Genomic DNA, 72,089 nt, shown 5'->3' on the forward strand with positions numbered 1-72,089 from the left:
AAATGTGTTGTCAAAATGGGCAGTACACCCCTAAATAAATTCGTTTAGGGGTCTAGTTTTCAAAATGGGGTCATTTGTGGGGGTTCTGTTTGGTTTTGGCCGCTCAAGAGGTCTACAAATGTGCTATGGGCCTAAAACGCCTTCAAGGAAAATTTCAGTTCTGAAAGCCATCGACTACTCCTTACATTTTGGGCCCCGTTGTGCATCCAGACAAAAGATTAGGGCCACAATGGGTATGTCTCTGAACACGGGGGAAACAGGGGTATCCATTTTGGGGTGCAAGTCTTCATTCATGTGTGTGCTGTACAAAAAAAGCAGTTTTTAAAATGATTGAATTGGCAAACAAACGAAAATCAAAATTTTTCCCCTTTGCTTTGCTTAAATTCATTCAAAAACTGTGGGGTCAAAATGGGCAGTACACCTCTAGATACATTTTTTAAGGGGTCTAGTTTTTAAAATGGGGTCACTTGTGTGGGTTCTCTTTGGTTTTGGCCGCTCAAGAGCTCTACAAAAGTGCTATGGGGCCAAAAACGCCTTCAAGGAAAATTTATGTTCTGGAAACCACCGACTACTCCTTTCATTTTGGGCCCCGTTGTGCATCCAGACATAAGATTAGGGCCACAAGGGGTATGTCTCTGAACACGAGAGAAACAGGGGTATCCATTTTGGGGTGCAAGACTTCATTCATGTGTGTGCTGTACAAAAAAAGCTGTTTTTAAAATGACAGAATTGACAAAAAAAACGAAAATCACAATTTTTTCCTTTTGCTTTGCTAGAATTCATTCAAAAACTGTGGGGTCAAAATAGGTAGTACACCCCTAGATAAATTCGTTAAGGGGTCTAGTTTTCAAAATGGGGTCACTTGTGGGGGTTCTCTATAGTTTTGGCCGCTCAAGAGCTCTACAAAAGTGCTATGGGGCCTAAAACGCCTTCAAGCAAAATTTCAGTTCTGAAAGACACCGACTACGCCTTTCATTTTAGGCCCCGTTGTGCATCCAGACATAAGATTAGGGCCACAATGGGTATGTTTCTGAACACGGGAGAAACGGGGGTATCCATTTTGGGATGTAAATCCTCATTTTCATGGGCACTATAGGAAAAAAATATGTCTTTAAAATGACATATTTGCAAAAATATGAAATTTTATTTTTTCTCCTCTAAATTTAATTAATTCCTGAATAAAAACGGTGGAGTCAAAATACTCATGCACCCCTCAGTGGATACATTAAGGGGTGTAGTTTTTAAAATGGGGTCATTTGGGGGGGGGGGTATCTATTATTCTAACACTCATGAGCCTTTGCAAACTTGGCTTGGTGCAGGAAAACAAAGTGTCCCTCAAAATGCTAAAAAGTAATGTTAAATTTGTACGTCATCTAAATGGTTAAAAAAAACACAAAAGTTTTTCAAATGTGCATTCAGAATAAAGTAAATAAATTAAAATATATATCTTATGAAAAATTTGTACAGTATGTTTGGACATATTTGAGATATTACTAACTTATCACCGAAAAGAACTTTACTAAGATATAAAATAATAACCTTTATTAAATCATTTAAAAGAGCTTGTCAACAAAAAAAAAATATAAAAGAAGTCATACGACTCCACCAGCAACAATCTTGGGGCTATGCTGGCACCCACAAACAGTTAGAGGGACTCAAGACTTATTTCAATGCCCCTCTAACATGAATAGATAAATCCTATGTCCATAAAAAGTATAATTGGGTCAAGCGAAAACCTCTATGGAGCAATTTCTAAGTTTTCTGTCTGATATCACTGATTGCCAGAGCTCAATTAGACAAAAGTCGCATCCATCGACGCGTTTCCTTTAGTGCCAACACCGTACACTATTTCATCAGGATGGATATTAGTCAATCAGTTAGGAAAGAGCCAACAACTGATTGTTATATTGAATGTATAGCCTTGCTCTAACCCTCAAAAGAGGGGGCTTATTCACATCAATATTGTGCTGGATGTAACTACGAGTCACAATATTGATCTTATCTGTCAAGAACTCAGAAACGAGTCAGATTAAAGGACTCAAGAGGTGAGTTCAAATAAAGACATATGCTCCTAGCCCTCATTTACGGGGCAAATTTTACGAAATGAAAGACTGTATTGATACCAACAGAGTTTCACGATATAAACCACTAGATGGGATAAGCCCCAAGTCAGTAAGACCGAGGACTCCCAATTCATAGATTTATGTGGTAAATCCTGCTGCTGCCCACATTTACGGGGCGATTCAGATAGGGAAATGTGCTCATGCCCACATTTACGGGGCGATTCAAATAGAAAGATGTGCTTATGCCCACATTCAAGGGACTATTTAATCAGATAGAACCTGTATTAATGGTGGTGATCAAGCCAACTGGGTGAGATTGACCCGATTATTCGGGGTCAATAGCTCCCAGTTATAGATCCTCAAAGACCATCAAATGACAATACCCACATTTACGGGGCAGGTTCAGAAACGAACTACAATCAGAGAGGGACCGATACAATGAATCACAAAGGTGAAACCATATATCTAGCTTCCTCTAACTGATTAAAATAAAAGCACATATCCTGACTTGGTTCAAATCCCTAAGATAGAATACTGCCTGGGATATACCAGAACCTAAGATCAGGAATAGATTCTATCAGAGCCACTACTGCTTCATTGGAAAGCGGCTAGTTTAGGCTCAGAGCCCTAATGCAGGGAGCAACAGGCCCAGCCGTACCGGCCGGGATCTTGGGACATAGATGGTATGTCTGTGCCAGCACCGTTCTTTTATTTCCCAAGCTCCGCCTTACTGCACCAAGGGGTGGTTACCTCTGTACCAATAGCGTGCTGTCATTTACACACACCCTCTCGTGTGTACCGGATGCGGATATAACATCATCACGTTCCAGCGTCAGACCGCACGTCATTACGCTACAACGTAAAGACGTACACGAGCCCGATCATGTGACTCGAAATCGATGACGCGAAAGCGTCACATGACGCATCTCAGGCTTGCAGTCGAGACCTGATGTGTTCGATCCCGCTGCATAGCCTCGCGCAAGCGCAGAGCACAAGCCGGCCCGATTATGTGACAATGGATTGATAACGCGAGGTGTCACATAGCGCATCCCGGACTTGCAGTTAAATCATGCTACATTCGCTATAACTGCATAATAACGTGCAAGCGCAGGTCAGAGTCCATAATTTAAAGATACATATTACAATTATTAAGGACACATAGCTTAAATAGTCTGATATATAGAAATATGATAAGGACAGCATGTGTAAAGAGGTAAGTATTTAGATGATACACCATTCCCCTTTTTAGGATTCATAGGTACACATTAAGTGGTAAGTATACTTGAATCGATCATTCCCCCCCCTTCTCAAACTTTGCGAAGAAAATCCGCAAACACCGGGGGTAATTGCATGGTTACAAACGCAAGGCTTTTTTCATATAGAGCAAAAATCACATAGTCCAGAGATACAAAGTATATGAACTTGCAGACACAAATACAGAAGGCACCATGTCATAGATAGATTACCATGGTGATAAATCCACAAACAAATGATAGAGAGAATCCTCATAACCAGACGCATGGAACAGATAAAGCAGACACTCCATGGATGGAACAGACACATGATCAAAAAGCCATAAATCACATATACATGTGTGACATGGCTTCAAATGAAAGGTGAGAAGGAGAGACACTCATTGAGGCCTTTCGGCGCACACGAATCCATTCTGAAGATCCAACCACTCTCCTTCTGCATCAATCTTCGATCCAAGTCACCACGTCTTCCATTCGTCTTCATTATCTCAATCCCTCGAAAGGTGACAAGATCGGGATTATTATTGTGCTTTTCTTTCATATGAACCGCTAAGCTAGTCTGTTCATTCCGGTTAATGCATCCAATGTGTGCTAACACTCTCCGTCGCAGTTGCTGCATCGTCTTCCCAATATAATCCATTGGGCATGGACAAGAAGCCATGTAGACAACGCAGCTGGAGCGATAGTTTATGAAGTCCCTGATGGCGTATTCCTTTCCAGTACTGGAGCTCTTAAAGGACTTACAGCGCGCCATATATCTACACGCTTTGCATCCCGAACAAGGATACGAGCCCAAAACGGGATCACGTGTTAGCCATGTTCTGGTTGGTTGTAGAGGCGGTAGGTGACTATGCACCAGCCTGTCTTTTAAGTTTCGCCCTCGTCTGAAGGTTATCTGCGGTCTTTCTGTTACGGATTCTTTAAGATCGGGGTCTTTCCTCAAGATGTTCCAATATTTCGTGAGTATGCCCCTAACTTCCTGAGTTTTATCATCAAATGAGCCAATGACTCTAACTATGTCATTACCTGCCGATTTAGGTCTTCCTTCCAGGAGGTGAGTGCGTACTGATTGCCTAGCATGATGTTCTGCTTCCTTTATTACATGAACCGGGTAACCCCTATCTCGGAACCTCTGTTGCATTTCGAGGGCCTTATGTTCAAAGTCAGTCTCGTTCGAGCAGTTCCGTCGAGCTCTAATGAACTGACTCTTGGGGATCCCCCGCTTCAATGGTAGGGGATGGTGGCTCGTCCAGTGAAGGAGGGTGTTTGTCGCAGTTTTTTTACGAAAAATTGTTGTTTCAATACGGTGTCTTTCGGTACGTGAAATGCTTAGATCAAGAAATGTTATTCTCTCATGGTTAATCTCCGATGTCAACAGGAGATTCAGATCATTGTTATTGAGGTGTGCCACGAATTTGTTGAATTCTTCAACACCTCCCGTCCACAGTATAAGGACGTCGTCGATGTACCTAAGCCACAGTTCTATCGACGATGTCCATTTTTCATTGTCCTCACAAAAGACTTTCTTCTCCTCCCACCAGCCCAGGAATAAGTTGGCATAACTGGGGGCACAAGGGCTCCCCATTGCCGTACCCCTGAGCTGGTGGTGGAATTTTCCTTCGAACAGGAAATAGTTATGTTCGAGGATGAAGGACAACAGACATATCAATAGCGAGTTATGAGGCCTCAGGTGATTACCTCTCTGGTTCAGATAGTATTGAACCGCCTCCAGACCCTGTTGATGTGGGATAGAGCTATACAAGGACTCCACATCCAGGCTCGCAAACATCGTATTGGGTGATAGGATAATATCCTCCAATCTTTTTAGGACATCAGTTGTGTCCCTAGTATACGATGGCAACGCCTCAACAAATGATCTTAAAATTTGATCCAAGTATTTACTGACACCCTGCGTTAGACTATCCACACCCGATACAATGGGTCTTCCCTTTAATGGTTCTAGACCCTTATGTATCTTGGGAAGACCATAGAACACGGCAATCAGAGGTTTTTTCGGATAAAGGACATGAAACTCGTTATTACCAATCAAGGAATCAGATTTAGCCTTAACAAGGATTTCGTGTAGTTCATTCTGGAACCGATCTGTAGGATCGCCTTCCATCACCTTGTATGTAGAACTATCGTTCAAGATCCGGAGACACATATCACGGTATCTATTGCGGTCCAACACCACGATGTTGCCACCCTTATCTGAGGGTTTCACCACAATACTGGAGTCATTCTCAAGTTCAATGAGAGCTTTTTTCTCATCCGCAGACAGATTATGATGATTAAATCTGGCTTTACTTGAGGAAAGATCCTTCAGATCCCTGTTCACCATTGACTCAAATAGATCTATAAACGGGTAATCCCCTGTGGGTGAACTTGTATTTTTTGGCTTCAGTCCAGTGAAAGGACAGACTGATGGATCACTGACTCCCTCTTGTTCCAATGCCATTAGGGTCTCAAGTGCCTCCCGATCACTGGGATCTAAGCCCAGTTCCAAACATCGTTTCTTTCCTGCAACTGCAAAAAATTTCTTCCACCTCAATTTTCTTAAAAATAACGAGATGTCTTTAGTCCAAGTAAAGCAGTCGTATCTGTTGGTCGGTATAAATGACAATCCTCTTTTCAATAAATCCTGCTCTGTGACTGATAAAGTCCTTGATGATAAGTTAATAATTTGTAATTCTGTCTCCGTAGACCGTTTCCCTTCATTCAGGATATCCTGAATTACAGTTGAAAATTTGCGCTTTTAATAAATATACACAAATTATATCGGTCTCTTTTTACAACCAAAATGAAGTACAACATGTGGCGAAAAAACAGTGTCAGAATCACTTGGATATGTAAAGCCTTTATGGAGTTATGCTACGTTGAACGACGCATGTCAGATTTCCAAAATTTGGCTCCGTCACTAAGGCGCAAACAGGCTTCGTTACTAAGAGGTTAAAAAAGGACCTGGGCACCACATATTGTACTGGCTTCAAAGCTAACACCAACATGCAAGTGATCGAACTGAATGAAGCAGTACAAAACAGAACTGCGTGGAGAGCGCTGATCCATAAAGTGTCCCAAAGTCAGTCTCAACTAAGCAGAAGAAGATAGATAGATTTATGTACAGTAATTATATCTGTATACTTTGTGGCCAGAGTGTGGTCTGAATCCTCCCCCTGCTTGGTAAGCACTCAAGGATCCAGACAGTAGGAGCAGAGAATGGGAATTAAACTATGCACTGGCTACATAAACTGATGTTGACACATCAGATAGCCATGAGTGATGATTGATTCAGTGCTTGTACAGCCAAACTGAGGTACTTACAAACCGGATGGCACTATGACATAAATGGGGGTATTCCAGGAGCATTTATTGTGTTGAGGGGGACTACTGGGCCCACTAGCTTGTGGACCCAGGGACCACAGTAACAGCTGTGACTCCTATAGCTACGCTACTGAAAGAGGCAAAATATAAGGATCATGTGCCCTATAACACTTTACAGGCATCATAGAAGGGAGCTCCCCACTCTATACTCCCTCTAATAGCCAGACTACAAATCAAAAGCGATTTGTCAGCTCACCACCATCCACAGATGAATATGATTGAGGCCAGGGAAATCTGTTCACCATTGAAAAGTGAGAAAATACAAAGCTGCATCTCGTATGGAATATAAACAGAATTGAGGAAGTAAAGGTTGTATAAAGAGTTGAAAGTGTAACTCAACTTTGCAAAAATGTTTGACATGAAATTCTGTTAACCTTGCTAAGCTACCAACTTTAAGCTGAGACAACATCCTATAAAGCAGTGGTTGATTGAAACCTGCATTGTTGATCATTTATGGCTACAAAGCAGCTCATAACCTGACCATGCAAATCAGTTTTAGTTATTTCTCGCAATACATATAACAGACATTTTTACTCACCTATTTGTGGACCACGATAAAATTTGCTGTAGATAAATATCCCCCTATAATCAACAAAGGGAGCACTACCATTCAACAAAAATTCTTGTTATTCCCAGCCTAAAATGGGCGGAAAGCTCCTAGGAATCTTAAAGATTTCTTACCCTTCTTGCCCTTGTGGCACCAGTGGAGATGCAGATTCTTATAATCACAGCTTAGAACTGAAAAAAAACAGCAGCAGCTTTTTAGGAATGAATTTCTCCTACGTTCTCTACTGGCTCTTCCTCATCTGAGACAGTGAGGCAAAGCCCTGTTTCTAGGGAGATCATTAAAAAAGGGATTCTGGGCTCCTTAATGGACTCCTTCAACTTTAAAGGCCTTTCTTCCAAACAGGGGGTAAAACGCATTGGATCCTTCTGCCACTGACAACGGTCATTTTTATTATACTGTCCCTGCTGTTATGTACCTTGAATAGAGTCATATAGGGTTTGCTGGCTTTCAGGGTATCCACAGAGTCACTCTTTTCAGGGTGATTGCCCCACAAGTTGCTGCATAGGGTGATTTAGTCACTAGGGATAGGGATGGTTTACTGATTTGTAGATTTCTCACTGCTGAGACACCCACTGATCCAGAGAAGAGGAGTTCTGTTCCCCCATCCACTTCACTGTGGTGTTACTGCACCCTCACAGTGAGAAGGAGAATGAATGGAGTGATCGTCTAAGTGCACTGCCGCTCTGTTCATTTTCAATGAAACTGTAGAGATAGCTGAGCGGCAAGCACTTGGATATTTCCCTCATCCGCATTTAAATGACTGGAGCACTGATTGTGCAGGCTTAGGCAGTGCTCCATTCACTATCACATCACTGCCGGTGAGAGTAGATTCCTTGCAGTGATGAGAACAAGGAGACACAGGACCTCTGTTCTCAGGAACAGTGATTGTCTCAGGGGAGAGACCCCACTGATCAGCAAGTTATCCCCATTGTATGGACTTGGGAACTATCCCCATTCAACACAAATTGAAAAAGGATGACCAGCTGAGAATCCACAGGTGGAACCAGCTTGGTTCTGGGATGATAAGCAAGTAGTTTTCAACATGCCAGAGACTGAGCTTCAACTGGAAAAGCAGCTCTACCACAATGGACTTCCCACAAGGGCCTGAACTAGCTCCCAAACCCACCTTGAAACCCAAAGAATTAGAAAGGGAGAAGGTATGGATAGAGGTCAGGGTCAACTACTTCTGCCTGTGGGTTGTGGCTTATTTGATCTTAAAGGGGTTGTCCCGCGGCAGCAAGTGGGTCTATACACTTCTGTATGGCCATATTAATGCACTTTGTAATGTACATTGTGCATTAATTATGAGCCATACAGAAGTTATCAAAAGTTTTATACTTACCTGCTCTGTTGCTGGCGTCCTCGTTCCCATGGAGCCGACTAATTTTCAGCCTCTAATGGCCAAATTAGCCGCGCTTGCGCAGTCCGGGTCTTCTGCTGTCTTCAATGGGGCTGCTCGTGCAGAATGCTGGCTCCGTGTAGCTCCGCCCCGTCACGTGCCGATTCCAGCCAATCAGGAGGCTGGAATCGGCAATGGACCGCACAGAAGCCCTGCGGTCCACAGAGAGATAGGATCCCGGCGGCCATCTTCAGCAGGTGAGTATGAAGACGCCGGACCGCCGGGATTCGGGTAAGTACTACCCGGTTTGTTTTTTTAACCCCTGCATCGGGGTTGTCTCGCGCCGAACGGGGGGGGGGGGGGGGGGGGTTAAAAAAAAAACAAAAAAAAACCCGTTTCGGCGCGGGACAACCCCTTTAAATAAGGTACATGGAATTGTTTTATGGTTCACACACTAAATGGGAAGACACTAGGCAAAACTGGCATGGAAAAGGACTTAGTGTAAACAGCACAAAAAGGAACAAGATTATACAATAAGGATGTTTAATTTCTCTTAATATAATTTATCAGAATCTGAACATAGGCGTTTGAGAAAAGTACTCTCCTTCTGCCCAAACGAGAAATGTAACAACTTTAGTTTATATATGGATGCAAATAATTTTATTAGGAAAGTCACAATAAAAAGACACTTTGCCATTGAAGAAAAACTAGATGTAGTATGCCGGGGACCAGGAGGGAGCGACATCCTGCAGCAGCGCCGCAGAACGCCGGGGGAAGTGAGTAATGATTTTTATTTTTTGCTCCGCTGTATTCCCGGCGTATAAGGTGACAGTTGGGGGGTCGTCTTATACACCCCGTCGCCTTATACGCCGGTATATACGGTATATTTTTTTTATTTTAACACATTTCTGGATGAATTGCAGGGAAGGGCTTCTATATTTAAGCCCTTCCCGACAATTTATCCTGCGCACGCCGGCAGCCCATTGCTTTCAGTGGAACCTGCTGTATTGCCGGCTCCATTTAATTCAATGGGCTAACATCGTTCTTCTCTGCAACAGCTGTTACAGCTGTGGCAGAGGAGAACGATCTTTATGCTGACAGTGCGGGGGGGGGGCACTCTTGCCGCTATTGTGGCTTAATAGTGGGACCTGGGAACTTGAGATGCAGCCCAACATGTAGCCCCTCGCCTGCCCTATCCGTTGCTGTGTCGTTCCCATCACTTTCTTGAATTGCCCAGATTTTCACAAATGAAAACCTTAGCGAGCATCGGCGATATACAAAAATGCTCGGGTCGCCCATTGACTTCAATGGGGTTCGTTACTCGAAACGAACCCTCGAGCATCGCGATAATTTCGTCCCGAGTAACGAGCACCTGAGCATTTTGGTGCTCGCTCATCTCTAGTAATTATATTATAATAATTCAGAACACTGACAGAAAGGTGGGGGTATAATCGTTCAGGACCGCACGGATTACCTAAAAGAAGTTGTGCGTATCATCCAAGAAGATACATATTATGTTACTACATATTATAAATCCATAAAGATCTCGAAAATCATCCTGGTAGACCCATTAAATCCGGAATCAACTATATAACCAGCAAACTTTCACATATAGCTGTTCTCCTTCAAAGAAATGTTACCAAGCTCAATTTTTAAAAGATACCCTGACTATTATAAAAATTATAAAAAGTGTTGAATGTCAACCATCATACAATTTGGCCACACTAGACATTACATCTTCATACTCTAACATCCTGCATGAAAAGGGACTAGACATGATTTCCTTAGTACTAGGACTTGATAAGAAAATGGCAAGTAAAAAAAAAAGTTTTAATCAAGAGGGCATCAATTTTATTTAAAAAATAATTATTTTTCTTTTAATACAAAACTTTTTAAACCAATATAAGAGACGGCTATGGGTACAAGTTTCATGCCTAGTTTTGTAAATTTACACATAGGAGAATTTGATAGACTATATATTATGTCCAATCACCAATGGCATAAAATATCAAATTATATAGACGTTTTATTGATTATTTGTTTTTTATCTGGGATGGTCCAATGAGAGATTTTAAAGATTTTACCCGCTTTATAAACAATAATAATTTTAACTTATATTTCTCTATTACTTAGATTTTATATTAAATCATGATGGCAGCAAAATCATCACCAAAACTTTTTTCAAACCAACGGATGCCAATAGTCTATGTTGCAATAGCTCTCATTATAGCCAGTAGAAGACAAATATACCATATGATCTAAAAGAATCCAATGCAATTATACTAGAAAAGAAGACTTTGTATCCCAGAGCCATATAATTAAAAACAGGCTGAAAGAAAAAGAATATCCACATAATTTAATCAAAAACAGCATTCAACAGAGTAAAAAGCCAATTACAAGATTTAGATAAATTCAAGTTCTGTTTCATTACAACTTATAATTCTTTATATCCAACTATTAGAAGGACTCTAGCGACTATTGGTCCATCATTTTAGAAGATCCTTATTTGACAAAAATAAATTTACCAGAACCTTATTTTTAGGGGAGCAAGGTCTCAAAATGTACTTAGCAGCAAGCAAATATAGAGAACCAAAAAAGATGTAAAGCACCCATTCAGCCCCACCTTCTTAATTTAGTGGGTAGTTGCAAATGCAACAAGAGAGGTTGCAAATGCTGCTCAAGTATCTGTAACAAAACAACTTATGTCACCAGTTATACAACAAAAGAAACCTACCAGATAAAAACTCTTATAAATTGTTCATCTGATTTCGTAGTTTATTTGTTACAGTGCTCATATCATCTTCAGTACATAGAACTCACTATACAAGCCCTAAGGTGTAGAATCAACAAGCATAGATTCAATGCTATACACACAGATTCTTGAAAAAATAGTGTGTACAAACATGCAGCCTTGAAAAACAATTGTGATTATAACAACTAGCTTTGCAGCATCAGATACCCACCAATATTACTGACAGGTTCAGAATTCTAAAATGAAAAGAACTGTTCTGGATATACAAATTAATACCTATAGGCTTGAATGAGGCAGGGGAAAATATTTGTTGTCCACATGCAAGTTACCCTGGAGATTTTAACCATAGATTTAGAAATTTAAATAAATACATATTCTTTTTTTTATAGGCATAACTTTTAATATTTTCTAGGTTTTTAGACAAATAATTTATTTAATAATTACCAATTTTTATATTAACCATATATTTAATGTTACTAGAGATGATCGAGCACCAAGTCAATGAGCGACTCGAGCATTTTTGTATATCGCCGATGCTCGCTAAGGTTTTCATTTGTGAAAATCTGGGAAATTCACAAAAGCGATGGGAACGACACAGAAATGGATAGGGCAGGCGAGGGGCTACATGTTGGGCTGCATCTCAAGTTCCCAGGTCCCACTATTAAGCCACAATAGCGGCAAGAGTGCCCCCGCACTGTTAGCATAAAAATCGTTCTCATCTGCCACAGCTGTAACAGCTGTGGCAGAGAAGAACGATGTTAGCCCATTGAATTCAATGGAGCCGGCAATTCATGAATGGGTGTGAGTGAGAGCTGCCTCTGATTGGTGAGGCTGTGACCAATCAGAGGCAGCTCATTCAGCAGGCGGGGATTTTAAATCCCCACCTGCTGAATACTACAGAAAGCAGTTCAGGAGAACTGCCGGCCAGACGCGGCTGAACTCCGGCAGCAGTGGAAAGGTGAGTATACATTTTTCTTTGTTTTTACACATTTTAGGATGATTTTCAGGTAAGGGCTTATATTTTTAAGCCCTTCCCGAAAATTCATCCCCCGCTCGCCGGCAGCCCATTGCTTTCAATAGAGCCGGCTGTATTGCCGGCTCCATTGAATTCAATGGGCTAACATCGTTCTTCTCTGCCACAGCTGTTACAGCTATGGCACAGGAGAACGATGTTTATGCTGACATTTTTTTATTTTTACACATTTTAGGATGATTTTCAGGTAACGGCTTATATTTTTAAGCCCTTCCCGAAAATTCATCCTGAGATCGCCGGCAGCCCATTGCTTTCAATGGAGCCGGCTGTATTGCCGGCTCCATTGAATTCAATGGTCAGTGCTCGTTTAATCGAGACGAGTACCGCGTGGTGCTCGTCTCGAGTAACGAGCATCTCGAGCACCCTAATACTCGAACGAGCATCAAGCTCGGACGAGTATGCTCGCTCATCTCTAAATGTTACCTTATTCTTTTTTCAATAAGATTTACACATATTGTATTGTTCGATATTCTTGATCAGTCATTTATGTATCTATTTATTTTTCATGTTTATTTTTAGAAAAGAAAGGCACAAAATTAAACTATTTATTTATTTATTTGTTTATTTATTTTTTTACTTAATTCATTAACTCAAAACAGTCATTCATTTGCAGCCTGGGCTCCCCATATATGCACAACCAGTATATATTTTATTATGCACAAAAATTACATCATTAATTAATGTCAAAATCATTTTATTACCAATGTCAAAATCACACTAGACAAAGTTTTGAAAAATGTATCAAGTCTCCAGTTAACCTTGTATTGTGGACTGTTAACACTTTACATTCACCTAGCTGTTTCTATCATAAGGCACCGTGGTGCATATGCACCCAGGAAACCAACTATTACAGTGTTGTGGTCTTCTGAGACTGACAAGGCACACACACCAATGGTTGTTCTCCTTCCCCTTCTGCTCAAGTATACGGGCTAAAACACCTGACCAATTTTTTCTGACTATGCGGCCATGGTAATCACGGCTGCATAATAGGACAAAACCAAACCACTGATTTCAATTGATTTCACTGGATTTGTTTTCATTATCAGGATGCTCGCCCATTAACTGTACAGGCGAGAAAAAATACGACCTGTCCTTGTATTAACTATGTGCAGGAAAGATAGGGCAGGACCTATCTTCCCGCTATTTTTTTTCAAACTCCTGCACTATGGCGTGGAGTTTGAATGGCCGTCGAGGAAAAGAAAAACCTTGTTCATGCAAAACTATGTTCTGTATGGCCATCCAAAACCGCCCTAAGGGTTAATGCTCACGGCCAAATTTCCGCCGCGTTTTACCACAGTTGTTAGGTTCTATTGAACCTAATAGCTCAATGTACATGCTTCGGAATTCCAACGGGAATTTGGCAGCTTGAAATTACCCATGGCATGTCCAATTTGCCGCGGGCATACGCGCGGACGGCTTTCATTGTAGTCAATGGAAGCCGCCCGTCTCACTATACTTCCACTGTAACACAGCAGAAGTATAGCGTAAATACTATACTGCCGGCGCGTAATGTGACACCGCCAGTACGTCATATGACACTGCTGGTGTGTCATGCACTGTACTGCGCACGCGCAGGGGCGTCATGCAGGACTTCACGCAGCGGATCTGGAGGTAAGTATGGAGTCTTTAGGGGCGCCATGACGGACTGCGCTGCGGCATTCTGCTTGCGGAGCCCGTCACAGCCATGTGCATTAGGCCTTACTTTGTATCATCTCCTTTCCATTCTAGTTAATTAACAATTAAACAAGCACAATAGTGCTCCTCACCTCTTTCCCTAGTATTGTCTCTCTGTATCCATCATTTTATAAAATATTATCAAATTTATTTACCACTATTTTAGTATATGCGCAGTAGGGTGAGTTGAAAATATAAAAAAGTTGTGTTGCTCTTTTCAAACAAACAAAAAAAAAAACTGCTGCAATAATGTGCTACCTTAATAGCCCAACTTTAGAATGAAAATGTGATATACCCCGTTCCCCTAAATATAAGACCTACTCTGAAAATAAGCCCTACCCTAATTTTCATGGAACTTTGAAATATAAACCCTACCCCGAAAATAAGCCCTAGTTACACTACATTGAAAAAAAGAGTACATTACTTGGCAGGCTCTGTCCAGGTCCTTCCTGCTGCTCTCTAGAGGTTTGACACAGATCCCGCAGCTTCAGCCACTAGTACGACATCACTTCCTGGTTACAGGATTTATGAATCCCACCTCCAGAAAGCAATGGCTGTGATTGGTCTTCGACCACTGCTCAGCCAATCAATGCAGCGCTGAACCAGTGCCCTGCCTGTGATTGGTTGCGGCTCAGCCAATTCATAAATCCAGCCTGTACAACATGATGGCTGTGGATTGGTTCTTCCACCACTGCTTAGCCAATCAATGCAGCGTTGGATAAACCAATCACAGCCATCACACAGGTTCATCCAGCGCTGCATTGATTGGCTAAGCAGCGGTGGAAGAACCAAACCTCTTCTATCACTTCCTGGAGGTGAGATTTATGAATCCCATAACCAGGACGTGATGTTGTATGAGCAGCCGAGGACTGGAGAGCAGCGGGAGGGACCTGGACCTCCCCTGAAAATAAGACCTAGTGCTTATTTTGGGGTGAAAATTAATATAAGACAGCGTCTTATTTTGGGGGAAAACACAGTAATACCTTTAATGTAGCAATACTTGAACACTTCTTTTTTTCCATTGTAAATCGCAGAATGCAATGAAAATGTTCTGATGCTTTTTTTTTATCTACAACATCAGACAGTAAAATATTCTCTCGGTGACAAAAGTAGAAGTTGTTTAGAAAGACTAAAGATATTATTTTTTTGGTCCCGAATAGGAGGTTTTTGATATTTTGATACCATAAAGTAAAAGTTCTTTGCATCATCTTGACACAAGGGTTGTGATTTAATATATAACCATATTGTTGCATAAACGTTCACTTCAAATCTGACTAAAACTTTTAAAATATCAGTTGGTTCTTCAACTGACACATATAAGTGAAGAAGCCTGTTAGCTTTAGTCAACCACCTCGAATGACTTATTGTACTAGGCTGAGCAGTTTCCAAGAAATCCACATGATCTTGTGCATTTTCCTTCTCTTGTTGAACCAGTAAACTAATCTAAGTAAATAGAGTTGGTCAGAACTAAGGCCATTTTGTACTTTGTCAGGAACATCAATCACAGTGCCCGGAATTGGTTCAAAGTTGATAATTAGCCATGTTTGTGGGTCCAATGACAAAAGTTTTGAAATACTTCCTTCTGTTGATGATGAACCAGTGGTCTTTCCATCAACTATACTGAATAATCTTCCTAATGGTAATTCATTAGCATGCAACATGCACACAAGCTACTGCAGTGGTCTTTAAAGAAATGCCTTCAGCATTGTAATTATCCCATTCTTGTGACCTGTATTCACAGGAGTTCCATCACAAACCACTGCCCTTAAAGCCTCAGTATTTTTACTTTCAATACTAGTCTGTAACTATTTGAAAACATATTTAGATTTCCCTGATCTAGGAGTAACATGATCCATATAACACGTATCAGGAAATAATACCAACACATAATATTCCGCTTTTCTGTGTACACTCCCTTCTGAGATGAGTGTCTCCTCAATTTTTCCATCAAAGCCAATGCCAATAGGCCCAACTTTTGCTGATGAGCATATCCCATGGCTCCACAAGTAGAAAAAAGCAAACCCGTTCATAAATGGCCACACTGACCAACGGGAGCTGAGTTTCAAGCCACCCTGTAAGATGGTATACAGTTAGTGGAGTGATAACTTATAACCGTTAGTTTAGGTTTTAATGACAGATAAACTATGGCGTTAACCCATTTACAGGATATCAATCTTAGTTTAATTGTTAATCCGGGTATACAGGCAGGTAGGAAATATTAGGAGTTGATCCAGGGATTAGTCTGATTGCCATTAGGGAGTCGGGAAGGAATTTTTCCCCCAAAAGGCTATTTGGCTCCTGCCTCTTGGGGTTTTCTGCCTTCCTCTGGATCAACAACATAGGAGGATAAACAGGACTAGATGGACATTGTCTTCATTTGGCCTTACATACTATGTTACTAGTTACTATTTACCATGTCTCCTCTGTTCTCTGGACTATTTATTGGAGTTTGCACTGCCATAATATCTTACCAGGGAACAGAACAGTTCAGTAAACTACATCATCAGCCCACTACTATTTCACTATGACAGACAGTTTGGGGAGTAACAATGTAATGTCAACCTGCGACAGAACTGCTATAGCCTCTCACCATTGTCCCCATTCCTGGCATATCACATAGTTAGCTGTTTAGACAAAACAACTATCACTCAAAATTCGCTCAAAAGCAATCTTTTGAGCGATAATCATGTGTAACTGCACTTACATGGTGCAGTTTTCGTTATCCTGACGCTCATCATCTGATCTTTCAGCATGCTGAAAGACAACGATGAGCCTTATCGGGGATTAACAGCGGGATACAGCTAATACTATTTTTTCAGCTGTATTCCGCTCCCTGATGACAGGTGGGGTATGAAGAATAGAGATGAGCGAACGTACTCGTCCGAGCTTGATACTCGTTCGAGTATTAGCGTGTTCGAGATGCTCGTTACTCGAGACGAGTACCACGCGATGTTCGAGTTACTTTCACTTTCATCTCTGAGACGTTAGCGCGCTTTTCTGGCCAATAGAAAGACAGGGAAGGCATTACAACTTCACCCTGCTACGTTCAAGCCCTATACCACCCCCCTGCAGTGAGTGGCTGGCGAGATCAGGTGTCACCCGAGTATATAAATCGGCCCCTCCCGCGGCTCACCACAGATGCATTCTGACATAATTCAGGGAAAGTGCTGTCTTGCTGGAGTTGCTATAGGGAGAGTGTTAGGAGTATTTTAGGCTTCAAGAACCCCAACGGTCCTTCTTAGGGCCACATCTAACCGTGTGCAGTAGTGTGGAGGCTGCTTTTTGCAGTGTTGCACTTTTTTTTTTGTATATCGGCCGTGCAGAGCATTGCGCCCTGCAGTAATTATACATAGTCCAGGGCCAGTAGTGGTGGTGAGGAAGGGACAAAATACATATTTATTGAATATAGGCAGTGGGCCTTTCCCAAAACATTTGTGGAAAAAAATCTATTTGGGCTGCCTGTGACTGTCCTCAGTGTACTGGGTCTGTGCTGGGGGTAGTTGTCCTAATTCATACACAGCCAGCTGTTACAGCAGGCTTGCACAAAATTATTTCCTGGCTCTGTGTTGGCTGTTACATCATCACTGTATTCCAGTCCACAGTGCAACAGTCTGCAGTTATTTTACATACTCCAGGGCCAGTAGTAGTGAGGCAGGGACAGAAGACATATTTATTGAATATAGGCAGTGGGCCTTTCCAAAAACATTTGGGAAAAAAAATCTATTTGGGCTGCCTGTGACTGTCCTCAGTGTACTGGGTCTGTGCTGGGGGTAGTTGTCCTAATTCATACACAGCCAGCTAAGTGTTACAGCAGGCTTGCGCAAAATTATTTCCTGGCTCTGCTGTGCGTTCCGTAAGCGAAGTCAGCCTCCAACCACAGGCCAATAAGCGGCACATTTAATTACAGCGTTCTGTTTCTGCACTACTGGTAATACACCATGCTGAGGGGTAGGGGTAGGCCTAGAGGACGTGGACGCGGGCGAGGACGCGGAGGCCCAAGTCAGGGTGTGGGCACAGGCCGAGCTCCTGATCCAGGTGTATCGCAGCCGACTGCTGCGGGATTAGGAGAGAGGCACGTTTCTGGCGTCCTCACATTCATCTCACAATTAATGGGTCCACGCGGTAGACCTTTATTAGAAAATGAGCAGTGTGAGCAGGTCCTGTCGTGGATGGCAGAAAGTGCATCCAGCAATCTATCGTACACCCAGAGTTCTGCGCCGTCCACTGCTGCAACTCTGAATCCTCTGGCTGCTGCTCCTCCTTCCTCCCAGCCTCCTCACTCCATTACAATGACACATTCTGAGGAGCAGGCAGACTCCCAGGAACTGTTCCCGGGCCCCTGCCCAGAATGGGCAGTAAGTGTTCCGAATCCTGTCCCACTGAAGGAGTTTGTCGCGACCGATGCCCAACCTTTGGAAAGTTCCCGGGGTCCGGGGGATGAGGCTGGGGACTTCCGGCAACTGTCTCAAGACCTTTCAGTGGGTGAGGAGGACGATGACGATGAGACACAGTTGTCTATCAGTGAGGTAGTAGTAAGGGCAGTAAGTCCGAGGGAGGAGCGCACAGAGGATTCGGAGGAAGAGCAGCAGGACGATGAGTCAGACTGCTGCAGGGTCTGACAGAGCAGACCGACCGCTGGCTTGCGCCGCTGAGCCTCCAACCGGGCATGGTCGTGTGTGACAACGGCCGTAACCTGGTGGCGGCTCTGCAGCTCGGCAGCCTCACGCACGTGCCATGCCTGGCCCACATCTTTAATTTGGTGGTTCAGCGCTTTCTGAAAAGCTACCCACGCTTGTCAGACCTGCTCGGAAAGGTGCGCCGGCTCTGCGCACATTTCCGCAAGTCCCAAGCAGACGCTACCACCCTGCGCACCCTGCAACATCGGTTTAATCTGCCAGTGCACCGACTGCTGTGTGACGTGCCCACACGGTGGAACTCTACGCTCCACATGTTGGCCAGGCTCTATGAGCAGCGTAGAGCTATAGTCGAATACCAACTCCAACATGGGCGGCGCAGTGGGAGTCAGCCTCCTCAATTCTTTACAGAAGAGTGGGCCTGGTTGGCAGACATCTGCCAGGTCCTTGGAAACTTTGAGGAGTCTACCCAGATGGTGAGCGGCAATGCTGCAATCATTAGCGTCACCATTCCTCTGCTATGCCTCTTGGGAAGTTCCCTGCAAAGCATAAAGGCAGACGCTTTGCGCTTGGAAACAGAGGCGGGGGAAGACAGTATGTCGCTGGATAGTCAGAGCATCCTCCTGTCTATATCTCAGCGCGTTGAGGAGGAGGAGCATGGGGAGGATGAGGAGGAGGGGGAGAGACAGCTTGGCCCACTGCTGAGGGTACCCATGCTGCTTGCCTGTCATCCTTTCAGCGTGTATGGCCTGAGGAGGAGGAGAAGGAGAAGGATCCTGAAAGTGATCTTCCTAGTGAGGACAGCCATGTGTTGCGTACAGGTACCCTGGCACACATGACTGACTTCATGTTAGGATGCCTTTCTCGTGACCCTCGCGTTACACGCATTCTGGCCACTACGGATTACTGGGTGTACACACTGCTCGACCCACGGTATAAGGAGAACCTTTCCACTCTCATACCCGAAGAGGAAAGGGGTTCGAGAGTGATGCTATACCACAGGACCCTGGCGGACAAACTGATGGTAAAATTCCCATCCGACAGCGCTAGTGGCCGAAGGCGCAGTTCCGAGGGCGAGGTAGCAGGGGAGGTGCAGAGATCAGGCAGCATGTACAGCACAGGCAGGGGAACACTCTCTAAAGCCTTTGACAGCTTTCTGGCTCCCCAGCAAGACTGTGTCACCGCTCCCCAGTCAAGGCTGAGTCGGCGGGAGCACTGTAAAAGGATGGTGAGGGAGTACGTAGCCGATCACACGACCGTCCTCCGTGACGCCTCTGCTCCATACAACTACTGGGTGTCGAAGCTGTACACGTGGCCTGAACTCGCGCTGTATGCCCTGGAGGTGCTTGCTTGTCCTGCGGCTAGCGTCTTGTCAGAGAGGGTGTTTAGTGCGGCTGGGGGAATCATCACAGATAAGCGTACCCGCCTGTCAACCGACAGTGCTGACAGGCTTACACTCATCAAGATGAACAAAACCTGGATTTCCCCAGACTTCTCTTCTCCACCAGCGGACAGCAGCGATACCTGAACAATATGTAGGCTGCACCCGCGGATGGAAGCATTGTTCTCCATCACCATCAAAAACGGGGATCTTTTAGCTTCATTATTCTGTGTATAATATTGATCCTCCTCCTCCTGCTCCTCCTCCTGAAACCTGACGTAATCACGCCGAACGGGCAATTTTTCTTAGGCCCACAAGGCTCAGTCATATAATTTTTGTAAACAATTTTTATACGTTTCAATGCTCATTAAACCGTTGAAACTTTCACCTGAACCAATTTTTATTTTAACTGGGCTGCCCCCAGGCCTAGTTACAAATTAAGCCACATTAACCAAAGCGATTAATGGGTTTCACTTGCCCTCTTGGTTGGGCATGGGCAATTTTTCTGATGTACATTAGTACTGTTGGTACACCAATTTTTTGGGGCCCTCGCCTACAGTGTAATCCAATTAATTTTTTGCCCACCTGCGTTACAGCTGACGTTATATCAGCTGTGCTGGGCACTGCAATGGGATACATTTATGTACCGCCGGTGGGTTCCAGGGAGCCACCCATGCTGTCGGTCCACACAGAGTTGTAACTGCATGTGTCCACTTCTAAAGAACCCCAGTCGGGGCGTGGCCAAGCAGCCGTTCTGACCGGCCGCATGTAAGGAGGGCTCCTGCTCAAACCGACCAACTAATGATCCTGCATTAATCCTGAGGACTCCCAAACCCGACATAACACCACCGGAGAGGAGGGGAGAGAGACTGGACCTCAAGACACTTACCCCTGACAGGAGAGGAGCAGGAGGACCGGAGCTAGAGGGGAGGCCTGTGAAACTGGGAGCGCCGCCATTACAGAGCCTGTGCCATCGGCCGACTGGCGGGCTCCGGACCCAGCGATATACACAGCGGGGAGCGAGGAGAGAGTAGCCTAGACCGCCGGTGAGTCCGTGAAGCGCTGCGGCACCTGCCCGGAACCACAGCAAGAAACCCCTGAGAGAGCGCGGGAAGCCGCGGCCGCCATCTTGAGGAGAGGACTCCCGGCCAGCGGACGGCTGTCCGGGCCTGTTGCCCCCCTTACCAACGCAGAGAGGGGGAGGACTGAGTGCTGGGCGAGCGCTGACCTGCGGTGCCGCGGCTGACACGGCCGCTACTTCGAGCACGGGGCAGGCGGCCCGGCGGCAAAAGACCACATAAAGAGGCCGCACAGAGGGAGGCGGAGGGCCGGAGCGGTCGGCGGCGCCGCGGAGCACTGAGGCATCCGTAAAGCACCCCCCTGACAGGAGAGACATCGGGGACGAGTACGCGGTGCCGCGGCCGCCGCCGCCATCTTGCGGGACGGAGCCAGCCTCCCGGCAATAACTTGGGCCTGGGGCGCCTCTCTCCACATAAAGAGGGGACCGGACGCCAGGCAAAGCAGCTGGAACACCGGCAGCTACAGCAATACAGGTGGCAGACCCGCACTACAACTACCTCCTGGTCAATTGGACCTGACGGTGAGGGATCAGAGACCCCCTGCCTGGAGGAAAAAAGTGACGCCAGCGGCAGCAATCAGATAAGGGCACTGAGGGGGAAGGGGAATAAGGGAACAGTAACTGCTATACCCTATATAAACAGGACGCTGGAGAGTGGGACCCCCCCTCCCCCCGCAATAACTAAGGGAAAAGGCCAGAGAAGCAACCCCAGAGCACCCCCCTAAATAAAGGAGGAAGAGGTGCGTAAGGCCTGCAAGAGACCACCATTACTGGCCACAAAGAACAGGGCAGACACCACATACAGAAGCCCTGCGCTGAGTACATTGGTGAATTCAACACTATAAAACATAGGTAAACAACCTAATACGTCCCTAAATACCTCCGACAGAACAACATGGGGCCTACTAGACAGAATGCTGCAGCAGATAAATTAAAGGCATTTGTCAGGAGCGAAAACCGTAGAGATGCAGGCTTTGACTCTACGTCGTCGGCTCCGGGGGGCTCATCCCCTCCGACAAAGAACACCAATCCAAACCTAACAGAAGGGACAGTTCAAACCCTACAGCAATTATCCGAACAGCTACTAACAGCAATCCAGACATCCACGACTACTCTCACCAGTAAAATTGATGAAGTTAAAATGGATGTCAGTCTCCTTAGACAAGACCTTCAAAATTTGAGAGAAAGAGTTACAGCTACAGAAGATAGAATATCTACATTAGACGACACCGCCCCCCCAATGTCAGCCGCAATAAGGGATCTTACGCAGAAAGCTGACTTCTGGAGACACAAAGCGGACGACCTTGAAAATCGTTCACGACGCAATAATTTGCGCATAGTTGGCCTCCCAGAAAGAACCGAGGGACAGAGACCGGAAGAATTCTTAGAGAAATGGCTCCGCGAACTTCTTCCCAATGCAGAACTATCACAGGTCTTCGTTATTGAACGGGCTCACCGAGTACCAATGAAGCCACCCATACCCGGTGCCCCACCCAGACCGCTACTGGCAAAGTTACTTAATTCCCGTGATAGGGATAATATTCTGCAAGCCGCCAGAAAAGGAGGACCCTTACGCCATGATAATGCCACAGTGTCCATCTTTCCGGACTTCTCGGCAGACCTCCAAAAGCAAAGAGCCTCGTTCTTCAACATCAAAAGGCAACTTAGAGAATTGCAGCTCCCGTACTCTATGATGTACCCAGCGCGACTACGAGTGATCGACGGAGATCGCACCCGCTTCTTCTCATCACCATCCGAGGCAGAAGAATGGTTGATCGCCAGACGACGGCCAGAAAGACTGTAATGTATACAAAACCTAACCATTATCTCTGCCTCCCCTTTAGGTGACGGGACTCTCATGCCAAATATAAAGGACCCATCAAGGCCGCTTAATTGTGCTGCAGGCTGTTAGCCTGGGGGGGGAACAACCCCCTCCAGGGTACCCCTGGCAATAACCGCCCAGTGTTCACCTCTCTTCCCCCCTCCCCTCCCCCTTCCCCCCCCCCCCCCCAGACTTACTTCCCCCCTTCCGCCTCTCCGGAAGGGAGTCCACCTAACCAAAACGCAATATGACATGGTCGGTTTACACCACTGTACCAAAAACCAAGCAAAACCACAAGCATAGCGACGATGGAGCTATGCTAAGTTGGTTACCCCGAGTTAAAGTTAGCCACGAATACTAACGCAACGAGGTTATAGTCAGTATTCAAAACCTGTTTAGCTACAAGTTGTTGTAAGAGTTATAAGTTGGTAGTAGCTACCATAATGTTTCTAGAATGCATACATCGGATGTTCAATGTGTTTTCTATAAATGTACTAAAGTGCGATTGCATGACAGGTAATGAAGATGTAGTGGAGCGTGATGGGGGGTTTCCTGGTGGGCGGAATGACATAAACAATTCATCCGGACCCAATTACACCATCCTTACTGATGGCTGAGATAACTTTTGTGTCCTGGAACGTCAAAGGCATGGGATCCCCCAGGAAGCGAGTCATGATAAATTCTTTAATACGCTCCTGGCGACCGCATGTGTTGTGCCTCCAGGAGACCCACCTCACGCCCGAAACTTTTAAATGCCTGCTAAAGCCATGGGTTCAGTGGTCAGCACATTCACATCACACGTCATACTCCAGGGGGGTGTCCCTATTGATAGAAAGATCCATCAGATGGGAGGTAGAACAGCTAAAAAAAGACCCAGAGGGTAGATACATCTTCGTAAGAGCCAAAATAAACAACGATCCATATGTACTCCTATGCTACTATAACCCACCAACAACGTCAACAGCCCTTCTGGCAGAGGGAATACAATTTGCCTCATTTACACCAGATGTAACGACTATTTGTATGGGAGACATGAATATGGTTATGGACCCACACCTGGACAGATTTGGGGGTGGTGCTCGGGGAGCGGGGGACGGGGGCCTGACCCGTCTGGCCTCCATGATCTCGGTGGCGGGATGGCTAGACCTATGGCGAACATTCCACCCCCACCAACAGGAGTTTTCTTGTCAGGCAGCGCATAATCATGCACTGAGCCGAATAGATTATATATTTGGATCCCCCTTGTTGTTTACAAAAATAGAGTCCATAGAATTCCTCCCAAGAGGGGTCTCAGACCACTCACCGATCTGCATGGTTCTTAAAAAACCAGGCCCCCCTGCAGTTGGGAGGCAACGGATACACCCGTTCTGGCTTTCACTGCTCGGCCCAAATGACCGAATAATAGACCAAATTCAGATATACTACGAAGCACATGAGGAGAGCCGAGATGGGACGCTGGTGTGGGAAGCCTTTAAGCCATACCTCAGAGGCTGCTTTAAATCCTCAATCTCCTTTATTAAAAAAACCGCAGCTAAAGAGGAGGAACAGTTGGCGCAACAATGCCAACAACTAGAAAAAGAATTTATAGCCCATCCCTCAAACGATAAAAGAGATAAATGGCTACAAGTAGGTAGGGAGTATTTGTTACACTTGAAAGAGAAGGCTCAGAGGAGGCTATTCTTCACCCGCCAGTCCTTTTTTGAGCTAGGTAATCAGTCCAGTAAATTGCTGGCATATATGGCCCGACAGGAGACCACTTCCCCGGCTATATTGAGGATTAAATCAGTCGAGGGCACAATACTCACAGATCCCCAAGAAATACTAGAAAGATTTCAACAATTCTACCAAGACCTATATCAGTCCCAGATTAATTACACACCAGCAGAGCTAGAGAACTACCTAGCTAACATAACATTCCCAGTAATACAGCAAACACACAAAGTTCTATTAGATGGCCCTATCACAATAGAAGAAATAGGGGAGGCAATGGAGGGCATGGCAAAGAATAAGACCCTGGGCACGGACGGTATACCAGTGGAAGTCTATCTACAGTACAGAGAGGAAATAACACCACAATTGCTCTCACTGTATGAGGATATACTTGAGAAAGGACGCCTCCCAGAGTCGATGCTGGAGGCTAACATAGTCCTTATACTAAAGCCTGAAAAGAATCCGGAGGAGTGTGGGTCATATAGACCTATCTCCCTCTTAAATACAGACTATAAAATCCTCGCCAAAATACTAGCTTTCAGGCTGAATCAAGCAATTAAAGATATCATACACCCAGACCAATCCGGATTTATCCCAGGCATGTCCACGTCAGACAACATTAGAAGGGCGCAGGTGATCACGCAGGTGGGACGGAGATGGAGAGAAAGTTGGGCCCTGGCCTCATTGGATGCTGCCAAAGCCTTTGACTCAGTGGAGTGGCCATATTTGATGGAGGTCCTGCGAAAATTTGGATTCGGGGAGCCATTCATCAGGTGGGTCTCTATACTGTATACTGCGCCGACGGCGAGAGTGGTGGCGAACGGCATGATCTCCGCCTCCCTCCCACTTCGCAGGGGGACCCGACAAGGCTGCCCACTTTCCCCCCTTTTATTCGCCATTGCTATAGAACCCCTAGCACTAAAAATTAGACAACACACACAATATAGGGGGATCCGGATTGGCCCCAGAGAAGACAAGATAGGATTATATGCGGACGATATAATACTCTACATGTTGGAACCCCATAGTACCCTGCCCCTGGCCGTCTCCCAGATAGACGAATTCGGGAATTTTTCAGGCCTACGTATTAACTGGCAGAAATCCACCCTCATGCCGCTGAGAGAAGAGGAGTGGAGAGTGGGAGAGATGTACCACAATCTGCAAATTGTCCCCCAATTTAAATACTTGGGGGTCCACATCACCCGGGACCATACTCAAAGCTTTAATCTAAACATTGCGCCCCTAACAGCAACCCTACAACAAAAACTAAAAGCCTGGAGCTCCCTGCCACTTTCTGTGGCAGGAAGAATAAATCTTATTAAAATGATAATTCTTCCCAAATATCTATACCGACTAGAACATGCAGAAATAACTGTCACACAAAAATTCTTTAAGACAACTAACTCATTGATAACTTCGTTTGTTTGGGGGAAGGCCAGAGCCAAACTCCGTATGGAAACCCTACAAAAGCCCAAGGAGCTGGCAGGGATGGCGCTTCCGGACTTCAAAATATACTACCTGGCAGGGCAGGTCAGATATATACGCTACTGGCTGTCGGGCGCCCCTCTCCCGAACTCCGAGCACCACCTGATGTACTTCCTCTCGGAGGCATCCCTCTGGATCATCCTGGAAAAACCAGGGCTGTTGACGAAACCAATGCTCCCTATACACAGGCTCGCGGTAAGCGTTTGGAGAGCATGTAGGAAACTGGCGGGGCAGGAGGATACCCCCCTGGAGACCCCCCTATGGAACAACAGAGCATTGCCGCATCTATTGAACCTCCCAGACAGACAATTTTGGCTAAATGTGGGAATCACCACACTGGAACACCTATACATTGACGGGGTACTAATCTCCTTTGAGCAATTGCAGCAAATATACCAGGTACCTAGAACAGGATTCTTTAGATACCTGCAACTCAGGCACGCACTGACAGCACAATTCCCAGAACCCAGGAGACCCTTCTCCACATACCCATTAATAGGTATACTGCGCACACAGGGCCCTAAGGGCCTAATTTCAAAGTTATATACCCACCTGTTATACTCCAAGATCCCCAGTGCACAAATGGTGGTACTGGAGAAATGGAGGGAACTCATTCCAACACTGACTAACGAGGACTGGGAGACCGCAATGGCCATTTATACCAGGGTCTCACCAGCCGCGAACAACAAACTGACCCAGTTGTATATCCTGCACCAATGTTACCTAACACCCACTAGACTACATAAAATGAACAGATCAGTGACTAGTCAGTGTCACCGATGTCGCGCAGCAAACGCAAACTTTAACCATCTAATATGGGGGTGCCCGATAGTATACAAATATTGGGAGGAGGTCACAGAATTCCTGACCCAACTGATGGGAATACCAGTGCCGCTGGATCCGGCGATGTGTCTGCTGGGGATTATGGATGAGGAACAATGGCAACACTATGACAAAATATTCCTTACTAAAGTATTATTCTATGCCCGCAAAGTCATAGCGCTAAGATGGATGGACAGGCGTCCTCCGACTGTTACAAAATGGCAGAGTATTATCAATACCATCCTACCGTACGAAAAAATAGTGTATAAAAACAGGAAATACCCTGAAAAGTTCGACAGAGTATGGGGGATTTGGTGCGGGACAACAAACACAAACTTCACGCAAGAAATGTTCCAAAATTTATTGAGACAGAGCACACCCAGGCTTGGCAGGTAAAATGAGCAATGCCGATACGAACACTACAGATGTATGTACTGAGATATGCTGAATAAATCTAGAAGAAATGTAACGTACTTGTGTACCGAACACCGATACCAAAGAACTCTCTGATGTATGTAAAGTTACTTTTAATCGTTAGTGTATGTAATGCACACTGTTTTAACAATTGTTTATTCATGTAATGTACAAAAAATATGCTGCTTAATAAAACGAGTTTAAAAAAAAAAAGAACCCCAGTCTGACTGGGGCATGCAGTGTGGGCCGAAGCCCACCTGCATTAAACATGACATTACCTCAGCTGTGATGGGCAATGCAATGGGATATATATTTATGTGCCGCCGGTGGCTTCCTGGCACCCACCCATGCTGTCGGTCCACACGGAGTTGTAACTACATGTGTCCACTTCTAAAGAACCCCAGTCTGACTGTGGCATGCAGTGTGGGCCGAAGCCCACCTGCATTAAACATGACATTACCTCAGCTGTGATGGGCAATGCTATAGGATATATTTATGTACCGCCGGTGGCTTCCTGGCGCCCACCAATGCTGTCGGTCCACACGGAGTTGTAACTGCATGTGTCCACTTCTAAAGAACCCCAGTCTGACTGGGGCATGCAGTGTGGGTCGAAGCCCACCTGCATTAAACCTGACGTTACCTCAGCTGTTATGGGCACTGCAATGGGATTTATTTATGTACCGCCGGTGTGTTCCAGGGACCCACCCATGCTGTGGGTGCACACGGAATTCTCATTGCGGAGTTGTACCTGCCTGTGACTATTTATAAAAAACCCCGGTCTGACTGGGGCATGCAGACACCTTGACAGAATGAATAGTGTGTAGCACATGGGTTCCCCATTGCTATGCCCACGTGTGCAGCTCCTGATGGAGGTGGCACAGGATTGGATTTCTCATTGCTTCTGTACAGCATTATGGGCTATCGCCCCGCCCCTTTTAAAGAGGGTCGCTGCCTAGCCGTGCCAAACCTCTGCAGTGTGTGCCTGCGGTTCCTCCTCATGGCAGACGAGCTTATAAATAGACATGAGGGTGGTGTGGCATGAGGGCAGCTGAAGGCTGCGCAGGGACACTTTGGTGTGCACTGTGGACACTGGGTCGTGCGGGGGGGGGGGGGGGGGGTTGGGCAGCATGTAACCCAGGAGAAGTGGCAGCGGAGTGTCATGCAGGCAGTGATTGTGCTTTGTTGGAGGTAGTGTGGTGCTTAGCTAAGGTATGCATTGCTAATGAGGGTTTTTTCAGAAGTAAAAATTGTTAGGAGGGGGGGGGCACTCTTGCTGCTATTGTGGCTTAATAGTGGGACCTGGGAACTTGAGATGCAGCCCAACATGTAGCCCCTCACCTGCCGTTGCTGTGTCGTTCCCATCACTTTCTTAAATTGCCCAGATTTTCACAAATGGAAACCTTAGCGAGCATCGGCGATATACAAAAATGCTCGAGTCGCCCATTGACTTCAATGGGGTTCGTTACTCGAAACGAACCCTCGAGCATTGCGATAATTTCGTCTCGAGTAACGAGCACCCGAGCATTTTGGTGCTCGCTCATCTCTAGCCTTAACCCTGACCCATTTAATTCAGTCACTTTAAAACTCCTCAGGTTCTTATTTATTGTCTGCTGGAACAGTGAGGTAATTTACTGAGTGGCTGATAAAGGGAGAGAGTCAGCTGTTTAGTTCAAATAGCATAATGCACTATGACTCACTCCACTGTATCCTACATATGACATTAATAATTAAAGCTTAAGTGCAGACTTTGCACTTAACCCTTTCCAATCCACTGTCTGAAGTCTAATGACATTCTGATTGATGGCTGTACAGCTCTGATGTCAGAAGATGTTCGGCAGGGTATTCTTACTGTACATTACTGGCCGCTCTGTTGTCAGGGGGTTCTCCAGCATGTCACATATTGCAGTACTGGCTCTAGCCAGCAGATGGTGCCATTGTATAATGGCAGAAAGAGAAAGCCCCCTAGGAAACCCTGAATCCAAAATTGGATTGCAATGGGTTAAACTTTATTTTGTGAGCCAGCTGCTCTTCCTGCTTTGTGCATAGCAGGAGGAGAATGAACCAGGTGCAAGCAGATTAATGTAGGCCAGTGTTTTCCATAGGTTTTGGGGACTACAGCTATGCCACTTTCTGACTGTCTTTAATTGTCTTCATTAGTTTTCAACCATTAAAATCGTCTTTACCTAGCTTTTCTAATATAAATATAATCTCTCTGGCGCTAAGTGTTATGACTGGGATAACAGCATTTCAGCTGCATGTTTTCTTCCCATCCTGCCAAGGTTATTTTGCTTTTGTCAGTTTAGTACATGAGAGGGCGAGATCACTTTGCTCTAAAGTAATGCTGAATACATTGCTAGTACCTATATGTGAAACCTTGAATCAAAAACGATAGCGCTCATTAAAGGTGACTCATTCTTCTTTTTTACCCATACATCTCCATGTCTCCTGCATGTCTTTTCCGCACTATTGAACAACTTATCAATTCAAATATATATACATGTACATAATCTGATGATTTCATTGACTTACTGCTGGGGAAAAAAACAATTTGTAGAAAGAAAAAAAAAGATTTGTTGTTTTCTAATTGTAATAAAAAGAAGTTGCATATTGTATACAACAATTTTTTAAGTTATATTAAGGTGTCAGAAATAAAGATTATTTTTTTGTTTAATGAAAGATTACACAGTTTTTTAAAATAAACTTTCTCCTGTAATTCCTCATTCGATTATCCGTTTAGTCACATCCTTCGGTCACTCTATGGATCAATGTTCTCCATGCATCCTTGTCCTTCACCACTTCTTTCAGCTCCGGAGGTGGGAGATGATGAGGTGCTTGACACAGCATGGACAGACAGGGAGAGTCACAGGAGGAGGAGGAGGAGGAAGAGGCGGACATTGCGGGGCTCCGAGCAACCACTGAGGAAATATACAGTTAAATTAATCATCACACAGAAAAATGTATGGAATTAATCACAACAGAAAATACAGATGCTACTCATCTAATCAACCTAATTACCTACTCAAATTGTTAAGTGATAAAACATTTCAGACATTATGCTTGTATCTACAAACATCTATAAATGGCTATGAAACTAAATGAAATAGCTGCTTAAAAAGAAGGTAATTAGAAACCTTCAAAATGCATTGCCAGGCATCTGTCTTCGTTTATTATTTACTTTTGTTTTTACCTTGCACTCATTTTACTGGTAATTATTAAGTTATCTCTATCATCCTGAGGTGATCTCTTACCTGCTAATCCGGACTGGGGGGACCCAGTGAAATCCAAGTCCCTCCTGTAAAGTAAGTTCTACTTTTCCGTATAACTTTTTACCAAACATATCTATTAGCACAGAAATCTTCTCCACTTTGTGATTTTCTACAATGTGGACTGCCTGACATTTATAACAATGAGCCAGGCATGGATTTCACTCAATTTCTGCACCCCCATAGCAGATTCCACTGATCAGTTTTTTTTTGCCAATGTGACTGAGCATAGATTTATATCAAAGACCACGCGTTGCCCTCAGGGTGCTGTTCTGGTTGGGGGAACTGCTCCTGCTTTTCTTCTCCTTTTCGGCCTTGTTTCCTCCTCATACTCCCATTTCTAAAGCACAAAAAACATCTGTAGCTCTACAGCTTTTCCTTAGTGAAGGCCCATGTGGAATTCGTACTCTGCAAACTTTATGACATTGCTTTTAAAACAAGCAACAGACCAGCCGTCTTAGATAGATATATTTTTGGTAGCTCTGCAGCTGTACCTTGGAGTAGGTCCATGCTTGAGTGTTGTTTTTATGTAGCAGAATTTATCCTTGCAAAATTTATGACATTGCTTTTCAAAAAGCAGCATACCTGCTGTCAACCTTAGTGCAATTTTTAATCTAGGAGACTCTATGTTGGCCTTCTTTTGTTTTCAGTCACATCCATCTATGATTGATCCATACATCACTATACACTATTTGGAGCAATTTTTGGGAGGAGCACAGTATTTCACGGATGTGTGGCTGTATTCCCATACAATTTAGGGGGGTGCATTGTGGACCAGCAGGGGATAGCGATCCTCTCCCATTGCTTTCAATTTTACTACCATGCAAATAAAAAACGCGTCTGAAGCTTCGGTCACGCATTTTTTATACATGCATTCTGCTTTTTTTCACGCACCTATTCATGCGGGAAAAAAACGCTCGTCTGACTGAGCCCCTAATGTAATTAAAAGTATTTATCTCTACCTTCATAAATATATGCAAACAATATACAAAAGGTTGATGTATAGACTCTTTATCACTGCTGTACTGCCCAGTAACTGAGAAGGCTTGAGGAGGATCTACTATATCAGCTGCCTTATATGCTCATTAACATGTGTGGTGTGTTATTTTACATCTCTATTCCTAGTCATTACATTGTGCATGCTATTTCAACAGTAATTTGAATCAAAAGGGACGATCCACGTGGTATGGAATTACGACGCAGGTCTCAGCCAAATCCACAGCTGTGGAATTCTACATCACAATCTGCAGGTCTAACTGTGGATTTTGATGCAGAACTGCAGGCAGGTTTAAAGCCATCTTCAATTCTGCATCAGGTAGCCTGCGGATTTTGGTATGGGATTTAATGCAACTTGCGGTGCGTTGTACGGCTATACGTCAAAATTTCAGACAACTTTCATTTTAATGTTAATGCACCTCTGTCCATTACTTCAGAATTACAGCATCCCATTACTTTTCTGGTTCTACAGTATTAGGCTGCATTCACACGAACGTATATCGGCTCGGTTTTCATGCCGAGCCGATATACGTCGTCCTCATCTGCAGGGGGGGAGGATGGAAGAGCCAGGAGCAGGAACTGAGCTCCCACCCCCTCTCTGCCTCCTCTCCGCCCCTCTGCACTATTTGCAATGGGGAGAGGTGGAACGGGTGCGGGGCTAATTCTTGGAATTTAGCCCCGCCCCCGTCCCGCCTCCTTTCATTGCAAATAGTGCAGAGGGGCGGAGAGGAGGCAGAGAGGAGGCGGGAGCTCAGTTCCTGCTCCTGGCTCTTCCATCCTCCCCCCCCCCCCCTGCAGATGAGGACAACGTATATCGGGCGAGACCTTTCAAATGGGACGGAAGATGCCGCACGACGCACCACAAGTTGCGTTAAATCCCATACCAAAATCCGCAGGCTACCTGATGCAAAATTGAAGATGGCTTTAAACCTGCCTGCAGTTCTGCATCAAAATCCACAGTTAGACCTGCAGATTGTGATGTAGAATTCCACAGCTGTGGATTTGGCTGCTCCTGGCTCTTCCATCCTCTCCCCCCTGCAGATGAGGACGACATATATCAGCTCGGTGTGAAAACCGAGGCGATATACGTTCGTGTGAATGCAGCCTTAACTAGACAATGCTGTGTTCTTTCTGTATATTTTCCGGTTGTTGTCTGTCTGTTGGAACCAGCAATGATTGCTTGTAAAGAATATCCATATGCACAGTTCACTGGAGAATATAAAAGGGCTTGTATTAAAATTAGAAATAAAGTCTGCTATTTTCCTGAACCGGCGCCACTCATGTCCACAGCTTGTTTCTTGTATTACACCAAAGCCATATTAAAGTGCTGCAACACTAGACACAACCTATATCAACAGTAGAAATTAAAAATTGTCCAAATTAAAGTTTTTGAATGCAATAACATAAAAATGCCTGCTTCTTTGTTGAGAATACATTGATGCACTGATTTCCCAGAAAAGAACAACATCACACAGGATTGAATTATGTATTTCTTTGTTCTATTCAAGAAACTTTTCAAATTAATGTTGTATACCAATCCATGAATTGTTTTTCAAAGTGATTAGAAATATTTATTACCCATGGGTAAAGGAAACCACAAAAACATATTATTGAAAATGCACCAGCACTAATTGGTATTAACATGGCCAAATAACACCAAGCATAATTAAGTGACTCTGTAATTGATTTGCTAAGGATTTCACCATTGTGCAATGGTTAGACGTTTCCCTCAGTAACACACCAAGTCTCTAATATTCATCCTTGTGCCATATCATCAATTCCAAAAGGCTTGGTTTCATTATTTTTCTTCCTGCATTTATCCGACGGACTGTTTACTTTAAGGAATTAGATTTTCAGAAGGCTTTGCTCCCCGAGGCAGGCAGGAAATTCTAATAAATATGTAAATAGTAAATATCTTGGCTTCTGCTTTTGGCAGAACATCTCTCTGCCACCTTATGCTGTAGTTACAATGCAGCAGCTCACTAACGCTTTGTTTTAGTCTTTATTTAACCATTTACTTGGTAGCTATTGTACCTTTCAATGTATTATAGGTTTAATATTATTTATAAAATACATAACAACGGGGCTCATACCTATATTGCTGTTTTATGGTTCCATGCATGAGCCAAATGTTTAGGACAAAGGACAGGATCAGATCCTATCCTCTGGGACCGGTAGGGGACCTTTCATATGAGACGAAATATTCCACAACAGCTTTGCCATCGCTGAATTCTGCATCAAAATCTGGACTGCTAACTGCAAATTTTCATACAGGATTGCTGGAAGGATTCTCTTATTTTAAATTCTGCACCAAAATCCAAATATTAGCAGTGTGGATTTTGCTGGTGACTATTCTACATAAGGCTTATTCCACAATGCTGTTCCAGAATATTCCATCCTGTGTGAAAGATCTCTGAGGGACCCTTCACACAAGATGGAATTGTCTGCAGGACGCAGAAACGATGCAGACTCTGTCAACTAGTGTGGATTTTTTTGCATTTTTAACTGGATTTCATTTTTCGGCACATCTTGCAGAATTTCTTGTGTTCTTTTCCCAGACTTCAGTTGCGGAGTTACATCTCCTGTATGTCAGAAATCTCCAAAAGTTAGGGAGGAAAATATTCTGAATACCTATTTTCTGCCTTTAATCCTGTATAAAATTTGCATGCTACCTATTTCCCTCAGGCATTGTTTTTCAAAAACCTACGCTCGATTTTCATAAGCTATGTTTGGAGACAGAGGAGACCGAGGCTGGCATTTAGTCTCATGATGAAGAGAAGTGTAGAAGGGGGAATTGGCCTGCTAAACGTCAATGACTTTTACAGAGCTTCCCACTTAAGATACAGGACAGATCTGGTGATACCAAAAAGAGATCAGCTCCTTCAATTATTAGCGCGGGGTTCACACGGTACAACCTTTTTAGAGGACTTATGGTGTCCTTCAAAACACCCATACAACAGCAGTAAGTTCAACCCTCTATTATGTGGCCCCTGTGAGGTCTGGGATGTCATGAGACACTCTCTGGCCCCTGTACCCTCCCCTACTATACCTTTAAAGCTGAATAATTTAATTTGGGGGAAGAAGTTGGACCCCAGCACAATGGCACTCTGGAATAAATTAGACGGCTTGCAGCTTAAAGACCTTCAGGCCCTGGCTCAGCTAAAAGCAGATGAAATTCTACCAACCCTTTTGCCCTCCCACAACCTGTCCTTCTTACAGGTGGCACATATTACTAGCACATTGGGAGACTTTACCAGGTTACACAAGTCCACCAGACCCTTAACCCCCTTCGAGAAAATGCTGGAAGACAATAGATTGAGTTTGAGGAAAATTGCTAATCTAAGAAAAAACTTTGTTTCCCCCCAGCTACTTTTAAACCTACTTTTATAATCTCGTGGGAGAAGGAACTCAGCATAACACTCTCCGAGAGGGACACCCACCTTGCCCTGAGGACAGCCCTCTGTGCATCCTATCACAGGAAAACCATTATAAATTACTTTGAGATGGTACGCAACACCTCAATAGCTGTTTGACCATAAATTAATTCCTCACAATAGATGCTGGAGATGTGACCGCGGCATCGGTTCATTTCTACACATTTGGTGGGAGTGTCCGTTGGTTGCACCCTTCTGGCATAAGGTCGAGGAGGTTATGAGAAGGTTATCTTCTGCAGAGTTGACTGTTACCCCAGAAATGGTGTTTTTATGGAGGCCAGCTGCGCATTTTCACCCTTTGAAAAATAAACTATTGGCTTTTCTTATTGACGCAGCCAAGGCCCTGATTCCGCTCCTCTGGCTTCAAAAAACATCTCCGACACTTGAGCAATGGATAGACAAAGTAAATCTAATATACAACCTTGAGGAGCTGACTAGCTGGTCGAAGGGCTCACATGAAAAGTTTCTGCTTACCTGGGATCCCTGGCGTTTGCTGCGGAAAGATCTTAAGTGACTAAGCAGTGTTGCGGGGCAGTGAATGAGGTGTGTCATGACCCTATCTGGAGCGCCGACTCCCCAACTCAAAAGCAGGATTAGGTATTAGGTGCGTACCATATTTCTCTGTCCCCCTCTCCCCCCCCCCCCCCCTCCCTCCGTCCTTGTCTGTTCGTTTAGGTGTTTTTTTTTGTTTTTTTATAGTTGTTATTATTTGTTTATATGTGGCAGCATTTTCTTTGGCATAGGTAGCTTTATGTTGGTGAAGGAGGTAGACCCTCCACCCCCTGATAGAAGGACTTTAGAGTGATATTTTGACTGTTATAATTTAATTCTGTAGGGGTTTTTGTTACTCTAGAAGATCCTCAGATGCCACAACTGTTAATTGTCTATCTGAATAACTTTTGAAAATCTCAATAAAAGTTGATTTAAAAAAAGAAATCTCCAAAAGCAATTCCACAAAATGCCCTTAATTCCCGAAGCAGAAAACTTTTCTGCAGCGGAATTTAATCTTGTGGTTTTGAAGTAAAGATGCGCAGATTTTAGTAGATGCAGAATTCAAACTCCGTAGGGATAACATTGTGAGGCAGAAATGTCCGCATGGACAAATTCCATCCAGTGTGAAAGAACCTTAAAAACTTTCTTGATCTCAAAGAATAGGTGTGTCACTAATCTAATCTCTGTATCCTGGAAATTCCATGCTGACCTATGCACAGGACTTTCTGGCAGGACTAGTTATACAGTTACAGTAGATTTATATGCGAAGGTCATTGAAGTTCAGAAACAATTTTTTTGTACGGAGTGGATGTTAAATGTTCTCCTTGTTTAGAGCTGCAGAATGTTCTTCACAAGTAATTAATCTGGCAAACCATAGGCTTTGTTCCAGCAGGCTATAGTAGCAGAGGCACGGCTCTAGTTATAAGGCCTATTGCAATTAAATTTAAACTCTGCTGCATTTAAAGGAATAATTCAGTCGAAATGTATGTGTCATGCCTGATGGGGGTTGTGAATGACTCACTGATTCAAAAAACATCAAGGATTTAAAGTGATGAAGCACCCCTTCAGGCCTTACACTGGGCATAATACAGTTCACATTTTTCCCTCCTGGCTCTGTACATTATTTAATAAAGGAGAAGTTTCGCACTGCATCATCTTTAATATTTCTTTCATATTTAGAGTGTTGCGCCAAACCACCAGTTCTTTTAGTCTTATCGTCTTGTTCACTCACACCCACTTGGGTGGTGCGTCATCTTTGAGGCAGCACATCAACTAATTTTTAGTACCGTCTGAACCCTCACTGTTCTTGCTCTCACCCTTACCTATCACAATTGTATGGGTTTTGCGTCATCTTTTTTTTGTTTTTGCATTTTAATTGCAGTATCTCAGCCTGAAACATCACATCATAGAGCTTGTTTTCAAGAATTTTCTTTCCAAAAGCTGACCAATCCATAAGAGAATATAGCACTGTGATGGTATATCACTCTAAGGAGTTACAAGACCTCTTTCGATTTTTCATAGCTGATTTAATTCTTAGCAGAATAATTTCCAAATCACTTTGCAAAGCGGAAAAATTGAATCACAAAGGAGCATTGTACCTTGTCACCTTTTGTAAATTACTAATAAATCCATGTCAAATCCACCTAGGATTACAACACAATCTAATAAGATGTTCATCTTCTTAATATTTATATCGTTACTATTTAAAATGATTGTCTTCTTACAAATGCATGTGTTCAATATATTTTGTTTCATTTATTGTATTTTCGTTCCTTTTCCGTTTGAGCTTTTCAAAGTTGTTGCTTTTTGTTAATCTTTAATAAAATGATGCCAGCTCTGTTCGGTGCAGAATAACTATATTACTTTTGTGGCTATATTATAGAATTGCACTAATGACAAGCACATATTAAATACAAATATGTTTAGAATTTAAGTAATTATCTGAATTGACCATTCAAGTGAATGGAATTGAGCTATTATACTAGGCACTGCTACGAAATATACTGTGTGTTGTGGCCTCTTCTAAAAGCTGTCCCTCATGTCCCAGGACTAGCATTGCCTTTAGCTAGTATCTCCCCCGCTCAAGACTGCAGGTTCGGGTGCCGGCGCTGGGGAGCCGTGAGTAGCGGCTGTCATCAGGAGGGAGCGGGGGGGGGGGGGGGGAGAGAGGGAGAGAGAGATCTCCCCTCCGTTCCGCCCCGCTCTCCCCCGCAGCTCCGTGCCCACTGCCGGCACCCGAACCTGCAGTCTCGAGCGGGGGAGATACTCGCTAAAGGCAATGCTCGCTCGAGCAATTGCCTTTAGCGAGTATACTCGCTCATCTATACCCAGGACGTATATGTACATTCCAGGTGTGCAGGATTTGTATGAAGCGGGATCGGGAGCCAAGCCCATGCTATACACGGCCAATATAAACTGTCTTTGACAGCTGACACCGAGCCACAACAGCTGCGATCAGTAGTCGCATCAATCGTGGCTGTCAACCCTTCAAATACCACTAACGATTCTGACAGCAGTATTTAAATCTCCCTGTTGGAAAAATCCTTTTTTTTTAACTTCATAGTAAAAAATCTAAGTAAAAAAAAAAAAAAACATATTTGGTATCACAAAGTCTCTAAAAGTCCAGTCTATCAAAGTATTTATCCTACATGGTGAAACTCTTCAGATAAAAATGCACAACTCCAGGATTGCGCTTTTTGGCCATTCCATCTCCATGAAAAAAGTTAATGAAAAGCAATGAAAAACTCATACACACTCCAAAATGTTCAACTAAAAATGAGCCAGCACACGGCTGTATCGATGGAAATATAAGAAAGTTATGGTGGTCAAAAGATGATGGCAGAAAATAATTTGTTTTTCCAGCAAGTAAGAAAAATCTTTTATTTTATTAATAGTAGCACTGAAAAAAGCTCTATAAATTTGTCATTGTCATAATTGTATTGCCCCACAGAAAAAAGTTATCATGTCACTTTTTCACAGTGTGTATGCTATAAAAGAAGACGGCCCCCCCACCCCAAAAAAGGCAGTTTTTTTCCCTTCATTTCACTCCAAGTATGTTTTTTTTAGAAGTTTTTTAGTACATTATATGGTACATTTATAGTACCACTGAAAAATACAACTTGTCACATAAAAAAACTAGCCCTCAGACAGCTACACCAATGGAAAATTAAAAGTATTAAGATTTTTTGAAAGGGAGAAGGTAAAACCAAAAGTGAGAAGAAAAGAAATAAAGGGGCTGCATTTTTAAGGGGCTATTGATTTATTTTCCTTATGGAGTTAAACTTTTGTGTTGTTATTCATTTGCATATGCAATTAAGGAAACATGTATATTATGCAGATAAAACAGCCATCTACAAGAGGTCCAGAATATAACTCTATTTTCTAAAAACAATCTTATTATCATAGAAAAGACTTTCCCTAACCAGAGATTAGCTTAAAACCTTACTATCCGATGTTTAATGAGATATTTGCAGGCCAAACAATTTGCTGGAAGAAAAAAATAAATATATTCAAATCCTAAGGGACTTTGAAAGATTTCATCCAAAGTAAGCCATCTGCTGTAGCTTATAAGACTACAGACTTTGCGTTCTAGAATGTTCTTTCTGTCAATAAACTGGCACGCAAATGATGGGCAAGGGTCAATGCCACTAGCAGTCTATTTCCATCTGGCTTTGGAACACCATCGCTATTGTTGTAAATGATCTATCAAATAGCTCATCATGATCTCATGATTGATCAGTAGCATAAGAGCTGATTAGCGGACCGGAGCTTATATTGCCAGTTAAGGTGCAGCTTTTATGAACACAATAGAAGCAGCCATTTACCGAGAATAGGAATAAAGCTTATGTATCTCTTTGTTCAGCCATTAAATGGATGTTCAATGAAAATGATCTATGCATTTTGGCACAGGCTTAATGGGGCTTAGAGTAAAACATGCCAATAGATGACACTACATAATTGCTTACACAAGAAATGCATTTCTTTATTTGGGGCCTAGGTCTTATCAATGAACCTTGTCAGAGTTTTACTTTCTCTGCTTGACTTTAACATTTCAGAAAATAAGTTGTTTATCACAATAAGTAATGGGATACACAGAAAGGAATATTGCTAAATTACTTTGTTTTCTTTAACATCCATAAATAGTGTCAGGCTTATACTTTAGGTGCCATTACTGTCTGCGGTACATTTGTTGTAATGAGAATAAAAGCCTACTTCCAGACAATAGCTTACTTCTCTTTCTTAGTTTACTGTCTAGCATGGACTTTTTCTGCTTTAACTGTGGCTTGGAATATGTTAATATAATTGAGATTACTGTATCAATACATTGGTAAGGAACAGTGTTTTTGTCTTAGTGCAATATGATTTGCTAAAATGTAACTACTTGATATACATTTCAACATTGCAATTCATCATTTAAGATCACTGTATAACACTATGTTGCAATATGCAAGAAATAGAGGCACCTTGGCAATTTAATTTCCCTTGCTTTAGAATGACAGATGTCAAGTTGTTGGGAAATGCCGTTGCAGCACTTCCCAGATCGATGAGCAGAACAATTGCTTACCTGAGTTCATTGCAGATAGCTTTGCTTTTTTCCATTGTGTTTAGATGAGCCTAAATGCTCCAGATTCTGCCTTCATACTGTTTGGTATATAAGCAATAACATTGAATTACATCATTTTAGCAAACTACGTTAAAGAGTATCTATTACCATTCTATCATTTACAATCAATGTTATATTGCATTGCCAAGAAGAACGTGGAGAATTTGCAGCATTGTCTCATGCAAAGCTGACAGAAACCCATCCTTATAGATTCTTAATGTAAATTCTACCCAAGTGCCTCTAATAAAATTTGATGAAAGTGGGAATACAAGCTTTAACTTATGTTGTATTTAGTACTTGTAATAAATGTAGATCATTTTTACATTTAGGCTGGATTCATATATGCAGCTTTTAATGCAGTTTCTTCTTAAACAAACACAGAACTGGAGACTTTTCCTACCCTTTGGACCCACTCCTGGATTTGTTTAAAAAACTGCATGAAAATCTGTTCATAAATACTGCATTGAAAAATACCTGTGTGAGCCCAGCATAGTAGGGTTTGACACGTGGCATTTTTACTAATAATAACACTATTTCTGTTGCTTTTTTGGGGTCGAATAAACACCATGGCCAAATGTTAGCTGGAGGTCAACAGGAAGGTCCTAAATACAGTACAGACACTGTCTTTTGTGGACCTCTTCCTCACTTTACGTGCACATTTTTTGAGTGACAAATGTATTAAGCAGTAGCCTCTAAATTAGAGATGAGCGAGCACCAAAATGCTCTGGTGCTTGTTACTCGAGCCAAACTTTCCGCGATGCTCGAGATCTCGTTTTGAGTAACAAACCCCATTGAAGTAAATGGGAGACTCAAGCATTTTTCAAGGTGACGCATGTTTTGCATAGGGGAAGGTGTGTCATTCACCTGAAAACATCAGAAAGTAATCGAAACACCACAGAAATGGTTAGAGAACAGCAGGGGCAGCATGCATGGATGCATCTGAGGCTCCCAGGTCGCATTATTAAGCCAAATTGTGGGCAAACGTCTGGTGGTCACCCCTGCTAGCATTTGTCCATGTGTCGGTGGTTAAGTGGACCTTCCCAGTAACCGCATTGGTGAGGGCACGGTTGATATTCTGTGACACATGCTGGTGTAGAGCGGGAACGACAAAGCGGGAAGAATAGTGGCGACTGGGGACTGAGTACCGAGGGACGGCTTCCACCATGAGGTTGTGAAAAGCCTCAGTTTCTACCAGCCTATATGGCAGCATCTCCAGGCTCAGCAGTTTGGAGATATGCACGTTTAGCGATTGTGCATGCGGGTGGGTGGCTGCATATTTGTGCTTGTGCTCTAATGTTTGTGTTATGGACAGCTAAACGCTGTGCTGGGAAACATTGGTGGAGGCAGTGGAGGACCGTGCAGGTGAAGGGGTGGGTGCAGGGCGGGAGACGCTCGTGACTGCGTCCTGGGAGGGGGATTGCATCTCAGTGCCAGCATGTGACACAGGGGAAGAGGCAGTGGTTTGACCCGCAGGTGGTGAATGGCCTTCATTCCACCTTGTCGGGTTGTTAGTTATCATATGCCTGCGCATGCTGGTGGTGGTCAGGCTGGTAGTGGTGGCTCCCCTACTGATCTTGGTGCGGCACAGGTTGCACACCACTGTTCGTCGGTCGTCCGTGCTCTCATTAAAAAACCTCCAGACCTTTGAACACGTAGCCCTCTGCACAGGAGCTTGCCATGAGGAGGTGTTGTGGTGAACAGCTGGGGGATTACTTGCTCTGGCCCTGCTTCTCCCTCTGGCCACCCCACTGCCTCTTCCAACCTGTTCTGGTGCTGCACTTGCCTCCCCATCTGAAGCGCTGTCTTCAGTAGGCTTACCAACCCAGGTCGAGTCAGTCACCTCATCATCCACCAGCTCTTCCTCAGAATCCTCAGTCTGCTCCTCCCTTAGGCTTACTGCCCTAACAACAACCTCACTGACAGACAACTGTGTCTCATCATCATCATCATCATCAACAAATACCTCTTGACACACTACTTGGAAGTCCCCACCCTCATCACCCTGAGACTGTGAAAGGTCCAAATTTTGTGCATCGGTTACTACAAACTCCTCAGGTGGCCCATGTTTGCGACTCAGGGAAGGGACCTGAGAACAGTTCCTGTGAGCATGCCTATTCTGAATCTCTCCTTTTCCTGGAGTGACCAGGCTGGGAGGAAAGAGGATCAGCGTGAGGATTCACAGGTCCAGTCCCTTGGCTAGCATGAGTGGACTGCATGGAAGACTGGGTGGCAGATAAATTACTGGATGTGTTATCCGCTATCCACGTCTTCACCATCAGTGTTGGGGTTTTAATAATGGTGTACCTTGCGGACCTGCAAACTGTGAGATTAAGCTATGGAGCGTAGATATGCGGCGTTCTACTTCTCCCTCAGCAGCAGGCACTGTTTCACCCTTCCCAGGACCTCGGCCTCTGCCTGCTCTGCTTTAAGCCAAAAATAGACGGTGTAAAATAAGTACAGTCTTGTTATATAGTGCGGATCGAGAGGACACACACTAAAGGTATTTTACGTACACTTTAAGCCAAAAATAGACAGTGTAAAATGAGTACAGTCTTGTTATATGGTGTGGATCAACAGGACACACACCAAGTGTATTTTACGTAAGCTTTAAGCCAAAAATTGACAGTGTAAAATGTGCACGGTTTTGTTATATAGTGTGGATCAACAGGACACACCCTTGGGTCTATTATGCAAATGCTTTCAGCCAAAAACAAATAACAAAAGAAAAATGAGAGGAGATTTGTTAGTTCCTTTATAGTCTGTGTACACCAGTAGCAGTATACTGTATAGAACAGTATGCAGTATACAGCCTGGATGCTTGTGAATGCTTTGTGCGCACTACCGATCCCAAGCAGCCAAACGGATGATGCACAAAAGTGGAGTTGTAGTCCTAAAAAGGACTGTTGGGTTCTTTGAAGATGAATCCCTGCCTAAACACTCCTTCTAACCTACACAAACGCTCTCCCTCATTCACAGCAGCTCTGTCCCTCAGCTAATCCAGCCTCCATGTGAGGCGAGCATCAGGTGATCCAGCTAGCCAATCACTGCTATAGACGTGCACAGAGTTGGCACGTCATAGCAGGAGGTGCCAAAGCCTTCCCTGCATGTTCATTGGCTAAAAAAGCCGCTAAACATGTGGGGAGGAGAGGGTTAAATTTTCTCGAACACCGCGTGGTGCTCACTCGAGTAACGAGTACTTTCGAGTATACTAGGGCTCGAACGAGCATCAAGCTCGGACGAGCATGCTCGCTCATCTCTACTCTTAATACATTTGTTTCATGTGGCGGCACTTCCATGCTCCAAAGGAAAACCTACTCCAATTTACACCAATTTCTGGCATAGATTATAGTAAACATGACTGGCCTGTGCCCTGTAAAGCTGGGTCCTGCCCCCTTTCTGGAAAAAGTTGTGGGGCTGGGCTTACATCGCTAAAAAAATTACACAGTTTTAGCGTGTGCTCAAATCCTGCAGCTTTGGAATGCCAGAATTCAATTGTTTTCATTGTGATAAATAAGCTGCAGTATTTGTACTGCATTTTATAAATTCCTATTGAGATGCAGATAACATCTGGCAAAGATTTTGCTTCCCACAAAAAACACAACATAAAATGCCAAGTATTTTTAAGTTTACCAGCACCAACAGATGCATATTTGTAGCTTGTGAATGGTCAGATAGTTTGGTGAAAGTTTTACAATATGCATTACTGAGGAGACTGACAGCGGCTTGTGATGTTTCCCATTTGTAGAATAGAATCTCCTTTATTTTAGAATGACAGACATCTGATTGTTTGGAAATATCTTCACAGCCCTTCCCACATCGATGAGCAGAAACAATTGCTTACCTATGATCATTGCAGATAGTTTTCCTTTTTGTCATTGCGTTTAGAGAAGCCTAAATGCTCCAACCTGTTTCTTCATGCTGTGCTATAACACCACTTTAGTAACACCATTATTTAGTATTCCATATCTGCGCCTGTCTAGTTTTCTTAAAGGGGAACTTTGCAGTGTTTTACAGATATTGCAGCTTTGAGCACAGATATATAGACACAATGTTTGTAAAATCTTATACTCTTTAACCTTTTAATGATGCAGCCCTTTCTTATTTTCCATTTTTGTTTTTTATGCCTTCTTTTTAAAAAAGTAACTCCTTTATTTATCCACCGACGTCGCTGTATGAGGGCTTGTTTTTTCTGGGACAGGTTGTATTTTTCAATGGTGCTATTTAATGTACCATATAATGTACTGAAAAACTTTTAAAAAATGGAGTACAATGAAAAAAACGACATTCGACCATCATGCAGTGCGTCTTGTTTCTACGGAGCACAAACTGCAACAAAACATGATAACTTTATTCTATGGGTCAGTATGATTACTACGGTACCCAATTTGTATAGTTTTTTTTTTTTGCTGTACTATAAAGCCTTAGTCACATGGGCGTTTTTTGCCGCGATTTGCGGATCGCATGATGGATGCGCATCCGCAAATCGCGTGACCGGGGCCGAAAAATCGCCCAAAAAAACTGTTTCTAGCCGCGTTTCAATCGAAACGGGCTGGAGCTGTCCAGCGCCTTGAATTCAATAGAGCCGGCAATACAGCCGGCTCCATTGAAAGCAATGCGCTGCGGGTGATCGCGGGATGAATTGTCGGGAAGGGCTTAAATATATAAGCCCTTCCCTGCAATTCATCCAGAAATGTGTAAAAATAAAAAAAATATATACTCACTTGTCCCGGCAGACGGAGTTCAGCGCGGCCGGCCTGCAGTGGGTGTGAGTGGGAGCTGCCCCTGATTGGCTCAGCGCTGAGCCAATCAGAGGCAGCTCTCACTTCCACCCATTCATGGGTGCTGAAAGATCAGCATGCTGAAAGATCAGCGGCGGCTTAACGAAAACTGCACAATGTCAGTGCAGTTACACACAACGATAGCTCAAAAGATGCGTTTGAGCGATTCTTGAGCGAAAATCATTGTGTCTAAAAGGGCCTTTACTGTACCCTTAGAATTATTCACCTTTCTGCCAATGTTTGGGTCTCCTACTAGTTCTGTTTGCACTTATAAGTACATCTGTTTGGATGATATGTGACTATGCAAGATTGTAAACAGAGATGTGATAGGGACCCAAACAGCATCAGCAAGACAATAGTGAAGAATATAAAAAAAAATCTTTAAAATACTGGTCATGATGTTACAGAAAAGGACAAGCCGAGCAGTTTGATATATACATTTGTAGGAAAAGATTCAGTTTAACTTGTAATTTATTGTTTGAAATCCCATATTTTATATGCCAATGACTCTCACCAAGTCACTCATAGCACCACCTACTGTATTCCTAAAGCCCCAATGAGAAATTATGTGAATGTATAAAATACAAGTTATACTGTATCTTTTCCAACAAAACCATATATAAATCTAGTCTGCTCCTATTCTAGAAAATGCTGCTGGGAGATCAGACTGCATAGTCAACAGAAAAATTCACTTGAAATGGTTTATAAGTAGAGATGAGCGAGCACCAAAATGCTCGGGTGCTTGTTACTCGGGACGAACTTTTCGCGATGCTCGAGGGTTCGTTTCGAGTAACGAACCCCATTGAAGTCAATGGGCGACCCGAGCATTTTTGTATATCGCCGATGCTCGCTAAGGTTTTCATTTGTGAAAATCTGGGCAATTCAAGAAAGTGATGGGAACGACACAGCAACGGATAGGGCAGGCGAGGGGCTACATGTTGGGCTGCATCTCAAGTTCCCAGGTCCCACTATTAAGCCACAATAGCGGCAAGAGTGGGCCCCCCCCCCCACTGTCAGCATAAAGATCGTTCTCCTCTGCCATAGCTGTAACAGCTGTGGCAGAGAAGAACGATATTTGCCCATTGAATTCAATGGAGCCAGCAATACAGCAGGTTCCACTGAAAGCAATGGGCTGCCGGCGATCGCGGGATGAATTGTCGGGAAGGGCTTAAATATATAAGCCCTTCCCTGCAACTCATCCAGAAATGTGTTACAATAAAAATATATACCGGCGTATAAGGCGACGGGGCGTATAAGACGACCCCCCAACTGTCACCTTATACGCCGGGAATACAGCGAAGCAAAGAATAAAAATCATTACTCACTTCACCGGGCGTTCTGTGGTGCTGCTGCAGGCTGTCGCTCCCTCCTGGTCCCCGGCAGAGCATTGCTTTCTGGACGCAGTGGTTGAAATCCCCGCCTCCAGAAACACACGTGCCTTCAGCAAATCACAGCCATTCAATGACATCATTGCACTTTCCCTGATTTATGTCAGAAGGCATCTGTGGCGAGCCGCGGGAGGGCAGATTTTAATACTCGGGTGACACCTAATCTCGCCAGCCACTCACTGCAGGGGGGTGGTATAGGGCTTGAACGTTGCAGGGGGAAGTTGTAATGCCTTCCCTGTCTTTCTATTGGCCAGAGAAGAAAATGAAAGTAACCCGAACACCGCGTGGTACTCGTTACGAGTAACGAGCATCTCGAACACCCTAATACTCGAACGAGTATCAAGCTCGGACGAGTATGCTCGCTCATCTCTATTTATAAGCAACTATAGAATTATAATGTACAAATAATACTTCCCAAGGTCCAGGTCATTCAGTTCTATATTGATGCACTATTGGCACTAGACAGATGTTCATTGACATGTAATACTGTAAATTGCAATATATGCCCATATGCCCTCTTAAATTAATCAATATTGTTCTTTTACCTTTCTCCAGTAACTACAGGTAATTTGGTGATGCATACAGTGATGGAAAAAATGTGTTTTTGCTGGCATGTCCCTTTAATATCAAGTTGGACAGAAGTTTGGCGCATCCAAACATAACACAAATCATCTTCATTTATAGACTTTGAAACTGGTTATGACATGGTCCCAGAAGCTTAATGTACATAATTATGCTTTTCATAGCTATTGGCTCTTGTTCACAGTATAAATGACACATAGTCTGGATGCTATTTAAAAGCTGAGGAACCAATCATAAGACATGTTCTACTTAAAGTCATATAGACCGTTATTATGGGTTATAAATTACAATTTGTCATAATCCGCAAAGATTATTCACATTTTAGAGGGCGATTAATAGATATATAGCAAATTGCTTTTATAATTCATACCTGCCAGGAACTTCGTTCTCAGACAAGAATCCAAAAAGCCTCATAATTGAGGATACAACTTCTCTAATCACCACCCGTTATTGGCCTTTTTATTTTTTCAAGGCTTCTGAAGAAAAAAGCTTCCATAGAACTATTATGTCTTTCTATGAAGTGTTTTCCAGCTTCTGAAATATAAATGCTGGCCTTTCTCTATTCCAGATAGATGTTCTGCCATTCTAGCCTTTTATTTTCTTACATTTTATCTGATACTAGCTGATTACCTGGCGTTGCCCGTGTATTTTATTTTTAGACACGAATATAATTTAAATATGTATGTGTGTGTGTACTGATGTAATATATTAGTATATGTGGAGAAGAGGTCATATGTGTAATATATTAGTATACCAGGAGGAGGTCGTCTGTTTAATATCTTACTGCATGAGGAGGAGGTCGTCTGTATAATATATTAGTATATGAGGAGGAGGTCCTCTGTGTAATATCTTAATGCATGAGGAAGAGGTCATCTGTGTAATATATTAGTATACCAGGAGGAGGTCGTCTGTGTAATATCTTACTGCATGAGGAGGAGGTCGTCTGTATAATATATTAGTATATGAGGAGGTCCTCTGTGTAATATCTTAATGCATGAGGAAGAGGTCATCTGTGTAATATATTGGTATATGAGGAAGAGATCGTTTGTATAATATTTTACTGCATGAGGAGGAGGTTGTCTGTGTAATCTATTAGTATATGACAGTGATGATTAAACTTTTAGAGGCTAAGTGCCCAAACTGCAACCCAAAACCAACTTATTTATCATAAGTGCCAACATGTTATTACAACATATGATTTTACGGACAGAGCCGTTTAAAAATAGACAGCGTGCAAATTTTGACTGATTGCTCAGCAGCACTACAGAGCAGCACTACAGAGCAGCACTACAGACAGCAGAAGAAGTCGCCGCTGAGCCCCGGCAGCTGTCAATGGCTTTTCAGGTAAGGGCTTTATAAGCCCTTCCCTAAAAAAAGCCATTTAAAAAAGTGTAAAAAAAAATCTATACCCACCTGCTGGGGTTCAGCCACACCTTCTGCAGCTGTCCCTGGCTAGGTAGTTCTCAGCTATCAGCAGCCGGGGATTTGAAATCCCCGGCTGCTGGTAGCTCTGATTGTGATTGGCTGAAGCATTTCAGCCAATCACAATCAGAGCTACCAGCAGGCGGGGATTTTAAATCCCCGGCTGCTGAAAGCTCAGTACTACAGAGCCGGGGACAGCGGCAGAAGACGTGGCTGAGCCCCGGATACCGACGGGGGGCAGTATTTTAATTTTTTTTACACTGTTTTAAAAGCTACTGACGGCTGCCGGGGCTTAGTGGCGACTTCTGCGCTGTTACCGCCTCTATCGTTCTCAGCTATCAGCAACCGGGGATTTAAAATCCCCGCCTGCTGGTAGCTCTGATTGTAATTGGCTGAAGCACTTCAGCCAATTACAATCAGAGCTACCAGCAAGTGGTGATTTTAAATCTCCGGCTGCTGATAGCTCAGTACTACAGAGTCGGGGACAGCCAGGAGAAGACGTGGCTGAGCTCGGCAGCCGAAGTGAGGTGAGTATGTATTTTTTTTTAACACTTTTCTTTGTTTTTCAGGGAAGGGCTTATATTTATTTAATATGTTTTTATTAAACATTTTTCAAATTAAACAGGATCTCCGTTCACATACAGGGTTTGCAGTAATAATCATGCATTTATATTAGGCTGTCTGTCAGATTGCATAGTACAAAAGTATTAGGATATCCTTCCATCAGTAAGTCCATTATGGCTTTTAAAATTACTTTCCTTTGAGTTTCTGCCCCAGCATATGCGGAGAACGGGGGTGGGGGGGAGAGGAAAGGGAGGGTAGAAGGGAGGGGGTGAATGTAAGGTTAGGAGCCTTGTCTTGTGGAAAATCTGTTTTATTTCGACAAAGTTTTATCGAGCATTTTTCCATTGAGCAGGGTTTCTGCTTACACCCAGGACATGCACTAAGGGATACATTTTTATACGGAGCTGTACACATTATTACATCATAGGGTTGCATATTATATCTTTTGTCAAGACAGCCACCGCTTCTCACCAGATTTCTATTTTTCTCCTTTTCCCTTAGCGTACACAGGGAGGGGTGGGGGATCGAAGAATCAAGGTAGTGGGGGGTTGTAGGGAGGGGGGGGGGGGAAACATATGTAGGGGTCACATTACTTAACCCACTACAGTAACATCCTTGAAAATAAACAATTTTGACACCTGATACATTATGAAATCGGTTTCTTACATCTCTCCTCCTCTGCGAATATCCAGTCCAGTCGTATCTTCTTTATAGAAACATGTCTATTTTATGTCCCAGTGAGTAGGCCCCCAAGGTGTTTCCCACATAAGGTCAAGTCCCACTAACTGGTGGATCTCTGGATATAGATCTCTCCATATACCATATGGTTGTTTTGAAGGATTCCTCGATTGCCCTTTTCACTCATTGCGGTAGGACATCAATGAAACTCTCCCACACCTCAAAGAATCCCTCTACCTGCACCTCTTTTTGAAATGAGGCCTCAGTCCAGTCCATTTGCATGAGAAAGGACAGCTTTTCCAGAAAGAGCTTAAAGGGGGGAGGGGTCGTATCTACGTACCCATGTCTGCAGAACGGTTTTCATCCCTGCCATGGCGACCATGTGCAGAAGCCTACGGCTGCCTGGGGTGCATCTATATTTATCCAGATTGCCCACAGGGGGTCGAACGGGGCTGCGGAGGTCAAATGTGTTGTTGTATAGCGGTGTACTCTAATCCAAAAATTCTGGACCATCCCACAGTCCCACAGACAGTGACGAAGGCCCGCCCCGCCATTTGGCACCTGAAACATCTGTCATTATTGTATAATCCCATTTTTTGTCCTCGCTGAGGGGTAATATATGCTCTATGGTATATCTGTAAGGTCATTTCAACATATCTACTTGAGGGTAATATAGTCAGACTATATTTTAGCAGAGTTGTGGTACTGTGAGTCCCGGGATATCTGCTGTCCATTTTGAGAGTGCTGTTCTGGAGGTGTTGTGATCTAGTGGGCTGTTTAGGAATTGGTAAGTTCTAGTCGTATGACCACGTGTGTTGGTAGGTTGCTTCAGCTGAATTTGGTTTAATTCAAGCCATTCATTCATAGGTATTTTCAATAATATTTTGTCTACAAAACTTTTGGCCTGCAGATACGGAAAGAAGGTAAACTGGATATGTGGATATTTTGATTGCAGGTCTCCCAATGACAGCATTTTATGAGTATTTTTATGTAGTAGGGACTGGATATTGATTATTCCTCCCATATGCCAGCATCGGAATTCACCATGAGATGAGTTGGCCTGGAAATATGGGTTGTGTAAGAGCGTTAAGTGCGGTGAAAAGTGTGGGTGTAAAGTTGTGGCATTGCGGAGTTTTTGCCATGCTTTCTAGGTCGACATTAGGAGAGGGTTCTCTCTGTATTCTATTGGGATCATTTGATATGTTAGATGTAAGAAATTAGGGAAGGCTATTTGGGGGATAAGGGTTTGCTCTATTTCCGTGTCTACGAAAACGGATGTCTGCTGTATCCAGTCTATGATTATTTTGGTTAGTGATGCAATATTGTAAGTTCTTATGTTGGGGAGGTTTATTCCTCCATTTTGTTTTGGTTGTCTGAGGATATTGAAGGGGATTCTGCTTCTGCCACCCTTCCAGATAAATGTTCCTATTAGATAGTTTATCTTTTTCTCATCCTCAGGGGTAATATATATTGGGAGAACATGTAGTAAGTATAAAAGGCGAGGGAATTCTACCATTTTAAATAGGTGACATCTACCTATGTATGACAGCGGGAGTTTGCGCCATTTTGTTAGGGTTTGTTCTAGGGTTGTTATGTATGGCTTCATGTTGATGTTGTATATATCTTGATATCTCTTTGGAACACGGACTCCCAAGTAGGTAACAAATCGGGTTCTCCATTGAAAGGGGTATTGGTGAGTCCAATGTAGTGTTTGCGAACCTTTTATTAAGAGTGCTTCGGTTTTCTCCAGATTAAGAGTGTAGCCTGATAGAGGGCCTAGTGTCTGAAGGTCTTGGAGTATTTCTGGGAGTGTATGAACCGGATCCTTAATGGTCAAGAGAACATCATCTGCAAAAGCATTTATGGAGATATTGGGATGATATGGGCGGGGGGTGGGGGGCTGTCATTGGTGAGGTTGGTTTTAGGAGGTGCAATAGGGGGTCCAGGGATAAATTAAAAAGTAGGGGTGAGAGCAGGCATCCCTGTCTTGTATCCCGAAATATGTCTATGAGCTGAGTGCTATGTCCATTAACTGTCAGGGTGGTTGAGACATTAATTTGGATATACCCAATAAAGTTGAGAACGTTTGGGCCAAATTGTCTGTCTCGCAGGGTGGCCTGCAGAAAGGGCCAGGACACCTTGTCAAATGCTTTTTCTGCATCTAGACTTAGTAGTAATGTTTGTGGGGTGTGTGGGCGGCTGGCCTCAATTGTCGCTGCTATTGCTGTTCGTATGTTTTTAGTAGCGTGCCTATTGCTTAGAAAGCCCCTTTGAGAGGGATGTATAATTGTTGGGCAGAGCATTTGTAAACAATTGGCTAGTTTTTTGTCAAGAACTTGTAGTCACTATTTAATAGGGATATTGGGCGATATGATTGGACTAACGTTGGGTTTTTGTTTGGTTTCAGTATTAAGACGGTTCTTGAGTCTAATAATGTGTCTACTTGTATGTTTTGTGTATAGATTTCATTATACAGTCTTGTCAAGGTTGGGATTATTTCTAGTTGTAGAAGTTTATAATATTCATTCCCATATCCATCGGGGCCTGGAGTTTTGTTGTTTGGTGATGTCCCAATCGCCTCTTTCACCTCTGTCTCTGAGATCGGTTCCTCCAGGAGGATTCTCTGTTCGGCAGTGAGTTTTGGTAGGGCGAGGGTATCTTGCCACCTTTGAATCTCATTTTTGTCTGTGGGGGTTGCTCTATATAGATCTTCGAAATAGTTGGATAAAATGTTTTCTATTTCCTCCTGTTTTGAGATTTTTGCATTCGTAGTAGGGCCAGTCAGGGATAGTATAGGCTTATGCGTGGATTGTACACTAATTATGCGGGCTAACAAACGGCCAGGCTTATTGGCATTTCGGTAGTATCTATTCTGATCTATCTTAGTGAGCCATAGGGCCTGCCTCTGGACATAGGTTTCTAAGATTTGTTTTGTCTGGTTGTAGACAGATTTGTTTTGTTGAGATGGCAATTGGGCGTAGTGCTTTTGTGCTGTGATTAAGTTGTGTTGGAGTTTGAGGAATTAGTGTCTTGTTTGCTTTCGCTTGTATGAGGTGTAGCTCATTATGTGACCTCTCATCACCGCTTTGGATGTTGCCCAGAGGAGAGCCGTGTCTTCTGTGTGTTCAATATTGTCGTTGATGTAATTCGCCCAGTGGATTTTTAAATAGTTTCTAAAGTCTTCCGATCGGTATAAGTGTGTAGGGAAGGACCAGATTCGTGTTTTACTCTGTGAGTTTTTACCCTGAAATGATAACGTAATTGGTGCATGATCTGATATTGCGATGGGAAGAATAGAAGCATTTACGAGCTTCCCAAACAGCATTGTTGACAAAAGGAAACAATCTATCCTTGACAAGGACTGGTCGGCTGTTGAGTAATGTGTGTACTCTCTGGAGTCTGCATTTGTTATGCGCCAGGGATCACAAAGATTTTGTGTCTCCATAAGGTGTATGACGTCTCTAGTTGTTTGTGTAAAGGAGTTGTTCGGCGACGTCCTGTCCATGTCGGGGCATATAACGGTATTAAGGTCTCCCCCTATGATCAGATTTGGGTGTTGGCTCTGAAAGAGCATAGGATTTAGTTTTGGAAAGAAATTGTTGGTTGTCCGGTTTGGTGCATAGACATTAAGTAGGGTATAGTCCATGTCGTGTATGCGTGTTCTGAGCATCAGGAATCTGCCTTCTTTATCCGCTAGTTCCTCTTCCACTGAGTATATCAGGCCTTTGCGGAATAGGATAGCCACCCCCCTTCTTTTTGATGTGTAATTTGCAGTGTAGCATGAGTCGAGCCATGGGGCCTTAAGGGTACTTCCCGAATCATGCTTCCAGTGCGTCTCCTGTAAGTATATAATGTCAGGTTTCAGGCGTCTCAGATGTGTAATGATTTTTTTTCTTTTTAATGTCGTGTTGAGGCCTGCTACGTTCCACGATACTATCTCGATATATGTGGGTGTGAGATACTCTTGTTCTGTTCTATTGTTCATGTCTGTCATGGTGGGGGAGTCTGCAATCTCTGTGTTGTATTGTTGTGTTGTACCTTTCGTCCCAGCCGTCCCAGCAAGCGGCAGGAAGTCCAATGCATTATGTTAGGAGGATCATGCGCCAGGGCACCAGGACCGGACATCGCAGGAGGAGAGAGATATATTGGTGTCAATTCAACTTTTACAACTATAAAAACAAAACAAAACATCATTACATAAAGTTCCCTGGGAGGGGAAAGAATTGGTTAAACCTTTTCTCAGAAAGTGGCAATGTTTGCTTATTGCCACGCCACAGTGCACCAGAATCCTTGGATTCTAGATCAGTCATGGTTCATCACCGGCTTCCAGCCGAAAGTGTTGGGCCGCCGATTGGGGGTCGCTGAAGATCAGTTGTCTGCCGTTTTCCATTACTCTCAGTTTGGCTGGGAAGAGCAGCTGAAACCTAATGGCATTGTCGTGAAGGTGTCTGCAGATTGGCGTAAAAGCCTTCCTTTTCTGGGTGACCGATGCTGAAAAGTCTTGGAATATAAGTATTTTAAAGCCTCTGACCGTCAATGTTTGTTGTCTCCGATAGTTTCGGAGGACACTCTCTCTCACCGCCCAATTGAGATATTTGGCAATAACCTGTCTTGGTCGCTGGCCAAGTCCCAATTGTCAGGGGGGCCCCACTCTATGTGCCCTTTCTATACAGGATCTGTCAGAGGCGACATCTGGGGTTAGGACTTTTGGAAGGTCTATTGTCAGCAAAGTCATCAGGTCCTCTCCCACAATGGTTTCTGGAATTCCCACAAATCTCAAGTTACTTCTGCGATCCCTATTTTCCAAATCTTCGAGTTTATCTCTAAGGGCCTGCTTGCTCTCGTGACATCTAGTTATGGTTTGTTCCATGTTGGAGATGGTTATTTCTTGTGAATTCAACTTATTCTCTAGGTCTGCAATTTTTTGGGAGTTTGTGGTAATGAGAGACAGAGCCGAGTTAATAGATGTGTGGAGAACCTCGAATCTCTTGTCCAGCATGGGCATTAAGGTTCGTGAAACTTCTTGCGCCACTGAGACAGCCTGAAGTGTTCCTAGATCAGGTGTATGGTCTGGGCTGTGGCCCGTGGAAGAGCATGGAGTTGTCATATCGTATTCTTGTTCCAGGTCTTGTGATGGTTCTGGTTCTTGGCTGTGTTGTGGGGAGTCCTGAATAATCTTTAAGGATGGTTTCTCTTTTTTACTTTTGGACTTTGACATGTTTTGCATGTTTTTGCTTCCTGAAAAGGATCGCTGAGATGTTTGCGAAGTGCGTTGAGGTGTTTTGTGGTTGTCAGTCCGTTTTATGAATTTATCCATGCCCTCGTGTCCTCAACTCTTGAGAGCGCTTGCTGGTGATTCTGTTTGTGGGCGGTGATTCACAGTCCGTAGACAGTCGTGGTTTTAGGCTGGGTGTAAGATTTTCAATGCCAGGTCAGCGGGGGCCTTCGTCACCACATAACTTGTAGTTTAGCCCCTAAATTTGGATCCGGTATCACTGCAGTGTGTTTCAGAGTTTACTTTTAGTTTGCCATAGGTCGAAAGTCTTAGGATTTAGGCGGACTTTTCCCAGGCCTTGGGTTGTCTAACAGTTACGACCTGTTGTTGGCTTATGAATCAGGGGTCAAGGTCGCCCGTCAGGTCTATGTAATGAGCAAGATATGTTGCCGTTTCGGCAGGTTGTGCTGCTTAATGGGTTTTTACACCCCAGTTCCCCCGGAGCAGAAGGAAAAGTGGAGGAAATGTCCTCTGTTACTCCGGTTTGTTTGCTTTTAGGGAGTTTATAAAAAGTGGGCATGCGTGATGTCCCACCTCCAGGGGAATTGCAGACTTAGTTTAAGAGGGCTGGCGTCCTACCATTCTGTCCTTTCTGAGCTCTGTCTTTTTTTTTCCCCACCCTCTACTTTAGTATGTTCGCTTCCGTTGTGTGGTAGTAGCGGGGCTGTTTTAAAAGAAATGGCGTTTGTTCCCGCTGCAGGCTCTCATTGATGTATTTTCTTGATTTCACCACTAGGTGGCAGCAAGTCAGCCAGGCTCTGTTTAGGATCTAGAATACTGGTAACAGATCGTGTGTAGTAAACTAGCCCTGAAGTTTGCATTAGTTGATGTAATGTCTTGAATTCACCACCAGGTGGCAGTAAATCAGCAAAGTACCGTTTTGGGGTACAGAGCAAGTAGCTGGTATATAGAGCAAATAACTTTATAGCTTGGAGCAGGATGCTGTGAGGGCAGGGACAGTGCTCTGAAGTGCCACCAGAGCCAGTAAGCAGTCTCTCTTTTTTTCTTATTTCCCCTGTGTTATTGAGTAGACAGGAGGAGATGGGCGATCCTCAGCTTTTTGTTTGTTTGTGGCTGGAGGAGGGGGAATCTGCTAAACCAGGTGTGGGCTGCTTGTGATGTTAATGAGGGTTCTTACTGCAGGTGTGGCTGGAGGGGGAGGGGAGCTGTTATGCAGGGTGTGGGCTGCTTCTCTAAGCCCAGGTATTGTAATGTAAATGAAGGGCCTTTGTTTCTCTCCCTGGCTGCCTGTCTTCTATTGTTTTACTCTGGGGTCTCTCACTCCTCTGTGTCTCTCACTGCTGGCAGTCCTAGTTACTGCAAGGAGCTGCCTAGCTTGCTCCTTGGTCCCGCCGGCGGGCGTGTGGACCCTCCTTCTGGTATCACCTCACCTCTATCTCCTCTTGGTTCTTCTGTCAGGGGTTCTGCTCCAGCCGCGGGTGGTCTGTAGGCTTTCGTCCTGCCTCCTGGCCTCTCTCAGCAGCACCTGCTTGTGGGTCCTCCTCGGAAGGGCTTATATTTAAAGCCCTTCCCTGAAAAACATTTCAGGGGTGTCGGCAGCAGGATCCTCCACTGCAGCTGTCATGTGTGACAGCTGCGGTAGGGAATCCTTTATTCCCCGCAGGATTAGAATTCCTCTGCTGCATCTGTCACAAATGTGGCTATTGCAGCAGGGAATTATTTTTCCTTGTGGGGATACAGGAAACATCTGCCGCACGCGGCAGATATGTTCTACGTCCCCACGGGACATGGCAGCAGCAGAAAGGTAAGTTTTTTTTACTTTTATTTTTTTTACACTAAAATGTTTTTATTTTTCGGGGAAGGGCTAATATGTAAAGCCGTTCCCTGAAAAAGAATGCAGGGGTGCTGGCAGACCATTGCTTTCAATGGAGCCGCCGGCAGCAGCTGCGGCTCCATTGAAAACAATGCGTGCATTCCCAATGGTACACGCATGTCCTATCTTTGCATGCACGCACCTGCAAAGTATGGACATGTGAACACATCATAGGGAATGCAATGTTGCACATACAAGCATGTTTTTGTGCGTGCGTATGCACACACAAAAACACGCTCATGTGACCCCACCCTTAAAATGGTATTTCAGCAGTCACTAGTGGGTTAAAGATTCTACAAAATACATAGAGATTTACAATTGGACAAATCTACATTTGACATATTTCTGAAGCATTGCTTCGGAGAAAATAAAGAAATGTAAAGCTTTTATCAGAGATTGTCTTCAAAGGTTTCCTGAATGAAACTTTACAGTATTTTTTTTCTTTTTTTCAAGTACTTCAAACTGAGGACTCTGGTATTAGAAATATTTGAAAAAGAAAACTAAGAAATATTCTACATCTAAAGTAAGAAACAAATCATTGGTGCCACATTCTAGGGCTTTGAGAGTTTACCACTGATGAAAATAAAGTTAATCCTTTTAATCAATTCTGTTGAGGGATAAACTTCAGAATTTCCAATTAGTTTCAATATGTCTAGTAGCTGTCATGATATGTTCTATTAATCTCTTTCCATCTCTGGGGATAAGGCATTAGCATTATTTAATGTTAATATCACGAACAGCTGTTGTCACAAATCTTTATTCTTCATAGATATACAAAAGACACAAAGTTTATCCCTCTACCAACCAAAGCAATTTTGGCCATAACGATCATAGAAACTTTTTTTTAGCTTTTAGCTTTGTGTTCTTGCATTGCATTAACCATAACAATTAAAATTTCGTTTCCATGTAGTTGTTTGCAGCCTTGCATATTATGGAATAAGTTGCAAATATTCAAGACATCATTTTGGGGTATATATAAGTTAAACTTGGCTGTAATACACAACTAGACTCTGCTGAGTTAGGAGATAACTCTGGCTCTGGTAGTTGCCTTCAAGACTGCAGTGTATAAAGTATTTGACAGAAGAAGAAGGTTTTCCCAGTCTATCAATGCCCTGTAATGTAATTGTGGTGTGCTGATGATTTCCCATGACAGACAGATGTTCCATGACAGACTGCACAAAGTCTGTCATTGGTATGTGCCTACTAAGCCATATCAGAGGCACAGCTAAGGCCAGCTCTGGCACACTACTGTGTTTGGGTTTATGTGCTGATCATGTTAATTCACGGCTAGCACACAAACCCATTATACTCATAGGCCACTCTCACACATGCGTTCAGTTAAACGCCAGTCAAAACTGCCTTTTTGAACACATAGTACAGTGTTTGACAGCGCTTTTTAACGCACCCTATTATTGTGGAAAATAGAATAGATAGCTCTCAAAAATCACGGCATTACAAACCCCATGTTCTGGTGCTCATCTTGAAATCAATGGTGGTGTTGTACCATGGCTAGCATGGCACTCAGGTAAAAACCAGCAAGTGTGAGAGCAGCCTAAGTGCTATGCACGCCACCATTTTTTCACGGTAGTCCATGTCAAAAAGCTCATTGCATGTCCTTTAATTGTCTAGATCACTGACAAGAATTATGACATTGAAATGCATGTGTGAGTCCTAGTATAAACAAAGTAATTTGCAGGAAGCAAGAAAATTAAAATACTGAATATTTTGAAAATAATAAAGAGAAAGAGTGTGGTGTATCTCTGGTCTGTAAATTCACATTTAGTTGTAATTATAATGTTTTTTTTTTAAATATAGTATAAATGTTAATTTTATTAATGTATCATTTTAAGACATGTCCATTAGTAAAGAAGTAATGAAATCTAAGCCTAATCAAATAAAACTATGTCAGCAAGCAGAGTGTCAGGTCCTGGAAGACAAGAATGCCACGGGACTTCACTGAGGACGCGGTTGAGTATTCTCCTCATGGATCCGATCCATGAGGAAAACTTAAACTTTAACTTTTATTTAACTTTTTAAAAGATTTTTTTACTTTGCACAAAGTCGCTACTATCACTGATAATAGTGATCTTGCGCCTAGGGACTGCGAACCACAGACCCCTGGTGTCTTCTCTCTGCTCTCCACTATCAAATTTCCAGGTTTCTCCCTGCTACTGTACTTGCGCCCCCCGTCTTGGCCGACAGGTGCAGGCACAGCACATGGAGCCGGGAGGCCGGAAAGGCAGAAGGCGGCAGCAGCCTCCAAGTAAGTTGCTTCAGCCCCCCAAAATGATCTGATCGCTGAGGTGAGCTGAAACGCTCAGCCTTTGTACACCGACATTTACTTTCATTCAGTTGTCAATATCTGTTAGATATCAGCGATCGGATGATTGGGGACTGCAATCTGCAGCCCTCAGTGTGTGCTCCAGACTCCCACCTACTTCCGGTAGGTGATAGCCTGGAGCTGCGACACACACTGGGCCCATAAATTTATTCCACAGGGAGGCCATTTTTTGACGGTCATGTGGATTAAGGCTCAGCTCAGGAGGCCGTCAAAAGGCGTATCGTCGGTCACTAAGGGGTTAATGTTTCGTGTACACTATCGGGATTTCCGCGCATTATTACTATGCACAAGAAAAGATAGGACTATGTGCAAGAAAGATAGAGTGGTAGCTATCTTCCTGCTTTTTCTTTAAGCTTGCGTGCACTAGCGCAAAGTTTGAAAAGTTCACAGAAAAAAAAGTTGGTTCATGCGCTAATACGCTCCAACGCAGCAGGCATATTAGCACATGTGCCCATGCATTTTTGGCCTTATACTGCTAAAATGCTGTAAAAAGTCTACAGCTGAGGGCTTCCACCCACGTGAGTCTTTTTAACGTTGCGTTTTTTTAATGTGATTGTCAATGGGACTTTCTAATGTTAAAAACGCATCGCACAAACTTGCGATGCGTTTTTAACATTAGAACGTCCCATTGAAATTCGCGTTAAAAAATGCAGCATTAACGCAGCGTTAATGCAGATTTTATTTAACTTAGAAGGTCTAACTTAAAAGGTTAAAAAAATCTACTTAGAAAGAAATTAATTGAAACTATTTTATTTAACATGATCAATAGAGATGAGCGAGCACCAAAATGCTCGGGTGCTCGTTACTCGAGTCGAACTTTCAGTGATGCTCGAGAGTTCGTTTCGAGTAACGAACCCCATTGAAGTCAATGGGTGACTCGAGCATTTTTGTATATCGCCGATGCTCGCTAAGGTTTTCATTTGTGAAAATCTGCAAAACACAAGAAAGTGATGGAAACGACATAGAAACGAATAGGGCAGGCGAGGAGCTACATTTTGGGCTGTATCTCAAGTTCCCAGGTCCCACTATTAAGCCACAATAGCGGCAAGAGTGAGACCCCCCCCCCCCCCCACTGTCAGCGTAAAGATCGTTCTCCTCTGCCACAGCTGTAACAGCTGTGGCAGAGAAGAACGATGTTAGCCCATTGAATTCAATGGTGCCGGCAATACAGCCGGCTCTATTGAAAGCAATGGGCTGCCGGCGTACGCGGGATGAATTGTCGGGAAGGGCTTAAATATATAAGCGCTTTCCTACAATTCATCCAGAAATGTGTAAAAATAAAAAATATATATATACTTACCTGGTCCCGGCAGAACGATGTTAGCCCATTGAATTCAATGGAGCCGGCAATACAGCCGACTCCATTGTAAGCAATGGGCTGCCGGCGATCGCGGGATGAATTGTCGGGAAGGGGTTAAATATATAAGCCCTTCCCTGCAATTCATCCAGAAATGTGTAAAAATAAAAAATATATATATACTTACCTGGTCCCGGCAGACGGAGTTCACCGCGGCAGGCTGCAGTTCTCCTGAACTGCTCTGAACAGCTGTGAGTAGTATTCAGCAGCCGGGGATTTAAAATCCCCACCTGCTGAATGAGATGCCTCTGATTGGTCACAGCCTGACCAATCAGAGGCATCCCTCACTCACACCCATTCATGAATTCATGAATGGGTGAGTGAGGGCTGCCTCTGATTGGCTTAGCGCAGGGACAGCTGAGAGCTGCCCCTGAGCCAATCAGAGGCATCTTTCACTCACCCATTCATGAATTCATGAATGGGTGTGAGTGAGGGATGCCTCTGATTGGTCAGGCTGTGACCAATCAGAGGCATCTCATTCAGCAGGCGGGGATTTTAAATCCCCGGCTGCTGAATACTACTCACAGCTGTTCAGAGCAGTTCAGGAGAACTGCAGCCTGCCGCGCTGAACTCCGTCTGCCGGGACCCGATAAGTATATATATATTTTTTATTTTTACACATTTCTGGATGAATTGCAGGGAAGGGCTTATATATTTAACCCCTTCCCGACAATTCATCCCGCGATCGCCGGCAGCCCATTGCTTTCAATGGAGTCGGCTGTATTGCCGGCTCCATTGAATTCAATGGGCTAACATCGTTCTGCCGGGACCAGGTGAGTATATATATATTTTTTATTTTTACACATTTCTAGATGAATTGCAGGGAAGGGCTTATATATTTAAGCTCTTCCCGACAATTCATCCCGCGTACGCCGGCAGCCCATTGCATTCAATAGAGCCGGCTGTATTGCCGGCTCCATTGAATTCAATGGTCAGTGCTCGTTTAATCGAGACGAGTACCGCGTGGTGCTCGTCTCGAGTAACGAGCATCTCGAGCACCCTAATACTCGAACGAGCATCAAGCTCGGACAAGTATGCTCGCTCATCTCTAATGATCAATGATGCACTAAAAGGTACGAAAATATATATATTTTTTTTAAGCTAAACTATTTTATTTAACTTAATCTATAATGCATTAAAAGGTAAACAAGTTAAATAAAGTTGTTTAACTTGAAAAAAACATTCTATCCTATTTTATGTTTTCTTATAAAAGCAGTGTACAGTAATTGCAGCCTGCACACAGCTATCCTGTGAAAGTGTGCATCTTGTTTTCAAAAGTTTTTTCTTCCAAAAGTAGTATACAGTAATTGCGGCACCACACAAAGTCCCACACACAGTCTTATTCATCACAATTTAAAGTGTAAAAGTATCTTTAAAAGAAAAAAAATACAATTCTTGAATTTTTCTATAAGTAGTGTACAATGTTGAGTCCACAAATGCTGGGCATTTGTTTTCAAAATTAGAAATACAAATGTCCACTAAAAGAATGGGTGAAAAAAGGAAAGGACAGTGTAAAGGAAAAAACATCTGTGCCATGTCCTCTACCAGTAAAGATGTTGGTGCCAGCACCAGCCATGTGCCCAGGCTCAGTACAAGTAGCAGCAACCATGTGCCTGGTAGTAGTAGCAGCATTAGCAAGCCAGGGTTGTCCATCTCTTCTAATGAGTGTGCTATTTTGAAGGGTACTACATTGTGGACTGGTTGTCTCACACTCAGTCATCTCGGGAGAGAGACTAACTATTAGAGATGAGCGAACACCAAAATGCTCGGGTGTTCGTTATTCGAAACGAACTTCCCGCGATGTTCGAGGGTTCGTTTCGAATAACGAACCCCATTGAAGTCAATGGGCGACCGGAGCATTTTTGTATTTCGCCGATGCTCGCTAAGGTTTTCATGTGTGAAAATCTGGGCAATTCAAGAAAGTGATGGGAACGACACAGCAACAGATAGGGCAGGCGAGGGGCTACATGTTGGGCTGCATCTCAAGTTCACAGGTCCCACTATTAAGCCACAATACCGGCAAGAGTGCCCCCCCCCCTCCCAACAACTTTTACTTCTGAAAAGCCCTCATTAGCAATGGATACCTTAGCTAAGCACCACACTACCTCCAACAAAGCACAATCACTGCCTGCATGACACTGCGCTGCCACTTCTCCTGGGTTACATGCTGCCCAACCCCCCCGCACGACCCAGTGTCCACAGCGCACACCAAGTTGTCCCTGCGCAGCCTTCAGCTGCCCTCATGCCACGCCACACTCATGTCTATTTATAAGTGCGTCTGCTATGAGGAGGAACCGCAGGCACACACTGCAGAGGGTTGGCACGGCTAGGCAGCGACCCTCTTTAAAAGGGGCCGGGCGATAGCCCACAATGCTGTACAGAAGCAATGAGAAATAAAATCCTGTGCCACCGCCATCAGGAGCTGCACACGTGGGCATAGCAATGGGGAACCTATGTGCCACACACTATTCATTCTGTCAAGGTGTCTGCATGCCCCAGTCAGACCGGGCTTTTTAATTCATAGACACAGGCAGGTACAACCCCCTATTGTGAAGTCCCTGTGGACCGACAGCATGGGTGGCTCCCTGGAACCCACCGGCGGTACATAAAAATCTCCCATTGCATTGCCCAACACAGCTGAGGTAGTAATGTCGTGCTTAATGCAGGTGGGCTTCGGCCCACACTGCATGCCCCAGTCAGACTGGGGTTCTTTAGAAGTGGAAACAGATGCATTTACAAGTCCCTGTGGACCCACAGCATGGGTGGGTGCCAGGAAGCCACCGGCGGTACATAACAATATCCCATTGCATTGCCCAACACAGCTGAGGTAGTAATGTCGTGCTTAATGCAGGTGGGCTTCGGCCCACACTGCATGCCCCAGTCTGACTGGGGTTCTTTAGATGTGCTTTCAGATGCATTTATAATTCTCTGTGGACCCACAGCATGGGTGGGTGCCAGGAAGCCACCGGCGGTACATAAAAATATCCCATTGCATTGCCCAACACAGCTGAGGTAGTAATGTCGTGCTTAATGCAGGTGGGCTTCGGCCCACACTGCATGCCCCAGTCAGACTGGGGTTCTTTACAAGTGGACACATGTAGGTTACACTCCGTGTGCACCTACAGCATGGGTGGCTCCCTGGAACCCACCGGCGGTACATAAAAATATCCCATTGCATTGCCCAACACAGCTGAGGTAGTAATGTCGTGCGTAATACAGGTGGGCTTCGGCCCACACTGCATGCCCCAGTCAGACTGGGGTTCTTTACAAGTGGAAACAGATGCATTTATAATTCCCTGTGGACCCACTGCCTGGGTGGGTGCCAGGAAGCCACCGGCGGTACATAAATATATCCCATTGCATTGCCCAACACAGCTGAGGTAACGTCAGCTGTAATACAGGTGGGCTAAAAATTAATTTGATTACACTGTAGGCGAGGGCCCACAAAAATTGCTGTATCAACAGTACTAATGAACATCCAAAAAATTGGCCATGGCCAGCCAAGAGGGCAGGTGAAACCCATTAATCGCTTTGGTTAATGTGGCTTAAGTGGTAACTAGGCCTGGAGGCAGCCCAGTGTAACGAAAAATTGGTTCAAGTTAAAGTTCCAACGCTTTTAAGCGCATTGAAACTTATAAAAATTGTTCAGAAAAATTATTTGAGTGAGCCTTGTGGCCCTAAGAAAAATTGCCCGTTCAGCGTGATTACGTGAGGTTTCAGGAGGAGGAGCAGGAGGAGGAGGAGGAATATTAGACACAGATTGATGAAGCAGAAATGTCCCCGTTTTGGATGGTGAGAGAGAACGTAGCTTCCATCCGCGGGTGCAGCCTACGTATTGCTTACGTATCCTTGCTGTCCGCTGGTGGAGAATAGAAGTCTGGGGAAATCCAGGCTTTGTTCATCTTGATGAGTGTTAGCCTGTCGGCACTGTCGGTTGACAAGCGGGTACGCTTATCTGTGATGATTCCCCCAGCCGCACTAAACACCCTCTCCGACAAGACGCTAGCCGCAGGACAAGCAAGCACCTCCAGGGCATACAGCGCTAGTTCAGGCCACGTGTCCAGCTTCGACACCCAGTAGTTGTAGGTGGCAGAGGCGTCACGGAGGACGGTCGTGCGATCGGCTACGTACTCCCTCACCATCCTTTTACAGTGCTCCCGCCGACTCAGCCTTGACTGGGGAGCGGTGACACAGTCTTGGTGGGGAGCCATAAAGCTGTCCAGGCCCTTAAAGACTGTTGCACTGCCTGGGATGTACATGCTGCTCGATCTCCGCACCTCCCCTGCTACCTTGCCCTCGGTACTGCGCCTTCTGCCACTAGCGCTGTCGGCTGGGAATTTTACCATCAGCTTGTCCGCAAGGGTCCTGTGGTATAGCAACACTCTCGAACCCCTTTCCTCTTCGGGAATGAGAGTGGGCAGGTTCTCCTTATAGCGTGGGTCGAGCAGTGTGTACACCCAGTAATCCGTTGTGGCCAGAATGCGTGCAACGCGAGGGTCACGAGAAAGGCATCCTAACATGAAGTCAGCCATGTGTGCCAGGGTACCTGTACGCAACACATGGCTGTCTTCACTAGGAAGATCACTTGCAGGATCCTCCTCCTCCTCCTCCTCCTCCTCCTCCTCCTCCTCAGGCCATACACGCTGAAAGGATGACAGGCAATCAGCCGGTGTACCGTCAGCAGCAGGCCAAGCTGTCTCTTCCCCCTCCTCCTCATCCTCCTCATGCTCCTCCTCCTCCTCCTGTACTCGCTGAGAAATAGACAGGAGGCTGCCCTGACTATCCAGCGGCATACTGTCTTCCACCGCCCCCGTTTCCGAGCGCAAAGCAGCTGCCTTTATGCTTTGCAGGGAATTTCTCAAGATGCATAGCAGAGGAATGGTGACGCTAATGATTGCAGCATCGCCGCTCACCACCTGGGTAGACTCCTCAAAATTACCAAGGACATGGCAGATGTCTGCCAACCAGGCCCACTCTTCTGAAAAGAATTGAGGAGGCTGACTCCCACTGCGCCGCCCATGTTGGAGTTGGTATTCGACTATAGCTCTACGCTGTTCATAGAGCCTGGCCAACATGTGGAGCGTAGAGTTCCACCGTGTGGGCACGTCGCACAGCAGTCGGTGCACTGGCAGCTTAAAGCGATGTTGCAGGGTGCGCAGGGTGGCAGCGTCCGTGTGGGACTTGCGGAAATGTGCGCAGAGCCGGCGCGCCTTTACGAGCAGGTCTGACAAGCGTGGGTAGCTTTTCAGAAAGCACTGAACCACCAAATTAAAGACGTGGGCCAGGCATGGCACGAGCGTGAGGCTGCCGAGCTGCAGAGCCGCCACCAGGTTACGGCCGTTGTCACACACGACCATGCCCGGTTGGAGGCTCAGCGGCGCAAGCCAGCGGTGGGTCTGCTGTGTCAGACCCTGCAGCAGTTCGTGGGCCGTGTGCCTCTTATCTCCTAAGCTGAGTAGTTTCAGCATGGCCTGCTGACGCTTGCCCACCGCTGTGCTGCCACACCGCGCGACACCGACTGCTGGCGATGTGCTGCTGCTAACACATCTTGATTGCGAGACAGAGGTTGCGGAGGAGGAGGAGGAGGAGGGTGCTTTAGTGGAGGAAGCATACACCTCCGCAGATACCACCACCGAGCTGTGGCCCGCAATTCTGGGGGTGGGTAGGACGTGAGCGGTCCCAGGCTCTGACTCTGTCCCAGCCTCCACTAAATTCACCCAATGTGCCGTCAGGGAGATGTAGTGGCTCTGCCCGCCTGTGTTTGTCCACGTGTCCGTAGTTAAGTGGACCTTGCCACTAACCGCATTGGTGAGGGCACGTACAATGTTGCGGGAGACGTGGTCGTGCAGGGCTGGGACGGCACATCGGGAAAAGTAGTGGCGACTGGGAACTAAGTAGCGTGGGGCCGCCGCCGCCATCATAGCTTTGAAGGACTCCGTTTCCACAACCCTATACGGCAGCATCTCAAGGCTGATGAATTTTGCTATGCGGACGATTAACGTTTGAGCGTGCAGGTGCGTGGCGGCGTACTTGCGCTTGCGCTCCAACAGTTGCGCAAGCGACGGCTGGACGGTGCGCTGAACTACACTGGTGGATGGGGCCGAGGACAGCGGAGGTGAGGGTGTGGGTGCAGGCCATGAGGCGGTAGTGCCCGTGTCCTGAGAGGGGGGTTGGATCTCAGTGGCAGGTTGGGGCACAGGGGGAGAGACAGGGGTGCAAACCGGAGGCGGTGAACGGCCTTCGTCCCACCTTGTGGGATGCTTGGCCATCATATGTCTGCGCATGCTGGTGGTGGTGAGGCTGTTGGTGTTGGCTCCCCGGCTGAGCTTTGCGCGACAAAGGTTGCACACCACTGTTCGTCGGTCGTCAGGCGTCTCTGTGAAAAACTGCCAGACCTTAGAGCACCTCGGCCTCTGCAGGGTGGCATGGCGCGAGGGGGCGCTTTGGGAAACAGTTGGTGGATTATTCGGTCTGGCCCTGCCTCTACCCCTGGCCACCGCACTGCCTCTTGCAACCTGCCCTGCTGCTGCCCGTGCCTCCCCCTCTGAAGACCTATCCTGTGTAGGCGTTGCACACCAGGTGGGGTCAGTCACCTCATCGTCCTGCTGCTCTTCCTCCGAATCCTCTGTGCGCTGCTCCCTCGGACTTACTGCCCTTACTACTACCTCACTGCAAGACAACTGTGTCTCATCGTCATCGTCCTCCTCACACACAGAAAGTTCTTGAGACAGTTGGCGGAAGTCCCCAGCCTCTTCCCCCGGACCCCGGGAACTTTCGAATGGTTGGGCATCAGTGACGATAAACTCCTCTGGTGGGAGAGGAACCACTGCTGCCCAATCTGAGCAGGGGCCCGAGAACAGTTCCTGGGAGTGTTCCCGCTCCTGAGCATGTGTCATTGTAGTGGAGTGAGGAGGCTGGGAGGAAGGAGGAGCAGCAGACAGAGGATTCGGATTTGCAGCAGTGGACGGCGCAGAACTGTGGCTGGACGATAGGTTGCTCGAAGCACTTTCTGCCATCCACGACAGGACCTGCTCACACTGCTCATTTTCTAATAACCGTCTCCCGCGTGGACCCATGAATTGTGCGATGACTGTCGGGACGCCAGAAACGTGCCTGTCTACTAATCGCGCAGCAGACGGCTGCGATACACCTTGAACAGGAGTTCGGCCTGTGCCCACACCCTGACTTGGCCCTCCGCATCCTCGGCCGCGTCCACGTCCTCTAGGCCTACCCCTACCCCTCAGCATGCTGTATTACCAGTGATTTGATTTCACAGGCAGGAAATAAATTGGCGCAAGACTGCAGGCCAAATATAATTTTTTCCCTTTTTTGAAAACGAAACGCCCCACTGCCTCTAGTGAATGAATAATCTAAGTTTAATAACTGTGCTGTGGCCCTGCTAATGTGTCACAGAACTTGAGGGTAGCAGAGTTATTAACTCTGGCAGAGCAGGTATTTTTTTCCCAATTAAGGAAAGCAAATGGCGAAGCCAGCAGTAAACCGTAGCTGGGTGTGTCTGATTTTTTAACGTTGTACACGCAGCTCACACGTGTCCACAGCCCTTAGGACGGACAGAGGCAGGACAAATAGATTTCTTTTCCCTTTTTTTACACCAAAAGGACCCACTGCGTATATTCAATGAACATGAGAAGTTTAATAACTGTGCTGTGGCCCTGCTAATGTGTCACAGAACTTGAGGGTAGCAGAGTTATTAACTCTGGCAGAGCAGGTATTTTTTTCCCAATTAAGGAAAGCAAATGGCGAAGCCAGCAGTAAACCGTAGCTGGGTGCGTCTGATTTTTTAACGTTGTACACGCAGCTCACACGTGTCCACAGCCCTTAGGACGGACAGAGGCAGGACAAATAGATTTCTTTTCCCTTTTTTTACACCAAAAGGACCCACTGCGTATATTCAATGAATAATAACTGTGTTGTGGCGCTGCCTACACAATTCTTTCCCTGTAGTATCAATGGAGGGTGCAATGCTCTGCAGAGGCGATTTTGAGAAAAAAAAAATATGCAGCACAGCTAACAGCAGCCAGCACAGTACTGCACACGGTTAAATATGGCCCTAGAAAGGACCGTTGAGGTTCTTGAAGGCTACACTCACTCCTAACACTCTCCCTGCCTATCCAACACTTCTGTCCCTAATGCTGGGTGCAACGCTCAGCACAGGCGATTTTGAGAAGAAAAAAAAAAAAGTCACTGCTAACAGCAGCCAACACACAGGTATTACTGGCCCTAATAAGGACCTTTGGGGTTCTTGAAGCCTACACTAACTGCTATTTCTCTCCCTACAGCAGCTCCGGTACCAGCAGCACTGTCCCTCATCTAACTCACAAGGCATCTGAGGCGAGCCGCGGGAGGGGCCGACTTTTATATTCGGGTGACATCTGATCTTCCCAGCCACTCACAGCAGGGGGGTGGTATAGGGCTGGAACATCACAGGGGGAAGTTGTAATGCCTTCCCTGTCTTTCAATTGGCCAGAAAAGCGCGCTAACGTCTCAGGGAAGGAAGTGAAAGTAACCCGAATACCGCATGGTGTTCGTTACGAATAACGAACATCCCGAACACCCTAATATTCGCACGAATATCAAGCTCGGACGAATACGTTCGCTCATCTCTACTAACTATACTTTAAAACGAGAATTAAGTGGATTCCTACTCCTTTACCTCTATAGCTATTTGGCACACTGATAGAAGCATTAGCCTTTCCCTTAAGTCATCTCTGTCTTCACTGCTCCCTCCTAGTGGGGCACCACCTTTTCTCCTAAGAGATACCACCCAAGGTCCTAAGAATATGGAAGATACTCAACAACAACATTGTGATGGTGAGGATTTGTGTGAAAACAGCCAGCTTTTGAAGCATTTTGCAGAGGTGGAAGCGGTGGCTAAGATGTTTAACTGTAGTAGTGGGGGTAGTGGTAGTCATGGTAGTAGTGGGGGTAGTGGTAGTCATGGTAGTAGTGGGGGTAGTGGTAGTCATGGTAGTAGTGGCAGTTATGGATATAGTGGTGAAGGGGAAAAGGTGATAATGATGTGGTTTCGAACAGGACATGAGGAGGTGATGACGTTGCCAGAAGACAAGGGTAGTAGTTGCACTGGTGGTGATAAAGAGATGAGCCTAGGTAAGGCCTGCACTTCTGAAAAATGTCCCAGGGGTAGGCCTGCTTGTGTGATCAGCTCTGGTGATGGAGATACTGCTGCTGGCAGTGCAGGCTTCAGAACAAAGTCTGTCAGAGGAGGGGAAAACTCAGGGGGTGGTTGTAATTCAAGCTTTTTCCAATACTCTGCAATGTGGCAATTCTTCTGAGGAATGAAACATAGCATTATACCGACTCTACAATCGATAAGGCAGAGTCAAGGCACAAAAGGAGGAACGATGGTTCTACATAAGCACATGAAGCAGAATCACAAGGCCACATGGGGCAATCAAATTGCCCCACAAGGTGATCAAGACCTTGATGCTGCTGCTCCAAGTAGCCAGGCCTTATCTGCAGGAGGTACAGTCCCATTGTCATCATAATAACTGTTATCTAGTCCTTCTCTGTCCCATCAGTTATCCCTAGCAGAATGGATAGCAAGCAAACAACACTATGTGCCTAGTCATCCAGTTGCCATACAGCTGAACTCCCAACTGGAGAAGTTGTTGGTGATGTAGTTGCTGCCATACTACCTGGGTGAATCCACCAATTCTAGGCAACTGATGGTATGCACTAGTGTTGCTCATCTTGATCAGCCAAGTAAGAAAATTGTCCTGATTTTCACAGAATCTAATCAGGTAAGTCTAAACTAATTTTTGGCGAAAAGCACAGCAAAATTGAATTTCTCATAATGCCTGCTGCATAAGTCAGTGTGCAGCCAATCAGCAGCCAGGGTACATTGCTGATGTCACCAAATGTGTTCTCCATTTTGCATATGGCAGCAGTTTCATTTGGCACCTGCATGTTATGACCTACCAATATATAACATAGGCATAGTGGAACCAGTGGCCCTTTTATAGTTGAGCACAGGACAAAGAAGCTGCATCATGTATATATCCCTGTGTAACACGGGGTCTGTTGTTGGGACCAGATATTCTACAGGGATATATTGCTGCTCGTGTGAAAGCTTGTATGTGTATCGGGGTTACATTGGAGGGAATAGAGAAAGAAGCCGCATAACATTTATATGCCTATATAACATGTGGTCTGTTGTTCATAGAGACTGATATTCTACAGAGGATATATTGCTACTGAATGTCAAAGTGTGTATACTGGGCTATATATATATATATATATATATATATATATATATATATATATATATGCATATATAACACAAGGTCTGTCATTAATAGGGACAGATATTGTACAGAAGATATATTGCTGCTGGGTGTGAAATCTGGTATGGTATTAGAGAACTTAAATGTAGTTCTATATGAGGGAGCAAAGAAAGAAGCTGCATCACATTTATATGCTGATACAAAATGTTGCCTGTACATAGTGAGAAGGTATATTTCTGCTACTGTAAACAAATATAGCAACAAAGCAGACAGGCAAAATATGCTTTGGCGTGGGGAATATAGCAGTTCTCTGTTTGTGGCCTCAGACATTGTTCAAAGTTGCCTGTCTGGGCACTACATGTTATTTGTAGACATTACGCAGCTAGCAGTGGGGTGACGGAAATTTGAAAAGTTCGCTCATCTCTATTTTTCATATTTCCTAGAACATAAGCTTAGCAGTGCACAGATTAATTGTTTTTGGTGTGTCTATCTGCGGTCAAGCTTATTTAGACTGATGTCTTAGGCCAAGTTCATACAGTGCAGTTTATGATGCAATTTAATACATAATGCTTTAGCCAAAATATAGAGCTAACAAATATTACAGGTGCTAGAGATCCTTCTTTGGATATCTGTTTCTACTGTACCTGCGATCATGACTGGCAGCTCATATCACCACATATTGGTGAAATATACTCCTTGGACACAATCAACAAGTTCACTGGCTTTTTGTCATTGCAACTAATCAAATTTGCAATCCGCAAAGCAAAATTAAAAAAGCCTTTATGGCTAAACTTGACAGAAAACTTTAAGTAATACTAATGCATGAATGCAGCAATATCAAATTTACCTTTTTCTTTAAGGGCTCAGTCACACGGGCGCATCGGCACCCGTACACCAGCGCCGATGCGCCCGTGTGACTGCAGGAAGGAGACGGACATACCTGAAGACGGCCGTCTCTCTGCAGTGCCGGAGGAAAGAACACATGACCGGCAATGAAGCCGGTCACATGTTCTTTCCTCCGGCGCTGCAGAGAGACGGCCGTCTTCAAGTACATACGTCTGCTGGTGTCAGTCACACGGGCGCATCGGCCCCAGTGTACGGGTGCCGATGCGCCTGTGTGACTGAGGCCTCAGACATATTGTCATTATGGAAAAATACAAAAATATAACCTACAAAAAAAGTCCAAAAAAATAAACTATTTGGTATCACTGTATTTATATATTGACCCATAAAGTTAAAGGGGTTGTCCCACGAAAGCAAGTGGGGGTATACACTTCTGTATGGCCATATTAATGCACTTTGTAATATACATCGTGCATTAATTATAAGCCATACAGAAGTTATTCACTTACCTGTTCCATTGCTAGCGTCCCCGTCTCCATGGTGCCGTCTAATTTCAGCGTCTAAT

Source organism: Eleutherodactylus coqui, chromosome 4 (assembly GCF_035609145.1).
Source record: "Eleutherodactylus coqui strain aEleCoq1 chromosome 4, aEleCoq1.hap1, whole genome shotgun sequence".
In the NCBI taxonomy this organism is placed as follows: Eukaryota; Metazoa; Chordata; class Amphibia; order Anura; family Eleutherodactylidae; genus Eleutherodactylus; species Eleutherodactylus coqui.